This window comes from Canis lupus, chromosome 18 (genome assembly GCF_011100685.1).
Source record: "Canis lupus familiaris isolate Mischka breed German Shepherd chromosome 18, alternate assembly UU_Cfam_GSD_1.0, whole genome shotgun sequence".
Classification (NCBI taxonomy): Eukaryota; Metazoa; Chordata; class Mammalia; order Carnivora; family Canidae; genus Canis; species Canis lupus.
This window is the reverse complement of record NC_049239.1, coordinates 8,469,088-8,541,176: the sequence shown is the minus strand read 5'-3', so window position 1 is coordinate 8,541,176 and position 72,089 is coordinate 8,469,088. Positions and strand designations below refer to the sequence as shown.

Here is a 72,089-nt window from a genome sequence, read left to right as displayed (position 1 = left end):
CTTCTCTGTTTTGGTTTTGAGTTTCAAGGATTTCTCTACATACATAAAGCAGTGTTTATTCTGTATGAAGGATGTATTTGTTATAGTCAGGATCTCGATCTTCCCTTAGAATGTCGAATTTTCTTTTCTCGCCACCCATGCTCAGAAAGATTTCTACCTTAACACAAGGCTGAACAAAGGGATCTATAGGAGCAACTTCACGTTACTATGACCAAATAGCCAAAGCTAAGCATATGCTGTGGATATCTTTTCTTCATGAATATTCTTCTGCTAAGTTGTCTCTATGTCCCATGTCATCTCTCATATCTGCTTGTTCAACTATATCTGTTTCTCACTCTGCCTCTTCAATTCATTTTAAGGATTGCTACTTGACCATTCGTTTATGAAGCCTCACTTGATATTTTACAGATTCTTCTCAGTAAGTGAAACATTAGAAGAGAGAGAATTGTCCTTACTTATAAAAAGGGCAATAATAACACGTGCTTGATCCTCAAAACATGTGAGGCTTTGGTCAAGTAGGCCTCATGTTTGGCTTTGATTCTTAGCCAATGAAAACTGATCTATTTCTAATTATCCTCTCCTGATCATGCCAATAATTATCTTATCTTGAAGTGACAAAATTTCTGAAACATATTGTCACTCTACATTCTTTTCTCAGGGGTCTGCAGTAGCCTTCTCACCCCAAGGAATTTTAGAACAAAATATGTGTTTATTCTCCAAGACCAGACCATCAATAATATTCTATTTGCAAATCCTACTGGAATTAGGAAAAGGGTAAATTGCCAAAGTATTACTTTATCATCAGAAAAAAAGTTTTATTACTTGGCTAATTATTGTCAGCATGCTTTAAAATCATCCACCTTGCTATTTGGTTGCGTTTGGTGTGATGCTTTATTTTAAGAAGGCTCCACTAAGAATAAGGTAGTAACTCTGTCCAGAACACCAAGACTTATAATTTTGTAAATTCCTGAAGCCACTGCTATATAAAAATAGATGCCTTTGTATTTACATTCATCTCCCGATGGCCTTTATGACATTAGAAATGCAGTTTCTTGGTTTCCATTATATAATGCAAACAGGAGTAAGATGATCTAGAACAGCTTTTAAACCAAATTGTCTGGATTTCCAAAAACACAGGAAGATTTGAAAATTATATAGGACCCTGCAAGACTGCCGAGCGTGACCTCTGCCTTCGCTTGCCTACATAGTCAGAGAGCATTATTAATGCACAAACCAGACATAGGACGGTCGTAGGCTGTAGGTTTCTCCAGTTTGATTCAGCTAGAGCAGTGGAGACAACACCAGGATAAAGGAAAGATAATTACTATTCAACTCGCATGTTTTGAAATAAACCCTCTATGTCAACATTATTCCCTCCTATGTAAAATAAAACAAACAAACAAACAAAAAGTCTTGAGAGTATGAAGTAGAATCTTCTGTTTTGGTTTTACTACAGAAAGAGCAGAGTTCCTGTAAGCTACATATGGTAAAAAAATAAATGTGATCTTTGGAGTAACAATCCAGAGTAATATCAAAGATTATAACTAGAAGTATTTTGTCACCTGATGCCAAATATATCTGTGTCCTCATGGATTACCTATTCATTCAGGAGACAAAGGTGCTATAGTGGGACTCCCGGGTGGCTCAGTGGTTGAGCGTCTGCTTTTGGATCAGGTTGTGATCCTGGGGTCCTGGGATCCGCAGGGAGCCTGCTTCTCTCTCTATCTATGCCTCTGCCTCTCTGTCTGTGTCTGTGAATAAATAAATAAAATCTTTTTTTAAAAAGAGGTGCTATAGCTAGCTGCCTCAAATAGGACCACCTCTCCTCAATGACACCAATTGTCTCCTGATCCTACAGTTTCTTTGATTCTCTCCTTTTTCATGACATTGTCAAATTTCCTTTTGTGCTATGATTTGGATTTACTTATTTTCGCCGTACTGATGTAGTGTACAGTGTGCACAAGCCATCCTGGAGCTGCAAGGAAAATAGACATCATTAAGACACCATGCTGGCCCTCGAGAAACTTAGGATCTAGGAGAGAAACTGTCATGAGAACACAAGTGAACTGTGGCATAAGCTGAAAAATACAAGATCATATGGTCCACAGAAAGAAGATGGCTCCTGTATTGGGGACAGCAAGGAAATCTTTAGGGAGAAAGTAAGGCTGGAAGTGGATCTAGAAAGGCAGATACTGTTTGTATAAGTGGACAATGTGAGGGAGAAATGGGAATTCCACATGCAGGAAATGTGCTGAGGCAAGGGTGTGGCTGCGTGGAGACCTGGGGCCTGAGTGAGGCATAGGTTGGGTGCTGTAGAGGAAACAGGCAGCAGACTCATGGCCTCTGAAAAGGTCGCCCTGGGATCATACATCATGGGGGCATTCTAGAACAGAGGAAGGCTGTGATGAGTAACAGTGTCAATCAAGGGAGATGGACTAAGGATGAACTAGAGCATCACAGAGATAGAAATGTGGGGAGAGAAGCTAGCAGAGAGGACTCATGAGCATAAAGGAAAGGGAGCCTAGTAATTTTGCATCTATGGTCCCAGAGCCAAGAAGAGGGACATTACTTTGGATGGGGTTCTGAGATTCTGAGGCCCTGTAGTTAAGTGGGTCTTGTTTCCATTAGTAAAAGGAGGGAAATCTAAGGCAGAGACATGTTTGGATGTAAGCAACGATGTGGATTGTTCTAGGCATTAATTTTGAAGTGCTAATGATATGCTCAAGCAGGGAACTTTCAAGAAGCAGCTGGAAACATGGGAAAGAAGAGCTGGACGGACGTCAGGATGGAGACATAAATTTGGGATAAGCATTTAATTATTGGGATAGATGTATTATGGCCGAAGCCAAGAAAACACGGGATGAGAAAGATGACCAACGAAAGAATCAGGGGGACACCTACATTAGTGATGAGTCAAAGAAAAGTTGCTGGCAAAGGAGGTCAAAGAGGAGAGCAGAAGAGACGGGAGGAGAAGCAGAGGCTGACACACCACAGAGACCAAGGGTCATAGGAGGAGCGATTAGTCCAGGGCTGAGCTCCTTCCTGCCTCCAAGGTGTGGAGACCCTGCAAGAGCCCTCTGCTGCTCTGACTCCAGTCTCGTCTTCAGCCCGCCCTGACTACCACCTCCTAATTAATTAATGAAAAACTCCTTTTTCGTCTTGTCAACCCACGGCTGAAAACTGCAGTAGCTCCCTCTTGCCTATGGAAACTCAAATGTTGAGCCTTGTTTTCAGGCTCAATTACTCAGGCTTCATTAATTAAAGCCATCATATCGGCCTGGCTTTCTCTTTTATTCCTCTCCAATACATTTTGTTAGAGCCAGGCCAGGGCTTACGCTGTCACCACACAAGACTACCAGGCCTACATTTCTTTTTTCCAATTTCCCTGCTTTCAATTCCCATTTCTCTCCTCCCAGTGAAGACAGTATGCCAACCTGGAAATTTAAATAAAGCCTCTCTGTTTTACTTTCTTCTGTTCTAGCTGGGACCTTGTTTTAGCCTTAGACTGGGAATATTTTGACTTATCTGTCTCCTGTGAAGATCTGGTCTAATGTGTTGGTAACCACCTAAGATAACAATCAGAGCTCCCATCGCTGCAAAACACCAACCCCACCATCAGCTGTGCCACTTTCTTCTAGATTCATTCCTTTAGGTCATGAAAGCCTTTCTGCTGTGCTGTCCAATATGGCAGTCACCACCCATCACAGAACATTTTTGCACAATGCTCTATGGGACAGTGCTGTTTGTCTGTGTTCCAAAGTTCCCCATAGAATGCAAAAACCCTTATAAGAAGTTATGCCTTATTAACTACCCCTTGAAGGGAATCAGTAAGAACCTATAAAGAAGAGACCAAAATAAGAGTAAAAAATGGAGAGTCAGAGAGTGGTAGGGGTAGCTGGAAAGAAGTGGCAGAGGATACTTGAAGGCGAAGCTCTATGATTTGCAATGGTACCTTCCACTGTCTTGGAGCCCTTTTGTGCAAAAGAAAGTAGCTATTTTACACACTTGAAGTGTTCATTGTTTTCTTTCATCTGCCACCACTACTGCCATCATTGCTCTTGGGGAGCAATGTATCTCCTGACTTTCTTAGGAAGAGTGACTTTCACATCTCACTTAGGATCTGTGTAAGCCCACAGGTCCATCCTTAGGGGAAATTCAAGAGGGGACATAAGGGAGAAATAGCTCCTGGACACTCTAGACAGCAAACTATGGCCAGCACGTGGTCCCCACACATGGCTCAGGTAGAGGGTGGTGAAGCCTCTGTGAGGGACATCTTTCAAAAGAATTAGGTCCCATTACAGGTTTCCTAATATCTGGAATTCAAAATGGTTAATCTCTTGTTAACACCAGAAATTAATCACCAGTAAGCTTTGACTTTGACTATCTTTTTTTTTTTAAAAGATTTTATTTATTTATTCATGAGAGACAAACAGAGAAGCAGAGATATAGAGGGAGAAGCAGGCTCCTCACAGGAAGCCTAATGTAGGACCTGGACCTAGGATCACGCTCTGAGCCAAAGGCACACTCAACCACTGAGCCACCCAAGGATCCCAACTTTGACTGTCCTTTCCAGGGTTCATGCATAGGTGTATGAGATAAGGAAAGGCTATGATGGAGATTTAAATACACACTCTCTGAATGGCTTTGTTCTCCCCTCTATCTCATTCCTTCTACAACATTCTTTATGGAAGTCATGGAGGGAAAAACCAACAATGAAAAGATTTTTGTCAGTATTTGGTCCCCTGCTTAGTCCCGATTCATAAGACAGGAGAGCAAATGACTCAGAATCATGCAAGTGAGCCCAGATCTCAGTTCAAAATGTGCAAAAAGATGTGAAATTCCTAAAAAGGAAAAAAGAGAGACAGTAGCTTCTGGATGGGCACCCAAGGCCTCATTGGTCTAGTTTAAGTGTCAACTCAAGCAACTTCCTAGACCAGTGGTTCTCAAAGTGGGGGCCCCAGACCACCAGCAACAGCAGCATCACTTGGACACTACAGAGAAGTACAAATTCTTAAACCTCATCCTGGGCCTCCTGAAGGAGTGACTCAAGGGTCAACCATCTAGATTGTAATCAGCCCTCCAATTCATTCTGACACACACTCAGTTTTGGGACCTCTAACTAAACAGGGAAATTAGGACTCCTGCCTTTTACTCTCTCCCTCTCCCTTTCACCCTTCATCCACCACCTCCCAAGTTCCTAGGGACTAGAGCATCCACAGCACAAATTGGAGTAGCTATGGCAAAATGGAAAGAGTTCTTAGATTTGTCAGGAAATCAAGAAATAATTCTAACCAAAAAAGGAGAAACCAATTGAAAAAGCATTCCTCCCCAGGAGTCAATGGGTTCCAGTTATGTTCCTGTTCACACTACAGGGCAGTGATGACGAGCATAGGCACTGGTGCAAGAAGCCCTGGACTCAAGCTCAGCTCTGTCACCTACTAGTTGTGTGACAACAAGCAAGACATTTAACTTTTCTCCATGCATTTCCTCATCCGTGACATAAGGAGAAAAATACACCATCTCATGGGGTCACCATAAGGATTAAACATCTAAAAAGATGCAAAGATTTTCAAACAGTGCCTGATGCAAAAGCACCTCCAGTTGTCAGGACTAAGATCTAAGACCACTGCCTTTTATGATCAAGCAACATCATTAACTCTACTTGACTTTGTCCACTCAATAAACCTTTACTTAGAAATGTAAGCTGGTGAAATAGCTGGGTTATAGTGGTGCAAAAAGCAAAAAAGAAAAAGAAAAGAAAAAAGAAAGCACCAGAGTATTATTGGATATGTGAGACCCTTCTTAGAAACGAAGGCCCTTCCCTCTGTCCTGTCTCTCCAGAGACAGGTTCACACCGTCCCCAGGAGGCACCAAAGGGGAAACAGAAATCTCAGGGGTGGAGAGATCCAAGTCTGCCCAGCCCTGCAAAGTCCACCGCTGAGCTGCCTGGTTTCTACTGGTGATCTAGCCCAGAAACCCAGAAGGGGCGGGCTGAGGGAAGAAACAGGGGGAGGCTGGGTTGGGGAAGACAACCCAGAGTGGCCTTGCTCCAAGCAGTCTTCAGAAGGGAGCCACTGCTCCTTTGTCTGGACAATGCAGGCTGCTGGGCTGTAATCTGAGTGGGCAGGGGCTGGGCCACACAATCAAAGGGCTCTGGCTCTGCAAGGCTGGTTCCCTTCAGCGTCAGTTTACGGTGCAGCTCCCTGGGGTCCCACCAGAGGAATCAGATGGAAGGGAAAGAGCAAATGGAGACAGATTTTTGGAGACTTTGATTTCTGATCAATGCTTCGGAAAGCTACCTGACTGTGACTATGAATAGGCTCCTGACAGCCTAAATTTTCTTAAAAATGCAACGTCTTAATCTCCATGGAGCTTTCTTCTTGAGCCTCTTCTTCATGCTTTGCATTGTCCCTTCCACCTTGGTATTCAAGCTTCCGGTCGCCATCCCATTTTAGACAAACTTACTGGCAACCATTCTTGGTTCCTTCTCTATAAAGATAGACGTTGGAGAAACATTTCATTTTGTTTTCTCTGGGCCCTCATACCTCACAGGATAGAGCCTCTTTCAACCCTTTTTTGAAAGACATCCTAATTACACGAGGGCAAATAGTTGAACTTGGAATAAAGAGTCTGTGAAAAGGCTACAGGCATTCATTCTGCCTTCACGGAAGTTGGGCAAACCGTGTGCGTACCCTCTGGCTGGCAAACACATCATTAATATTTCATTTGGGATTTTTCTCTATCAGGTTTTCTTTGTGCATACACCAAACTACACGTTTTAAGCTAAACCACTTCAATAAATAGAAAGGAAGTTAGCTCCCCATTTTCCAAACCCTTACTAAATATACATTTTTATAGCCTGTCTGATTTCATTCATTGTGTTACGGTTCTGGCAGAGATATTAGTGTCTGGAAAAATAAATTATTTAAAAAGCAGCCTGAGACTGAGTCAACACAGCATCAAAACCACCCATAAAATATGCCACTGTATTGCACAGTTTAAACCGTTTGCTCAGAATTTTATACATCCAACAACTTAATTTCCCCCTTACTTCTCTACATCGATGGGTGGTGATCGACTAAATGCGATGCCTCCATTCTGAAAATTAATGTCTTGAGACCTCTCATTCTAACTGAGGTCTCTAGGGCAGCACTGATATGGTGCAGCCATTCTCACAAACATGGAAACACCTCAGAAGTGTGTGGTCACCCCATCCATACTATGCCCATGCTGAAACTCTTCTCTTAACATTGTATTTTTTTATATTTAACTTATTTATTTGAGAGAGAGAGAGAGAGAGAGCACCAGCAGGGTAAGAGGCAGAGGGAGAAGCGGGCTCCCCACTGAGCAGGGAGCCCCATACAAGACAAGACCCCAGGACCCCAAGATCATGACTGAGCCAAAAGCAGACGCTTAACTGACTGAGCCACCCAAGCACCCCTCAATATTGACTTTTACATGCCTCTTCCCAAAGCCATTTACAAGGCACATGAGTTGTGCTGCCTGAATTTCTCCACATTGCACCAATTTCTGATCTTACCAAGTAGACCCCTATCTTCTCGCACTGGACTTGTCCTCCCCACAAGTAACTTTGAGCCTCTCTTCACCCTCCATTTCATCAACCACAAGCCAGCCTGCAATCCCATGAAATGAAATCTGACCACATCCTTCCCCTCCTCAGAGCTGTGCCTTAGCCCTCAAGACAAAGTCTGAGCTTCTACGCCTATGGAATGAGCTGCTTCTCCTGGGTGCCCTTTGCCTTTCCTGTCTCATCACCTACTGCTTCTTGACTCATGTTCTAAAAATCAACCCAACTTCCATCAACCCATAACCGGGCCCCACTCTCTCTCTTCTATTTCTGCATATTCTCCTTCCTACCTAGAAGAATCCTCTTTGCACCTGCCTTCCCCTTCAGTTTACTCTTTTTTTTTTGTCTTTTATTTTATTTTATTTAAATTCAACTAATTAATATATAATATAGTATTAGTTTCAGAGGTAGAGTTCAGTGACTCATCAGTTATATATAACACCCGGTGCTCATTACATCCAGTGCCCTCCTTGGGGGAGATAGAGTAACTGGGTGATGGGCATTAAGCAGCTGACCAACTTAATCATCTTTAGCCTAAACATTGTGACAGCAGGAGGACATCGTTGGATTCAAGCACAGGTGCCAGCCCCCAGCCATGGACAGCACTCTGACTCAGGCATCCTCCCACTGTTCACACTAGATTGTGTGTTTTCCAGCTTACCCATTGGTGTCTCCAGCTGGACTACGAACTCTATGTAAGTTAGGGTCACATTTCTCTCATACAATGTTGTCAACAACAGCTTGTATTCAGTAGAACAATTATTACCGCCCTCTTGCATTTCAAATGGCCCCCAGCTTGAATGATACATTTAAAAATGGTCGTATGCAGAGTCCAGGTGCATTCCTCAAACATTCAAACAAGTTTCCACCTTCTCACAAAGCAGTGATATGGAAATTGATTAAATATCATCTTTTGAATTAATTTATTTTCTAGGGGACCAGAGTAGCCTTTTGAGAGATGGTTTACACTTGGCTTTTGGTAGAATGTGCCATATCTCATCCTGATTATAAATGCATATTTCAAACTCTTCTTCAAATGCCTTGCATCTTTCTAAGAACTTAGAATAGAACAGAAAAGGAGGTATAAGGTCAGAAGATACGGACCAAATCCTCAGAACTGTCTTAACACGTCAATCCTCTCATACCTTTGATGAAGAGCCCAGGAGACATTTGGTTTTATGTTTTGTGTACGTGAGTTTTGTTGTTACTATCAATTTAGAGGATTTTCCCTTTGTTTTAGCTCCCTTGATGCCACCACCTTTGTCCTAGGAAACCCACCCCACCCCCATAGGCTGCAATTGAGGAAAAATCTTTTAAAACAATTATCAAGATTGGCTGCTTACTGTGATCAAATTCATTAGATAATAGTTAAACTCTACATTTCACTTGGTGCACAATGTTTTACTCTTTTTTTCTCTCTCTTTCTTTCTCCAGTATTCACATGGAAATAATGCCATAGTTGTCTAGGGGTAAATTTGAGGTGCTCTCTGAGGACCTGGCATATTTCGGTAAGCACAGGCAGAGATGGGAAAGGAGAGGACAGTAACTCCTTTAAAAAAAAAAAAACAAATTTTTTTTTTTTTTAAACCAATAGCACTATTAGTGATTACCCAAAAGAACCTTGGAAACACCGGAAAAAATGTAAAGAGAATTCTTTTAAAAAAATAAATGCACACATAATACTATACTCTGTGTACTCTAAAAGTAGAGTCATAGCCAGCAAACACCTTTGTATTTTAAATTTGACATTATAAAGAGTAATTTCCTATGGCGTTGAATATTATTTTAGAACAGTTTTTAGCAATAGAGGGTTTGCATCAGATTTCATTAGAGATTCATGCAAAAACCCCAACTCTGTATCTTACACCTGAATCAGAATCTCAGAAGCAGGGTGGGTGTGGGGCCAAAGAGGTGAATATTTTCAAAGACCGTCTTGGGTAATTTTGATGTACTGCCCATTTTCTCAGTTTAAGAACAGTTAGAAGCCATGACTAACACTGAGGTAGTATTCTATGGATTATTAGTATGGAGAATTTAACCAATCCCCTATTGCCGGACAATTGGGATTGTTGGATTTATTAAACCCCAGGATATAAGCATTTTTCAAGCTACAGATTTACTGTATTCCAAAGGGTTGTGATCTGTTAAATACTATATGGGAATGTCCACCTCATTAACTTCTTTACACTTAAAAAATATGAAAACCTTTGTCAATCCAATAGATGTATAGTAGCTTTTCTCTATATGTTTCAATTTATGTCACTTTGTTTTCATGGAGATTGTATGACTTCCATGTGTTTTTTAGGGCATAGATAGTGCATAGCCTCCTATTCTATTGAGTTTGTCCCTGTTCTTACTAATTTATAAGACCTCTTCATTTGTTGAAGATATTAGCAGCCTTTCTTCTCACATTTTTGTGACATGTATTGCTCTTCTTTTTACCTTTTAATTTTGGTTCCATGCAATTTGATATGACATGACTCTTACTATTTCTTCCTCTTCCAAGGGTCAGTTAAATACTCTTTTTTTTTTTTTTTTCTTGTTTCTCCTACAGATCAATTCTATAATCCATCTGGGATCTATTTTCATGTATCACTTGAAGACAACTTGCTTGTTTTTATCCAAAGGGTTTACCAACTTTTCCAAGAAGCACTTTAATAAATAATTCATTTTATCCCTCTAATTTAAAATACCACAATGACCGTAATAGGATGTTTAGCTGCAGAAGAGTCTTTTTTATCATTTTCTCCTTTGTTCTGTTGTAACTTCGTGCTACATATTAGTGCTAAAAAAAGTACGTCTTCCTTCATTAGTTGTTACTCAAAATTTTCTCAACTCTAATCGCTTTTTCAAGTTTCACATATATTTTGATTTCGAATTCAGTTGGAATTGCTTCCAGTTTCTAAGAAATTAAAAGAGAAATTACATTTTCCAATAACTGATATTCCTATGAAGGAAAATATTGTACATTTTCATTTAATCAAATCATGCTGTATGCCATTAAGTAGAGTTTTAAATTTTCTTCACATAGGTACTAAATAACTTTGTTAATTTTGTTGACATATGGTTTATATTTTATCTGATACCTTTGAGTTTATTTTATTCAATAAAATTTTGAACTGGAGAATAGAAAAACAATTTGGTTTTGTATGATTATTTTTAACTCACCACCTTTGTAAACCATCACTCTGTACTTTTCAGTTGACTTGCTTATGTTTTATAGGCTTCAAACTGTATCACCTATAAATAGCATCAATGTATTTTCTTCTTCTCAAACTTTATATTGCTTATAACTTGTTTTTGTTTGGTGGGTCTTTTTTGTTGTTATTGTTGTTTTGTTGTTTTGTTTTTTTTTTTTGTTTTTAAGAATTACTTGACCTTTTATAAAAATCATGAGTAATAATGGTAAGGGGAGGCATACTTTTCTGAACTTTAATGTCTTTGGTGTTTCACCATAAGCATGAGATTGGCCTGGAGTTTGTGGTCACTATAGTATTTTAAAAATCCAGTTAAGGAAATCTTCTTATCATACAAAGGAAATCATATATATGATCTTGGCACTGCACTGATTTATACCTCTATTTTGATCTGCTTTTAGACTTACAGAAAAGTTGAAAAACAGCATAAAGAATTTCCATATATCTGTCCCAGCCTCCTTCAAAGTTCACATATTATGTAACCATAGTACGTTAAGCAGAACCAGGAAACTAACATTGGCACACCACCATTAACTAGAGACCTATTCAAATTTCACCAGGTGTGTTGTGTTTTTGTTTTGTTTTGTTTTGTTTCTCACTGATGTCTTTGTTGTTGCAGTTCTCGATGCTATTCAGGATCTTACATCACATTAGTCTCAGGCAGTCTGTAAGAGTTTCTCAATCTGTCTTTCTTGACCGTGACATCACGGAACAGTATCGATCAGTCATTCTGCCAAATATTGCCCCTCTTGAGTGTGTCTAGTATCCTCACAAGACTGAGATTACGCGTGTTTGGTAAGAGTAACACAGCAGCAATAAAGTGACCTTCTCCATGTGTCATATCCCATCACACTGCAGAGTTCATGGGATTAAGGCGGTTTCTGTCAGATTTTCTCCACTGTAAACTAGCTTGCCCTCTAGCCAACAAATAACTCGGGGGAGCCATATGAAGCTGCACATTCTGTTTTCCTCAGACTTTCACCCATGAATTTTAGCACCCATTGGTGAATCTTGCCTGAGAATATTTTTATTACAAATGTATTTTGAGCTTTCCAAATGCTTTTTCAATATTGATCGGAGAAATCGTGTGCTTTGTCAAGTTTAAAATATGCAGCTATTGAAATTTGTATCAGAATTGCATTACATTTTTAAGAATCCATCCTATTAATCTGTGGTTTTGATTTGAGTGATAGATTTCTTCATTTTTACATATTTTGAATAAACTCTACTGGTTATTTTTTCTTTACTATACTGTTGAATCTAATATGCTAGCATTCAATTTAGCACTTTAACTGGAATTATTAGATTGATCTATGAAATTCTGGTCTTCCTTCCTTTCTTTCTTTCTTTCTTCTTTCTTTCTTTCTTTCTTTCTTTCTTTCTTTCTTTCTTTCTTTCTTTCTTTCTTCTCTTTCTTTCTTTCTTTCTTTCTTTCTTTCTTTCTTTCTTCTTTCTTTCTCTCTACTTTTTTCTTTCTTTCTTCTTTCTTTCTAATACTTTGCTGTCAGTGAGCCAAAACCTAGAAAACTAGGAAAGACTTTGATACTGCAGGGATGTGTAAGGATTTTCCAAGGGCTGCCTAGCTATGGATACTTTTCAATGAAATCAATTTCCACATTCTTAACTTCTTTATGATGTGTGTTTCCTAAAACTGCTGTACCTTGAATGGGACTGAGGTAAAGGCCAGACTTTAGCTTCACTCCTGCCCATCCTCCTTCTATAATGCCTTTCTCTCACTTTGCATAAGAAAGACAGAGCTCATGCACCTGGGTGGCTCAGTGGTTGAACATCTACCTTTGCTTAGGGGTGTGATCACAGGGGTCCTGAAATCAAGTCCCAAATCAGGCTCCAGCAGGGAGCCTGCTTCTCTCTCTGCCTGTGTCTCTGCCTCTCTCTGTGTCTCTCATGAATAAATAAATAAAATCTTAAAAAAAAAGAAAGAGAAGAAAAAAGAAAGAAAGAAGAAAAAGAAAGAAAGAAAGAAAGAAAGAAAGAAAGAAAGAAAGAAAGAAAGAAAGAAAGAAAGAAAGAAAGAAAGAAGAAAGAAAGATCTCTCACCAATCTGGAATTTTACTAGTTGCATTGCTTAAGGAATAGAATTCTCTAAAGAGAGTCAAATCTCCAATCGCCAAGAAGATTCAAAATTTTGCTGTAGGTGTTGAGAAGATTAATAATGCTGATGACTGAGTAACAAAGTCCTATGTGGCTTCCAAATATCTTTTTTCAACAAAATTGAAGGAGAACATAATGTAATTATTGATATTAGATCATTAAAAATATAACTTGGAAGGAATTCAAAGAATTAAGTGACATTTCCACAACCAAACTCTTTCCATTCCCAATTACTATTTATATGAATCAAATTTCTCAGAGATTACAACTATCATAAAAGAAAATCAGGAATAGAAATGAGAGCAAACCCTTGTCATATTCCAGTGATAAGTATTACTCATCCACAGATACATGAACTCCTAATGCCACCCATCTGCTTAAGAGAGGCAGTCCTCATAAGATTTTGGTTTTTTGTATTTCATAACTATCAAGATGTAAAATATTTATCTCTGTGATCATTTGTCTATAAGTATAGGATTTTTTTTATATTTAAAATAACAGTTTTAAAATATAAAATAATGGGCATTTTTGCAATGATAATATGCTAGGTGATGAATAAAGACTTTCAAACATTAAAAAGTAGTATATTATAATAAAATATGTGAGGGAAGTGAAACACAAATACACAATTAGAGAACAAAAGGAATGATGTGAAATTCAAAAGTTTTTAAAGATTTATTTTATTTTTATTTTAAAGAGAGAGCACTCTAGTGCAGGGGAAGGGGAAGGGGAGAGGGAGAGAAGTAGACTCCCCATTGAGCATGGAGCTGGATGTGGGTGTCCATCTCCAGACTCCAAGATCCTGACCAGAACCAAAACCAAGAGTTGGACATTCAAGTGACTGAGCCACTCAGGTGCCCCAATGTCACATATTAAAATGAGAGCTATTTTCCTTTATTTAAAGTGATTGCTAATGGTTATCAAATTGCTATGATATTTTATTGGATAATTTTATCGCTAATTTTGTTTTGAAATTACAATATTAACAATATTCCAGAAATTACACTCTTTAGTTGATTTCAAACTTGATGAAAATCATCTAATTTGAAATTAGGTTCAACTTTAAAACATATAAGGATATATAGCAATATATATATATACACATATATACATTTGTGTATGTACATATATGTATATATACACATATATATTCTTTTATAGGTATACAATCAAAATTTGATAACTATTGAAAACCACCTCTACTGTAAAGATTCAAATTTATTCAAATGTTCACTAAAACTGCCGATCAAGGAGGTTGTTTGCGAAGATTATTTATTTGAATGAAGTAATCTATCTATTCAGAGAAAATGATTTATCTCCAGCCCACACAACAGCCTAATTCTAATTTGTGTGCACTTTTGCAGAGGCTGCCTGTGTTTAAGCCATAGTTCCAAGAGTGTAAGCTAAATTAATGCATGTTATTACAAGGTCTATCAACTCAGATTTCTATAAAAAGCAATATATGTTTACAGGCACCTAGGTGGTTCGGTTGGTTAGGCATATGACTCTTGGTTTCAGCTCAGGTCATGATGCCAGAGTTGTGAGATCCAGCCCCACATTAGGCTCCGTGCTCAATGCAGAATCTGCTTGTCCCTCTCCCTCTGCACCCCACCCCCAGAATAGATAAATAAAGTCTTTTAAAAAACAAAAAGCAATATATATTTCTGAGTTACAAGACATTGTGTAACCTCTGCTAATCAACAGGAGCTTGAGATGGCTAGTTAGCATTTATTAGGTGGTGTTTATGACTTAAAATACTGATTTATTATGAATTATAAACCACTAATAAGAAATCTTGGATCTATTCATACCTCAATAGAGAGGAAGGAATTGGCATCTATAAAAATATTTTTGCAAAAAGCAAAATAATAATATTAAAAACACACAGGAGACTTCTGGCTTGGGGTCCAGCATGGAAGGAGCTTGGAAGCCATCATTCTATCCTCAGAACAAGACAAAAACTGAACAAAGTGAAAATTAGCAGGTCTACTTAGATCCAACAAAAGATTTAGGTCACAGGACAAACTGCTGCCTGACATTTGGATGGCATACAGGTGAATACAGAAGAGGCCCAGGAGCCACTGTGCACATCCTAAGAGTAGGGAACCATAAATGGACACATTGCTAGGGGCTTGACGTGGACAAGCCTGAGAGTTAAAATCTTCAGAAAGGCAGCTAGTCTTAAGTGAATCCCCACACCCTCGTGATTTTTACTCTATCATGAGCTCTATACCAACAGCGAAACTCAGAGAAAAATCCCCTCTATGACCTAACTATTTTACTAGACCCTCATCCGCTGAGGTTTGACCAGGGACCAATGGACCTCGTGGAAGGGAAATACCCACCCCTGTCCCCTTCTAGAGCCTATCTAACCTAAGGGAGACCAAAAACTGAGAAGGTCATAGTCCAGAGGCTCAGGTTCAATTAAATTCTGGACTATAGAATCCTCCCCCTTTCCACACACCTCACCAACACATCAATAGGGCTCCTGTAAAATAACAAGGGATTACAAGTGAAAGAACAGTACTTCCCAGACCTTACCTAAGAAGTCTCTATGGAAACTCAGAAACAATAGGGGAGAGAAAACAGTAGACAACAATGGAGATTCTTGTCTCTGGCATCTGTCTACAGCAAATAACAAACACGGCCTAACTTACATCGAAGCAAACAACAAAACCTCACACTAAAGGCCTATTTACCTCAGTTCCTGTTACCCAGCACGTCCTGTCCAGCTTTCAACAAAAGGAATCACAAGGCCTGCTAAAACATACCAAATACAATTTGAAGAGACAGAACAAGTGTCACAACCAGACTCAGATACGGCAGAAGGTCTGGAAATGTCAGGCGGGGAATTTAAAACAGCTATGACTAATATGCTAAGGACTTCCACGGAAAAGGGGAACAATATGCAAAAATACATGGGCAGAGAGATTTAAACTCTAAGAATGAGTGATAAGTAAATGCTAGAAATCATAAACACTGTAATAGAAATGAAGAATGCCTCTGATGGGCGCATTGTAGACTGGATACGGCCACGGGAAGAATCAGTGAGATTAAGGAGAGGTCCATAGAAAGTTCCAAATATGAAATACGAACAGGAACAAAATGATAAAAGATAAAAGAGACTGTCTGAGGACTGTGGGATCATTATGAAAGCATAATAATCACATACCAAGAATGCCAACAGGAGAAGAAAGGTCAGAGAACTCAAGCAAGATAAACGCCAAAAAAGTCTACACCTACATATATCACATTCAAACTGCCAATAATAACAATAACAAGAAAATCTTAAGACAAGCCTGAGGAAAAAACAATACCCTACCTATAGAGGAGCAAAGGTTCATTGGACTTTTCTTCAGATACCACGCAAGCGAAGAGAGAGTGGAGTGAAATATTTAAAGTGTCCAAAGGAGGGGAAAAAAGCCACCAACCTGGAATTCTGTATCAGGTTAAATTATGCTTCAGAAGTGAAGGAGAGAAGCCCAGACAAACTGTGGACTCTCATGTGTTAGGACCGTGGGTCTCTGCTAAGGACGAGGAGTAGGCAGGCAGGGGAGGCAGCAAAGGGGACCTGAGACTGCTCCAGCATTTCTGTAAATCTGCGGTGGAAGATAAGAATAACAAGCCTGTCCCTTAGGGCCGCAGCCAGGGCCTGGCCTGGAAGCTGAGGTCCCTGAGCAGGTGACCGGACCCCTTCCCCCATGGTGAACAAAAGCCCATCTCCTTGGACACGTTCCATGGCAATTCCTCAGGAGGCGAAGCCCTAAGAAATCACCCCTGAGCCCCACCACACTGCTCTCCAGGGCAGGACACAACCCTGGAGGCCCAGAAGCTTTACCCCACATGTCAGCAACTTTAACTAATTTTTTCTCAACCAGGGGTGAAGCACTTTTCTTATTAATTGTTCCAGATCTTGGAAGATCCTTTTGACATTACCTTTATATAATTCAAGATGGTTACTTATCTTGCTTTTGCTCAAAGATTTTCTGTCAGAGCCTACACTGAGGAGAAGCCAGAACTTTCTTTGGGTTTGGAAAGGGTGTGGGAGTTTTAAGTTTCCTTTGTAATGAAGAATCTAACTCTATTTCCCCCCTCCCCCAGCTTTATCAAAGTATGCTTGGTATACCAACCTGCATATAACTAATGAATACAATTAGATGAGTTTGTATATATGTACACACTTATGGCACCATCACCACAATCCAGGTAATAAAACATATTTATCACCTTCAAAAAAAGGAAAATATAAATAAAGACTTTTACAGACAAACAAAAGTGAAGAGAATTTGTTTTCAGTAGACCTGCCCTGCAAGAAGGGTTAAAAGTTCTTCGGAGAGAAGAAAAATAATATAGATCAAACTTAGACCTACAGAAAAGAAGAGCATTTTACAAGGAATAAATGAATACAAGATAAAATCCTTAATTTTCTTTTACTTTTTATGATTTATTGATTTATTTATTTGAGAGAGAGAGAGAGAGAGAGAGACAGCACATACAGAGGCAAAGGGGGAAACAAACTCCTTGCTGAGCAGAGAGCCAAACACGGAGCTTGATTCCAGAACCCCAAGATCATGACCAGAGCCAAAGACAGGATTGACTGAGCCACCAAGACACCCCAAATCTTTAATTTTCTTATTCTTAATTGATCTAACAGGTAACAGTTTGTTTCTAATAATAATAATAATAATAATAATAATAATAATAGCAACAAAGTATTCAGTGATTATAGCTTAGAAATAAGTAAAATAAGTGACAGCAATATTAGAAGGTGAGGATGGGAGGAATTTGAAACGCTCTATGAGAAGGTACTTGTAGTACATGTGAAGCCATTATTTGGAAGTGATCTTGGAATAGTTGTAAGTGTATATTGTAAATTCTAGGGTGATCACTAAAACAAAGTTAAAAAAATATGAATGCCATGCAAAAAAAGAGAAGAGGGGTGCCTGGGTGGTGTAATCCACTGGGCATCTGACTCTTGATTTCAGCTCTGGTCAAGATCTCGTGGTTGTGAGATTGAGCCCCACGTTGGGCTCTACGCTCAGTGCAGAATCTGCTTGAGATTCTCTCCCCCTCTCACTCTGCTCCTCCAGCTCATGCTCTCTCTCTTTCTCTCTCTCTCTCAAATAAATAAATAAACATTTTTTTTTTAAAGAGAGAAGAGAAAACGAGTCGTAAAATATTCAAAAGCAAAGAAGGTAAAATGAATGGAAGACAAAAAAGAAAAAGAACAAAGAAAAAAGCAACAAACAAAAAACAGTAACAAATATGGTAGATATGAACCCAAATATATCAATAATAACTTTAAACACCAATGGTCTAAATAGATCAATTAAAAGACAATGAGTGTCAGAGAGGACCAAAAACCAAAATGCAATTATATGTTGTCTATATGAAACCCACCTTAAATATAAGGACACATATAGATTAAAAGAAGGGTATAAACAAAGATATATCATGCCAGCACTAATCAAAAGAAAGGTGGAGTAGACTTTTTTTTCTGAGACAGAGAGAGCCCTTGCACATGGGTGAGCATGCCTGTGCCCCTTTGATGGGGTGGGACAGAGGAAGAGGGAGAGAGAGAGAGAGAATCTTTTTTTTTTTATTGCAGTTCAATTTGCCAACATATAGCATAACACCCAGTGCTCATCCCACCAAGTGCCCCCCTAAATGCCCATCACCCAGTCATCCCAACCCCCCACCCACCTCCTTTTCCACTACCCCTTGTTCGTTTCCCAGAGTTAGGTGTCAGAAAGAAAGAATCTTAAGCAGGCTCCCTGCCTGACTTGGGGCTCGATCTCATGACCCTGAGATCATGATCTGAGCCAAAATCAAGAGTTGGAACCTTAACCTACTGAGCCACCCAGGTACCCCTGGAGTAGACATTTTTATTTCAGACAAAGCATACTTCAGAACAAGGGAAATTATCTGGGATAAGGGAGTATTATATAATGACAAAGGAATCAGTTCCCCAAGAAGACACAATAATTCTTCACATGTATGGCCCTAAGAACTGAGCACCAACAGATATAAGACCAAAAGCTCTTTGCAAAGGAGAAACAGATGAATGCAAAATTATAGTTGGAATCTTCGACACCCCTCTATCTGAAGAGGACAGGTCCAGCAGGCAGGGAATCAGTAAGCATATGGTTGAATTCAACAACACCCTCAGTCAACTAGATGTAACTGAGGTCTATAGACAACTTCGCCTAACAACAGCAGACTACACATGCTTCCCAAGCTTGCATGTGACGTTCACCCAGATAGACCACATGCTGCACCATAAAACACATCTCAACAAATTTAACAAAATAATCATCATCCTATCTATGCCCTAAAACCATAACAGAATTGAACTAAAAATCCATCACATAATAGCTAGAAAATTCCAAAATATTTGGGGATCAAATGATCACAATTTATTGTTGCCTTTCCACAGTAGGTCATTTCTCTAATCAAACCCAGCCTTTTTGTGCCCTTCAAAATTTTATGTTTGTCTTATCCATCAATATTTGTGATTCAGTGGTTAGAATGTTCTAGAATATTATATATAACTCCATGGTATACATTAGGAAAGTATCTGATAGGGGAGTGACTAAAATCAGGAAGGGTGAGGGGCAGATCAATTAAGTGAGATCTAGTCAGAGAGTACAGTTTTCTGCCTTAGGGCTGGTCAACACATTAACTAGAAGGCTTTTTTTTTTTAAATAAACTTTTACCAATTCCATGTCAAAAATAAGAGCTTTTAGCTTTCAGGGATATTTTTATTTACTGAGGGTTTGGGTTTGATGAGAAAACAGTATTTGCTCTTCAGCTTACTTCAGCTAGCTTCTGAGAAGCCAGTGTTTCTGCCAACTGGAGGAAATTAAAGCTCCCGGTAAATCATCCAGTGCTTTCTGGGCTTCCTCCTCAGTGTGTACATGGTTTCCCTCTGAAAGATGCACAAGAAGGTCTAGATGATCCTCAGAGTTGGGAAACTAGTCCTCAAGACACAAGCTCCACTTACCTTTGGACTATTTAGAATGGATGGCCATGACTTTTGGTTTTGGGGAACATGTCTTGCAAAGTCATTTGTAAATACTTGGGGCTTGGCGAGGTCAAATACCAAACTAATTTTCCTTTGATTTTTGATACATGAGAATTTCAGTAGATGTAAAATAATTATAACCTATGTGCTTTTGATGAATATAAAAATAATTCATTCAAGTGCTGTGTGCAAGACAGACTTTAGGTCCAAGAAGCTATTTGGCCTTTTTGGTCTCTTATTAAACTTTTCAAATTCTCTCTCTCTCTCTCTCTCTTTTTTTTTTTTTTTTTTTTTTTTAATTTTGGTTGTTAGACCAAAAAGTTGGCCACGGCTAAAAGGCTCAATGTAACTAACTCAAGCTTGAAGTGTTGGAATTGTGTTTAAAACCCAGACACTTAGAAACATTTTCTCTCTTGTCTGAGGGGTAGAGCCTACCCTGCTTTGTGTTACGATGTCGGATCCTGGTCAGAGCGGTGGCCAGGGAGTCTGACCAGTTCCTCCCTGGGGTTTGGAGGCCGGGCTCAGGTTCTCTACCGAATTTCATTCATGGGGGCCTTCTGGGCAAAGAGCTAAGCTGAAGAACATCATCCAGAGGCCGAGGTTTGGGACAATTGTTTTTCTCCCTAAAAATTGGTGATAGCAAGTCTTTCTTTTGCATCCTAAACTTCAGTTGACTTTTAATAAAAATGCTTAACTGTTTGCAGCAGAGAAGTGACTTGACAGAGTCTCAGTCAACATTCATCCAGGGGCCATGTTTAGGGTCTTTGACCATTAGGCTCCCTCATGGTTATGCACTTGCCACGCCTCCGCCCCATCTGTGGTCTGTCACAACTGTTTCCGCACCTATGTCTCCGTGCATGTAGTCATTTCCTCCCTTGAACAGCCTTTGTACCTGTTCCTTCCCAGCATGCTCACTGCATTCCTCGCTGTAATACCTGTCTTCTCTTGTTGTCGTTGTTTCTGTGCCTCTCTCTCCTCTGAAGCGTCAGGTCCTTGAGGCAGGCAGTTACTTTTGCTCTCTTATGTCCTCAAGACTCTTTCAACGTGTTTGGCATAAGTACCAAACAGCCATCTTTTCTATATGGTAACGAGTGAAAAATGACATGAAGATTTACGCCTGACACAGTTCAGTTGTTTTCTTCACGAAAGATCTCAGGTTTGACCACCAAAATCTCCCAATATACTTCTCCTCAAACCATACCAAGGAACAAGGCACTTATCCTCTGCAGGGTATTTGAGCACCTCCTTGGTGCCCAGCCTCCTGCCAGGTGCCAGTGGGGCCATGCGATAGAAGGCAGGTGTGGCCTGGGTCAAAGACCATGCAATCCTGGCTGTGTCTTCCTGGGAAACTCCATGGTGTCTAGAATTCCTAAGATAAAAACATCTCTTGTTACTTTCTCTCGTTCTATGACAGGCAATTATAAGTTTTATTGTTATTCCTGACATAACATAACTCTCTCGATTTCCCTGGCAACCACCTAGCATTGATATTTTAATGGCAAGAATGAGTATTCACCCTCTGAGGAAAAGTGGAAGAGTTTTTAGCTGGCCATCAGCTAGGGAATCTCTGCCAGTGGCTTTTTACTTGGCTGGCTCCACATCGCCTCTTCCTTCCCTGAAACCACGGATCATCCTCTTGCAGTGCTGCTCTGAGCCATTTGGAGAAGGAAAGAAGAAAGAGTCTGTGAAAGCAAATATAACTCCTCAAATGATGCCTAATCCCATTTCAATCAGCTAGTGAGGCTGGTGGGTCACAAAACAGTGGTGCAGAGGGAGCCAAGTAGGAGGCGTCTGGCTCTTGGACATTGCAACAGGTTATGGATGGACCATTTCCTCTTGTCTGGGAATTTGAACTAAAGCCTCAAGCTTAGGCTAATGGCTTTTTAAGTACCTCTGCATTCCAAGGGGAGGCACTAGATTAGCTACCCCCACAGGACCTGCTAAACAGCATCTAAACCATCCTAAATCACCCCATCGTCTATAAAAGAGAACGGTGGGGTTTCTGTAGAGAGGAGGAGAAGCCATTTCTTTGAAAAGAATCCAGAAGGATGCAGAGCATTGTGACATTTGCTTCTCCACCTGCGTCCCCCATGCTTTCAACTGAGCAGCCTTTGGGTGCCTGGATGCTTGCTGCACACTGACGTAGGCAGGTCTCCTCCCAGGTTAGTATGAGAGGTCAGAGAGAGGGGTTTGTGCCCCTCAGGGTTGGGGGTACATGGGTAGATAGAGACTGGATGGGCCCTAGCTTTCCAGAAGCTGAGTCAGAGGTGGGCTATACCACTTACAGGAGCAGAGGATAGTAGAGTCTGGTGTGGTGAGGATATGTGAGACTTCCTCTGGACAGAGAGCAAAGGCTCAAATATGCTCAAGAGGATTTCTGTGCAGCAAAGAGAACAAAATAGGGACATCCTGTAGGGGACATGACATCAGAAGCCACCAGCCACTGAGTATGTGTGGGGTAGGGGAAGGGGCAGCTCAGAGGAACCTATAAAAGATGGTGCTACCAACACCATGGCACGCAAAGGCCAAGAGCAGAATACAGATGGCCCCGGTTAAGAATAAAGTCCCTTGTCCCCTTCACTCTAACCACCCGCCTTTCTCTCCCTTTGTCTACCTCACCAGAGACAGAGGGTAGTGATGGAAGTTAGAAAAGAGAAGGGAAAGATTGTCTCCCCTCCCTGGTGCAAGTGAAGAGCATCTCAAATCAAGCCTAAACTATGGAGAGGGATGAAATTTTAAATTGAATGAAGGATTAATTTATAAAAATTTAGTTTGTCCCGGATTTCTTAGAACTCAAAAGAAACTGGAGAGTGTCAGTATCTTCCTTTGGTGCTACCGAATCATCTGGAAGGGACATTGACAAGACAGGTTTGAAGGTAGTGATGGGAAAGCCATTTCCAGATTTTATATTGGAATTGTTCAGCCTTCTTGATAAGCCAGTGATAGCCACGTCAATGACTCAAGCCTGGACCTTGAGCTTGATTATGGGTCATCCTCAGGCAGAGGAGGATTTGGGGGAGCCTGTACAGTGTCCAGCTTACTGGACTAATGTGTGACACAGTAGACACCGTGGGTGATCTGCCCATATTCCCTTGTCATCTCTACCCAATCAAGACTACTCAAATCCATGTCCAAAAGGTGTTTCTTTTTCTACAGAAAATCAATTCCATTGATATCAGTAGAAGTTCCACATTAAGCAAAACTAGCATAGAAGATCCATGGTCAAAAATGTAGGGAGATCTCTGGACTATATGGGTGATGGGGATCAAGGAAGGCATTTGTGATGAGCACTGGGTGTTATATGTAAGTGATGAGTCACTAAATTCAATACCTGAAACCAATTTTACCATTAATGCTAGTTAACTAGAATTTAAATAAAAACCTGAAATTAAAAAAAAAAAACACCCTCGTGTTTTATTCGAGTCAGGTTTCTTACGACTTTTCCATAGTTTACTTAGTATTGTGAATCTATAAAGGAAGAATAAGTATTCAGAGTTTCCCAAACTTATTTGGCCCAAAAACCCTTTTTCCCAGAGAGAACCCAACGTGACCAGAATACCATATTGCATACTTTGGGAAATTCTGCATTAGGGAATTTGAGTAGGGAAGAAAGATTCTTGTCCAAAAAGCTGTTGGGTTCTCCCTCCCTCCTTTCTGGGGCCTGCCTTTATGCAACTAACATTATTTTTACCTAGCAGTATTTATAGTCATTTTAAAGAGGATTGAGCCAGAAGACTCTAAGCAAAGTCCCCCAAGTCACATAGCTGGTTAGTTGCAGAATGAGGAGTAGAACCCCAGCTGTGGATTCCTCCCCCCCCATATCTGGCCACCTGGTTAATAATGCTTAACAGTTTTCCACATATAGTCCACACCCTCGATTCTGCAAGTGAGTGGAACAGAAGTAAAGATGCATAGCTGGATGAGAGTTTGTAGGTGTGATACGAGGCCCCAAATTAAATTCCAATATTATGTGCTGCCTTAATATCTAGTGAGCCCAGGAGGGCTCATCTAGCCCAAGTGTAAATTCTCTCCCTGCTTCTGCTCTTGCAGATAAGGTCCTCTAGCCAAACCATGTTCCTTATCAGGGGGACCAGGCCTGGTTCCTACTTTCCCCTAAGGAGTGGGTTTCGGTTCTCTGCCAATCTGCAGAATTATTCAAGCAGGCCAGTCACATCCTCTCCTGGGAACAAGGGGGCACCTCACCCTCCCAATGCCACAAAAGCTTGCCTCCCACAGCCCCTGGTTGTTCACTCTATCCCTGATACAATCCCCAGGTAGCCCCGTGAGGCGTAGGATGTACTGCTCCCCTGGGCTGTGGAGGTATGTGACTAATGAACTGCAGTCCAGCTCATCTGCCCAGTGTCAGATGGCATGTGTTTGGCCATCCCTGCAGCTACAGGGGGAGAATCACTCCCTCACCAATGGGGTAAACAGGAGGTAATTAAAACAGCGGGCTACACAATGTGCAGCCAATGTTTGAAACTGTGAATAAGAAGTTACCCTGCTATAGGTAGAATTTTAAAAAGAAAATGTGTTTTGAGAATGTAAGATAAATCCGTACCTGGTCGCCTTCCTAGACTGGCTTTAGTACTAACTAGAAATTACTGGACAGCTGTCTCCCAGCCAGCTGAAGTTAATGGCTAATGTGATTTAAAATCCATATTTTGGAGTCAGGCTGAATGGTACTGAAATCTCAGCTCTGTCACTTAGTAGGTGTGCGGACGCTGACGAGTTAGAGGCTCAGTCTCACTTTTGCTTGCTGCACAGTGAGAAAATAGTAATAGCCGCATCGCAGAGCCATTAGGAAGTAAGAAGAAAAGCTCACTAACTGCCAGCTCACTGTTGTTTGTACTTCTAAATGACAAAAAAAAAAGGGGGGGGAGGAACATCTGGGTGGCTCAGTGGTTGAGCGTCTGCCTTTGGCTCAGGTCGTGATCCCCGGGTCCTGGGATCGAGTCCTGAATCTGGCTCCCTGTAGGGAGTCTGCTTCTCCCTCTGCCTATGTCTCTGTATCTCTCATGAATAAATGAATAAAATCTTTAAAAAAATGAAATAGATAAAAAAGTGTCTTATAGAAAAGTAAATATCTTTGGAAGAAGTCAACATGAAATCATTTCTTTAAACCAACATGTGAATGGATTCGCTGAAGCATGCCCTTCCACTTGGAACACCTGATAAACATGAATTGTTTTGGACAGAGGAAGGGAAGGATGGAGAAGCAGGAACATTGTGTCTATACATGGAAACACAGTCCTCCTGGAGATGCAAATAGATGTAGATATGGACATCCAGGTATCAATTCTGAGAGGAGCAGGTTGTTCCAAGTAGGATCTTGATAAACTCTTATTTTTGGAACTATTGGAGGGTAATGATTTTACTGGACTCTTCAAGGCAAAGTCACCAGAAGAGTGTTATTTCATTGTGTAAAAGCAAAGGTGTAAACTGTTCTCAGGTATATAGCAAAGTGCCTTCAGAAACCATGTTAATAAAGAACGGCGGTGGGAATGGGGTGCCTGGGGGGTTCAGTCTGTTGAATGCCGACTCTTGATTTTGGCTCAGGTCATGATCTCAGGGTCATGAGGTTAAGCCCCTGCTGGGCTCTAAGCTTAGTCAGGAGTCTGCTTGAGATTCCCTCTCTCCCTTTCCCTCTCCCCCTCACCCCTGTTCCCCCCCCTCTCTCAAATAAATAAATCTTTTTTTAAAAAATGGAGTGGGAAGAAGACAAACTGGAGACATGTAGCTCAGGCTACCTCCCAGGAAGTTTCTAGAACCAGGGTATAGGCTCCAGAAACAGAAAGTTGTGAAAGTAAAAAGGAGCAAGCATGACAGGAGCAGCTATATTCATGGTGGATACCTTAGAGTGGAAGCCCCTCAGATGCAGGTGGCAGGTCAGGAGTTGAGGTGAAGACTTCAAAAACAGTGAGACATTAATTGTAAGGCTGAGAAAGGATAAAAGAGTAAAAAGACGCCAAAGTTGGGGAGAAAGTTTTCCTTTTTACCAAGAATCACCATTTGATGATGGTGAACAGAATCTCTTTTTTTAAAGCAAGACAACAATATTGCCACTTCTGAGAGAGAGAGCGGAGAAGAAAAATTGGAATGGCATGAGGGAGTCCTATTAATGAAAACTGCTATAATGATAGCAGTGATATAATGAAAAGAAGTCATGAATTTTTTTCCAGTGCCTAAACATCCTTTCTATCTGACAGAGCTGAGACTTATTCATTTCCAAGTTCTCTTCTCTAGTATACAGGACATGCTGCCCCCCACTAAATGGCTAATACTATCAGATAAACACAACTGAAGATAAGTAGATCATGAGAAATTTCTGTCTCTAATACAAAGAGCCATATGGAAATGACACTCAAATCTCAAAGAGTCACCTGTGGGAAGACCAAACTTTCAACTATGGATCTGCTGGGTTCTGATGTTAACAGCCTTCTTGACAAAGCCAAGGCAATTTCATCATGAACCATTCACTAGCTGTGTTTCCTCCAGCATATTCAGAATAAGACAGTGGGCTCTAGCATGTTTTTAGATCACTGGTATACTGATTATAATAAATGTTAAAGGATTTTGCAATTCCTTCTGTTTCATAATTATATCAGCTTTTAGGTATTCATTTGTGTGTTTTTTTAAATTATGACACCCATAAAAAGAAATTATTTCTCTTAGCAAGTGGAAATAAGTGTAAAGAAGTGAAAAAATAGTTTTGTAATGTTTTTCTAAAAATTTTTGCCATTCCTTTTACAGAGATTAATTCATACCAGCTTTTATCTTATTATTAAGTACATATCTTGTACAATACCACAGAGTCCAAACACATTACAAATCGTAAGAATTTTAGGATCCCAAAAGACTTCAAAATCTGGTACTTTAAATACAACTTGATCATTGAATTATACTGCTTTTTGAAAATTATATGCTGTGAATTTAAAATCATGACATGAGGTTTTCAACTCCAGGCCTGGGTAATGATGTATTTTGTTAATAATTCACAAAATGGTGACTTGGAGTCTTGGAGAAATTTATTTATCTTTCAGAACACAAAACAAAACCTGGACAGTAACTTGGCTATGACTGTTCCTAATCTGAATTTTTTTTATATTTATATTACATTATCTCCTCTCTCACCTCCTTTATCATGTCAAGGACTCAGAGGGCCCAAGGTCACCTATTTGATCATTTCTTCACTCAACAGACATCTATCAAACATATCAATCAAGCACTGGGTTAGATGTTACTATTACTCCTCTCACCCCGAAGAATAAGTATGCTCATGGGCCTGAGGGGGTCACCATTTAGTTAGGAAAGATGATTCAGTGTGCTGAGCTCACCATTAGGAGCTCAGGAGAAGGTGTGGTTAACTGTGTAGAAGACCTTGTGAAGACAACATGGAGGGGACAGTATTTAAATTGATGGAGGAGAAATTAATCAGCCAGAAAACAAAGGGAAAAGCATTCCAAGCAGAGAAATTGGCATGTGATGACTGGAATTTTGAAGAGCCCAACATTTCAGAGTTGATAGAGCACAGGGTGCTTGTTGGGGAGAAGAAGGTGGTAGGTGGTCCTGGAAAAGAAGGTGGTGGATAGATGTAAATAATTCACAACTGATTTCCACCTAAGGATTTTAAGCAAGGAAGTGACAAGATTAGATTTGTCTTTTGGAAAGATAATATTTGAAGGAGGTTGAAGCACAAACTAATATAGTAGCAAGTAGAAACAGGAAGGGAAAGAGGCCACTGCAATATTGCAGGCAAAAGAAAGTATTGCTGAACAAAGACACTGGCAGGAGATGGAGAAGAGGGAATATATTTGATGATTTCTGGAAGGTGGACTTAGAGGTCTTAATGAACTATTGGTTGTGAGGTCTGATGGAGGAATTACAATTTTGGCAGCTGTGAATACGAATGTCCTTAACTACATAAATACCACAAGAGCAGAGTAGGAGAGAGCCAAAAGGGCAAAGTGAGGAGAGATTTATTGGATTTGTTGGGATTCAGGTGATACACTGAGTTTCAGATGATAAACACTTGTGTCCAGTAGGTATTTACAATGAAGAAGAGAATCCAGGAACAGGAGGAATGATGGATGCAGAATCAGTGGCTGATGGTGTATACAGACCAGTCGAAGCTGACATAGTAAATGAGGTCACCCGTAAAGAATAGATGATGCTTGAAGAAGAGCCAAGGATGGAACTCTAGTGGATTCCAAAATTTAGACCATCTTGTTTACAATCATGAATTAGACTTGTATGGTTATTTTTAACAAATAAATTTCAGTGGTCTAAACCATTGTTTAGGCACCATGATTTAGGGAATCACCAATATGACACTATTATTAATAAAATTGTTATCACTGATACTAGAGAAATATGATCTTAATAGGTTCATTAAAGATAGCTGATTATCTTCTTTTTGTAACAACTGTGTTCTTAGCATCTATCAAATTTCCAGATCATTTGTTAATGGACATAAGTATACAGATATACAGACACAGGTATTATGGAGTTAACTCAGATATAGGTGTACAAGTAGATACATGTAGATACCGACTTAAATAAATTGCTAAATATCTCACACATCTGTATCCCCAGGGGTTGTCTCTTCTCAGGCCTTCATGTCCACCTCTCAACCTTCGTGTTTTCAATCCACAGAGAATTGTTTTGGCCCCATCAGGTAACTTCCAGTTCATATTGGTCTCAATATTTCCGGCTTTGCTTATGTAGTGAGAGTAACTCATGCTATTGACAGGATCTGTCAATTGCAAATGTGTGTAGGCAACTGCAGCAATGTCATTCCGACATTGGGTGCTGAGATTGACCAGCAGAAGAATTCTTCAATGTATCTGGAATGGAACACGGAGGGCCAGAGTTAACCCGGGTCTCCACCATCAGTTGCCCTGCAATTCCCATTAACTGTGCCATTTTGGATGATTTTATTGCTATGACCCTGAGCCGAAAAGGGAACAGATTTTATTTGAGTCCTCTTCTCTCTTCTCCCCACGGTGTAGTACGAGTTCATGTGCTCACATCCCCATGCACACGGCCTAGGCAGATGTATATATGAGCCGTCACATAAAATCCCTGCACATTTACACAGTGTATTTGGATAACATACACACATAATAAAGCTTTCCATAGATACTTTTTCATTCTGTGTTCTCACTTCTAAGTGAGATGAAAATCAATGTGAGAGATCACTAGAATGTTTCACCCAGATGACATTATTGTCATATGTACCATACCATAATTCATACATTAATATGTAAAAATGACATTTTTTTAATAAAATGTGTCACTTTAATTTAGAGTCGAAGGAGAAGACATAGGAAAATATTTTCCAATTCATTAGGCCACAGGCCCAAAGAAATAAATCCTTCTGATGAATCCTGTCATCACATTGTAATTCCAACACTTCAATATTCTGAAATTAACCAGACCCATGCCACCCTCTACTTCACTGTTTCAACCTAAAATGCTTCCAGAAAGTTCCTCAAGCGCTAGCTGTGAAATTACATTGTGCACTAATGGGAGTCGCTAGGCAGGGGGTAAAAGAGGGTGTTTCGCAGTGTGTAACTGATTTTAGATAAGCGGTGAGCTCATGCATCAGGAAGATGACTTGTTTCCTTTTCACATTTTACATAGCGAAGCAGCCAAGGTAATTTTACAAGCCAGGATCCCGGTGTAGCTGTTGCAGTCGTGGTCGTGCACAAGCAAGAGCCCGCTGCTGCTCCGGCCCCCAAGTGTTCTCTCGTGGCATTTATTTATTGTCTTTGGAGGGGTTCTCCTTCGTGGTGCCATCTGGCAGAGGTTTTTAAGGAAGCTGTTGATCCAGTCTCCATCGCAAGAAGAAGAAGAAGAAGAAGAAGAAGAAGAAGAAGAAGAAGAAGAAGAAGAAGAAGAAGAAGAAGAAGAAAAACGAATTGGTCAGTAGGCTGTTCCATTTTGATTCCTCAGCACTTTAAATTACACCCATTTCTGGCCAACAAATTGCCCTCAGAGATGCTGAGGATTTTCCTTATAGGCATTGATCTTTCAGAACCTGTCTGCTAACTATCTTCCAAAGACAGAGTCAGTGCCTTAAAACCAAAGGGGCCTCCCTGTCCTGCCATGTGTCAGAGTACATTCACTTGACTGTGAACATGTTCTTCCAAACATCATAGGAATATGGGATCTGGTGAAAGACTTAATTCATTTGTAAAGCTCTGGTTTCTAGAGCAAATCAGTCAGCACATACACACTTATATTTCCTAAGCATTCCCCTCGCATATTCATCCTGAGTGGGGCCAGGCCAGCAGTCTTCACCAAGCATCTACTGTTGCTAATGACTGGGGCACACCTGTGAACAAAGCAAACACACTTGTCCTCAGATTCTATGATGAAAGTAATCAGAGAAACCCTGTGTTAAAAGCACCCAGAAATGTTTCTTCCCCATGAAGACTTATCAGATCTGTTAATATGCTAATGAGTACTATGCATCTAAGAGGGGAAGAAAAATCTGTAGCTTTTCCCACGTTAATCCAGGTCCCCCCTTTTTTAATGGGGACCACACATTGGATCTAGTTTTTTGGAACATATTGCTCCTCATTGATCATGGATTTCACCCTTGTAGATTGCTTGGTCTTTACCACATTCACTTATTGATCATTCTACATATATGTCCATCAACCAGGAGGTTAGGAGTCTATCATTATTCAGGTGACCTCATTTGCAATGGTTACCACCTGAATTTTAAAGAGTGTTGTTAACCAAATTTATCAAGTACATTTGAATAATTCAATACTTCAATAGAAAAATAGAGAGTAAGATGATATTTAAGGCCATCTTCATAGATGTGTTCGGCACTATGCCGAGTACTTATTGTGAGTGGCCCAAGTCAAATCTTAAAAAACTCATATGAGGCAGCAACTATTATCTTTATTTTTTAGATAAGAGTGTACAACACAGAGAAGTCGCCTACCCAAGGCCACACAGCCGTTGAAAAGTGCACCTGAAATTTGCCCACAGCTAAACTGCCTCCAGGCCTGGGCTTCAGCTCACCTGCTATGGAAAAGTCACCTTTCAGACCATTGTATGTGCTGTTTACTAGGTATCATTGTAGATTTCTAACCACCCGTTCAAGTCAATTAAATTGTTCCCATTTGCTCAATAAACAGTTGTCTTTTAGGAAGGGCCTTTGTTACTTTTGTTTTTCTAGTATTGACTATGGAAAGTGAAATTCTTGTGATTTTTCTGACCACTGACTTACAAGCTTTTGTGTTTACTGAACATGTCTTTTCACATTTTGTTAATAGAACTTGTCTTTCACAAAGTCCATGTCCTAGACTTTCTTTATTTCTGTATTTTATCCAATAGAATAGGAAGCAAGGCATGGAAGATGGTGGTAGCTCTGGCAGAGAAAGGAGAGAGAGCAGAGCTGGTGGGTAAAAGTGTGTTCCTGTCTAAAAAAGAAGGAAAAAGGGAATGAGCAGGTGCATGAATGCCTGGGACAAAGTTGGAGAAGGAAGACCCATGGAGGGCAAGAAAGGTAAAAAAAAAAATCTTGAAGTGTCCCCATATTTACAGATAAAAAATGCACTGACCATGAGAAAAAAATAATCACTGTGGTGATTTCATGCTTAACATATGAAATTTGGCTGAAAGAATGGATGTGTGCATTTATAAAATTATCAGGAATTTCCCATAGATTAATCAATATATAGGGGCAATTAAAAAATCACAGGCAATAGTAACTACCGGAAAGTATTAAATCAAGTGATAAGTTTCAATAAGTTTTTAATATGATTTTCAATCAGCTTTCTTCAAATGGAAAATAATGTTGAAATATCCTATGTCTCAGAATATCAACACTTACTCTCTGCCTCTTCCCTCCTGAATTGAACAGCTACTACTCACTTTTGCCTCGAGAGATGTTTATCGAAGCCTCACTCTGTGCCAGGCAACCTGCTAAGTGCTGTGACACTTAGGAGAACAGCATAGGAGATATGCAGGGTACCGGGTAGGAAATAGTAGGAGCTATTTCACTACGCAGCACGGAGAAAAATAATCACAGGGTATGAATGTTTGTTTAATGTGGATGAAAACAGGAGGCGGGCGTGGAAGGTTTTTGACCAGAGTGCAAGTTTATAAACCCGGCGTCGAATGAATGTTGATGGAGGCAATGAGTGCCAGACAGACTGGAACTGAGTGAGCTTCCTCTGCAAGGCTTCCGGAATCACCTGTTAACTAAGACAATGAGGGTCATCAGGGCTAAGATGATGAAAGAGAGAATAGAAAAAAAGGGACAGATTCAGGATTTGTTCTGTTTTTGAAAACCCAATCACCAAATAAACCAAGAACAAAAATAGGACTTGGAGAACAAAGTCTTGAGTGGAAGAGGAGAGAATTTGTCCAAGAGCTGTCTGAGCACCAGGCCTGAGAGAACAGGACCTGGTGGCTCTAGCAACCAAGACCCTTGGGAGAGTCACTTTCAAGACTGGACCCTGTGCTCTGTTTTAATCATGTTAGTTTGAGAAAAGAATGACATGGAGAGCAAACAAGCATATCGGCAAGAGCAGACATCCGGGCATCCCCAGATGGGGAGACAAGGATGAAAAATCTTCAACCTTATACCCGCAGACAGACACGGGGTTGGGCTGCGAGAGAAGTGAAGTGGAACTGAAGGGTTTTTCACCTTAATCTGAAAACTGTCCTTATATCCAAACTCCCACACTTTGTCTTTTCCCTTTGCTTTTTGGCTGATATGAACACGCACTTCTCTGTTTATTTGGATTTCAGATTTTGCTCCCCAATCTCCTCTCCACCTCCTCACTTTTCCTTCAGCTGCCATCTGAGCTGACCTTGGCCAGTGACCGGGTGCTCATTGCTTTTTGCTCTGGCACCTTCTACAACGCCAGGGAATTTTAGGCCATAGACACGGTGCTCCCAAAATCCCTGTGGTTAAGTTGGGGTCATACAACTAGTTCTGGCAGGTGGGCAATGAGAAGCAAGAAGTGTCTAGGGTACCTGGTGACTCAATAATAGGTGTCTGCCTTAAGCTCAGGTCACGATCCAGGGGTTCTGAAATCAATGCCCACATCGGGCTCCCCAATTGGGGAGCCTCTCCTCCCACTCATGTTAGCTTGCTCTCTCTCAAATAAATAAATAAAATCTTAAAGAGGAGGAGGAGGAAGAAGAAGAAGAAGAAGAAGAAGAAGAAGAAGAAGAAGAAGAAGAAGAAGAAGAAGAAGAAGAAGAAGAAGAAGAAGAAAGTGTCCCTTTCAGCCCAAGGCAGTGTGTCTACCCCAGACTTCTGTGTCCCTCTTGTGACAACCTCAGGGGCCGGGGGCTCCAGAGAGCATCTCCATCTGATGGAGGCAAACCCACATGGCCCACACTGCACTTTGTGGAAGCAAGGAATCAACCGTGGGTGGGCTGAGCTGCTGAAAATGAGGAATTGATCTGTTGTGGCCACTAGTATTTTTTATGGCCAAGTCACATACCAGCCGTCACATATCAGCCGAGATGCACAGCCTGTTTCCGAGAGGGAAGGGAAAGGAGGGCTTGAGAGTAGAGCAAAGTTTCCATGGTTGGGGGGCGGGGAGGAGGTGGGGACACTTGTACTGTCTACATTTAAATTTGCCCCCTCAAAATTCTATCTTGTTTGTCCTCCAATCCTCAAGCCTTGAAGATGTGAGCTACTTTATTAATAAGATGTTTTCTCGAGGAATGTTCTATTTGGAGCCCCACGTGGGGCAATTTCCATAGGAAGTATAGACCCTCCCACCCTGGTTTACGCAGTTATCCCTCACTGCATGGTAAGAAACCACCACTATTTATTATTATGTATTCTGCTGTATTCCAATACTGTGCAAAGAACACGTGACAACCCTGAAGAAATTTGGTTCATGAACATCATTTTGTGAATCTCACACTAACGCTAAGATATGTGTACCCCACTCCCATTAAACCATAACTGTGTTTTTCCATTCCAGTGTGGATGCTGCTCAGATAAAACTCAATACTTGATTAGATGGTGGACTTCTTTTGTTTTAGACGCTACTTTCATTTTTTTGTGGTAGGAGGGTGGGTGACTGATGGTGACTTTTCTGTGTGTATGTGTGTTCTCCATAGAAACAGTTCTTTTTTAAGGGGAGTAACTATTGAGGATAGAGGAATCACTTAGAGGCTTGACGCCAGAAATGTCTGCTTAGAGTTAATCATATTTTCCTTCCCAACCCCCATAAATAGCTGAGGTTGCATAAGTGATGTGCAGTGTGATTAGGGTTTACAGAGCCCAAGGCATAAGATATTTACAAAGTTTTGGCATGAAGCTCGGTCTATGCTAACACTCTATACTTTTTCCCACACGGATCTGGGGAAAAGGGCATCTGGTTCCTCGTCTTATTTATGGTTGGGCTCTTCACTGGTCTGTGGGATTCCTACTCTGTTTCGAGCCAAAGTCCAAAGATGGGACACACAAAAAGCTCCCTTCCTTCCACATGTACAATCAATCCTAACACCATGTCTTATACAATCACACCTTTAGAGTGGTTGAGTTGGTTTTTCACTTCTCAGGATAATCCAATAAAGTCATCGTTGTGGTTTAGACGGTTGAAGAACATCCTTTGAGAAGACAACTGAAAACAAGAGTCACTCAAAAGACAGTTGGCTTAGCCTCCAAAGGTAAACATGGAAGAAGCTCATGATTTGGGCTGCTGCTGCGTTTAGCAAACTACGGTGGTTGGAGGGGGAAAGGCAAACTGCTGGAGACATGATGGCCTTCCAGCAGTCAGCGAGTGCTCCAAAACACACATTTTGTTTTAAAGCGAAGTATTCCGTTGTCAAAAATGTCAAGAATTATCAAAGTGGGCAAGGTTCAAATCTAACACAGTGGCAACGGAGTTTTTATTTAGGGAAAACATGAGTAAGAGCTTCTTGAAAAACTTGACGTGGGAAGTAAAAAAGATTTTTTTACTTCTGTTTTCCAACAGTAAAATAATTGATCTCAAACACACATACTACTTGCCCTCCAGAGGTTTGCTTTTCTGTAGAGCAGCAATCTGGCCCATTTTGCTTCACCATCTTTTCAGCTGTCTGACATAGCTCTCCAAAGCCATATGTCTACTAATGGGCCCCCCTTAGCTCCTGAGCTAATGTTCATGGGGACTAAAGGGATTTGGCTCGGGATGAAATCCGCACAGATAATGGTGGGTCGGTTGGGGGAGGGATGGAAAGAGAAAAACTAATGTTGTGGAGACTCACTGTGTGCCAAGCAAAACACTAAATGCTATATAAATCTTAGCTCCTTACTCCTCAAAAGAAAAGTCCCTTAAGAAGCGATTATCATGGTTGTTCCCCTTTTACTGATGACAATCTAAGACTTCTGGGTGTTAATTAACTTTGCCTTTAAGTAGAGGTGATAGGATAGGAACCAGACCCATCAGGCTCCAGGCTTTTTCTCTTCCTGCGGCCTTGCTTCCCTGGGCACACATGTCTAACTGCAGCTTCTGCACACTTGCACGCCAGTTCCCCACACCTTCCTGCCCTCCAGCATACACATACACACACAGAGGGAGAATTTCTGAAAGATTCAGAGACAGAATCCAGGCAAAGGAAAATCTCTGGTGTTTGACTATCTTCTATAGAACTGTGCATTTCCATGATTTTTTATTCATTTGAGATGTGGCTTAACTCCAGTATCCTCCAAGCCTCAGATCCTGCCAGAAACCTAAGCAGAAACTGGGGCTCTGCTCCCCAACTATGGCTCCTGCCACCTCTCCTTTACCTGAAATCATCCTTCTAGCTCAGTCACTGGCAAGGACTTGCCAACAGCATCTGCTACCCTCACCTGCCTTTGAAACTGTGTCCTCATTTGAAATTTCCTCCTTCCCTATCTTCCCATGTCCTATCTATCAAACTGGGATCCCAGATATTAATAATGATCAGAATCTTTCATGAGATTAAAGTTGAGCCCCGAACGATCACAAAGTTGAGCCCACCAGAAACCAGGTTTGTGGCTGGGAAAATTCCCCTCAAGTCCACCCATGGCCCGAGCAGAAGGTCCCCACGTATACCTGGCTTCCTTCCACCTTCTGATTTTTCTCAGCATGTCCCATCATTTAGCTCATCACCATGTCTTATCAAGCCAAGCACACCAACAAGCACTACCCAGTAGCAAACATGGAAGTGTTCATGTGTTTTCAGTGACAAAAAAATGTATTTTCTCTGGAAAAATCTAACATTTCCTCCATTTAGACCTTTGGAAAACACATGGAAACCAAATGACTTTCATTTACTTAACCATCATGCAGTGCCTTATAGACTGTTTCCAAAGATGGCCGCCAACAATTCCTCCCTTGCCTCTCCTCCCAGTAGGAGGGGAATCTATTTCCCCTCCCTTTGAATTTGGACTGCCCTTTTGATGCACTTAGCCCAATAGACACTGTGCCAGTTTGGGCCTAGTCTTTAAGAGGATTAGTGGATTCCTCTTTGTGATCTTAGAGCTCTAAGCCACCCTGTAAGAGGGGAGACTACCTTCATGGAGAGAGAGGGAGAGCCAGCCAGGCTCCAGCTTTTCAGTCACCCCAGACGAGGTGCCAGACACATGACCAATGCCATCTTAGACCTTCTGACTTCAGCCGAGCACCTAACTGAATTCGATGTGACCCCAAGCTGACACCACATGGAGAAGAAGGATTCAGTTGGAGCCCTACCCACCCTGCTAATAATGCTTACTAGTAAATCATATCAGTTGTTTTCAGCTGCTAACCATTGGGGTTGTTTGTACACCCATATGTGTAACTGAGACAAGTACAGACCATACACCTTGCATCCTTCTAGCACTCAATATATATTTATTTCAATCAATACTGGCAAAGATGTTGACTCCCATTGCTGATTATAAGGGTTCAAGAATAAACACTGCTGGGGAAGATATCTCAAATTGTCTAATTAACCATCCCCACCCCCGTCCTTGGAGCAGTTTCAGGGTAGCAGCTGAGATAGATTACAAAGGGTCAGGGCCAGCCATGTGCTTCTTTTTTGGAAGTGCCTGCTGGGGATGGGGAGAGGTAACTTCTAATCCAGCTCCTGACAGAGTATTCTGGAGTGGGTTCAAGGGAAAAGCTGCCTCTGTGCTTTTTTAATTTTTTTCTAATGACCTAATACTACGTTGTGTCTGAAGTGACATCATGCACAAGCCAGGTACTTCCCATGACCCGTTGTTTGCCTTCAAATATTTATAAAAACTCCACAATAGCCTGGCAGGACTTGGGCTTGGCAGTGACTCTAGCTGGTGGTTGATATTCCTGATTCTAAGCCCCATGGTTGAGGCTATAGATTTCAATGAGAAGGACAAATAATCTTCCTGGGAGATTATCAAAGAAGGAAACCTTCAAATGACACAACCACATTTATTTTAGAAAGAACAACCACGAGTCGTGTGTTAGAGTGAGTGTCTTTTTGTTCATGGAAGGTCTTTGTTAAAGGGTATATTTACTCTACCCTCTTTTGAAGTAGCAAAAGCCCTTCTATGGGTGCATCAGGGAGGCCTTTGGATAGCTCTTTCACACTCCCAGGAAGCATTGAGATAAATTGCTAAGTCATTCTTTGGTATATGATGGCTTGATGGCCTAGAGATCATTTGAGTCCCTACAGGTAGACAGCTGTTAACGATCCCTGAGCTCCTCTGGCTCCTGGAAATAAATGGAAGATGAAGCTGTTTGCAGCTGCAGTTGACAGAGCTGCCATCTGCTTAGCTCCCTGGAAGCTCTGAGCCAAGGACTTTGTGTCTAAGTGCTTCACAGCAGAGCGGGCAGTCTTCTGTAGGGAGCTGGCTTGAAGGTCACCTCTTCCCCTCTCCAGAAGGCATTTCCAGAAAAAAGCACACAGCAGCCCTGACCCTTTGTCATCTATCTCAGCCACTGTTCTGAAACTGCTCCAAGAACAGAGGGGAATTAGAGAATTCAAGATAGCTTCTCTTTGGCACTGTGGCAGTGGTGACCACTCACCCCTACAGGAAGCCCTCCCTCCCTCAACGTGTACCCATTGTGTGTCTTTCCCTTTGGGCAACCGCCTCTCTCAGTAACACTTCCTTCTCTAATTCTCAAACATAGTAGCACCACAGGATAGTCTTAAACTCTGCTTTTTTTCCCCTGAATCTTCATTGTTTGGGGGTATATCTTTTACCCAGTATACTCTATCTATAGCCCAAGCCAACATACCTGTACTTGAACACCACATCACCAACTTCCAACTGGATATCTCCTGGAAGACCTCCTGCCTTTCCCAAATCAGTATTTCTAAAGCCAAATCACTTGTCTTTCTACCCAAAAGGTAGCTGACTCTGGATTTCCCTACCTGCTGTATTTTCTGCTCCATTATCCATATATCTCAGAAAGAAAAAGATAGAATGTCACATACACTTCTATCTCTAGGCCTTTTCCTACTCTGGACCTCCCCTTTCTTTTACTTCTTTTCTGTCTTTGTTTTCCCTTTATTTTGTCAAATTCTAGCCCAGTGTTCTTTCTCTGGGAAGGCTTCTCCCATCTGCCCCAATCTTTAGCTCAGAGACAGGTAGTAATTCATTGCTGAAATCATTCTTTGGCACCTACCCTCTACCAGGCACTTGCTTCAATGTGGTCATTCTTCATGTGTGTAATCTACTTCTGGGACTAGAAGAAAGCTTCCTAGATATCAGGAACTACTCTAAAGTTATGTGTGGCTTCATTGTTCATTGATAATGATGCTTATGATGACAGTTTCTAATGTTTTTCTCATACAAAGATCATAGCTCTAAATATAAATTTTTTTAATAATGTCTGAACAGAAAGGTTTGAAGAAAGAGAATGGTAACTCATTTCCTCACAACCATACACTCCTCTTTATTCTTAATATCTAATTTTATATTCTAATAAATTGATTCATATCAGTGAAAATGCACATGGTAATATCAACAAGCTAGTTTAGGGCTGTGGAAAACGTGCCTACAGAATACTGCAATGTGGTCCAGCTCTATGTTGAAGTCCCTGCTCCCCTGGCACTGCCTCCACACTCTCCTGATTATCTCTCCGTTCCTCCCCCTTCATATCCTTAATTGTCCTTGTCTTGCATCTTACCCCTAGACCTTTCACTTGGCCCTCCTCTTTTCTCTCTCCACTTGCCCAAAGAGGGCAGTTCACAAGCCTGTCGCCAGTATGTGGAGGGCAGCTCTCAAGCCTATCTCCAAAATGTGTTTTGACATTTCCTAAGGCCCAGACACACACTACTGCCAGCTAGAAACTTCTTCTTGGATGTTCTTCAGATAATTCGAATACATTTTCCACTTTCTCCCCTTCCTCTGCCTCTGTCTTTGTTAATGACATGACCAGCCTCTTTAGCAAAAGCTCCGGTCATCATTCTCTTTTCCCTATGTCTCACCCCCAACACTAGTCTTGGTGTCCTGTAGGTTTTATCTCTTAAATATTTTTTCTCCTTCCAATTGCTGTTGTGTCTTCCTTCCAGTGCTTTGTATTCATCAGGATAATTAACACTAGTGTCAAACATGGAAATCTGAGGTGGCTTAAAATCACAAAGGCTTATTGTTATAGACTCCTACAGACCTGATACAGGTTGCATGATCTCCAGAGCGGATCTCATCCATGTGGTGGTTCAAGATCCATTCTTCTTCCAGCTTGTGACTCTGCTGTCTTAACCCATGCCTCTGTGATCTCTGATGGAAAAGAAGAGAAAGGGGGATATATTGGCTGTTTATTGCCTTAAGCAGGAAGTGACACAAATTAGAAGTGGAAGTAGAAGTGCCAGACCATTGGCCAGACCTAGTCACATAATCTAACCAAACTGTGAGAAAAGCAGGAAAATATAGAGACACATGGAATATATGGTGAGTGCCAAGTATCTACCACATTCTTCCTCTCTACTCTATCTATATACTTTTACTAGAGAGGTGTATATATATATAAAATTTGGTACAATGCATAATTTGTCATGTCACTTCCATCCAAAATCTATCAATAGCTCCCCAATATTCATGGAATAAAATTTATAGGCCTACAATATCTGGCTTCAATCTACTTTTTTAGCTGTACCTTCACATCTACAAACCCTTAGCTAGAACCACAGCAGACAAAATATTCCCTGAACATTCTGTTCATCTCTCACTTTCATGTCTTAGTGCATATGGTACCTTCTTTCTGAAATATATGGAAAATGTAATTTAAATGTGTTTTGACTTTGCTGTGAATTGTTATGTTAATGCAAACCTTGGATGTGGATCTATACAGAAAAAATACATACATGTGTGTAAACAAACCCAATTCTTATAGTTTCCCTTATCTTAGGAAAACAGACCTAGAGTTTAGTTTACTTCTTTACTCCTTAAATTAAGAATGTAACCACACTTGGCTACAATTCCTACTCTATGTATACTCAAATCCCTCAAAAAGCCAGTGGTGAATGATGCTGTTTCTTTGAAGACAGGTTCCAGATCCCTAATGAGACTATTAGAGGAAAATTTGGAGACACTTAACAGCTGATGAATTTCATATAAGAATTGGAGTATTTCCCTTCTGATCCAATCCATGACCACACCAGTCAGCTTTCTCTGCCAGGAATTACCCCTGGGACCAGGTTTATATCTGGATATAGAGGAAGATGAGATCTCTGCTGCTGACAGCCTAAGCCGCTAGGAGCTATGATTATTCAAACACAGAATAAGGAAAGTTCCCTTGGGAAGCCAGGCTGCTTTAGCAATAGGCCAAGGAATTAGTGAGAAGGCAGTGTAGCCTAGTGGAAGCAACCAGGGGTCTGAAGGCAGACACATGCAAGGTCCTATCTGCTAAGGAGTCCTGTGACCTCTGGAGTTTACTTAACCCTGCTAAATGGAAGATTTCTCATCTACCACTTTTTCAGGAATGGGATGGTGATTACATAAAGCAAAGAATGTGTGGCAGATTAATTTTTGAGACTTTTATTTGTATTTTCCCTCTGCATCTCCACCCAAACACATACACACACACACAATCCAATCTTTGGGTTTCCTAAGTCAAGGACTATTCATTGTGTAGAGAAGAACTCTGTCTCAGTAGAAATACTACCAATCTTCATTGCTGAAGTTCACAGAGGAGATATCCCTATAGGAGACTAGAGGGGTAGGGAAGGCAGAGAGCATTGGAGGCTGGCAGATGAAAGAGAAATCATGGACTTCTGTGTGACAGTGCCCCAGACAGGCATTAAGACTTCAGAGGGTGCCCAAAGAAAGGCTGTTCAAACATAGAAGGGCTCTCAGCCTACCTAAACTTTCCTGGGCCCCAGGCATATTGCCAAAGCCCAGCATGGAAGGAACTAGAGGTCTTAGGAGCAACCAGTGTAGCTGAAGCCTAAGGACAGGAGGCATCTTTTACTATACAGGATAACCATAGTAATGGCTGAGAATAAATTCCCTTACCAAGTAGGTAGGCTGGGAACCTAATTTAAAATGGTTTGAAGAAAACTCTGAAATAACTGAAATAAATCTTACCAGGAAGCCTTCAGTAGATGTTCACACGACTCCTCCCCTCCGTTGTCTCTCTCCTGCTGCTCTGAACATGACGGCAGGTATGCAGGTGGATCTATCCACATCACCACATCAGCCCAGACCTATTCTCCTGGAATGAATGTTCTTATTACAGACGAGATCCTTCTACCAATATCTCAGTGAAAGCTTGTTGTGCAAAATTCTCCAAGACAACACACAACTCAAACACCTCATAAAGATAAAAGAATAAAAATGCACAGTCATTCCCAGGTTCAGTACTTCCAAGAACTTGAACAGCTGCACGATCGTGTTACTGTAACCCTCAGCCTAGCCACCTATGAGGTGTTAGACAAAGTTTGCTCTTTCACGAGTTCAAAATTTCATTTGGCTCATCTCACAGCACCCATACCAACTTAAATATCTACCAATCCTTTCTTCCCCAAAGAAAGTCATCCTCTATTTGCTTCACTGATCACATAGTTTAATTATCAAATAAATCCCCAAACACCAAGAATGATCCCTGGCATAAAGGAGACAACAGCAAAACTCACAATATATGAGACTGTTTATTGGTGTTATTGATGAAATGAAGACTCAAGAAAATATATTTACATTAAAGTCTGGGAAACCTTGTCTAACCTTCTCAGAACTGCACCCCTCCCCACTCCCCACTGCCAGAATCCTTTTCCCTTGAGTCTTTTAGGTCTTGTCACATATTGCTAACTTGTTTCTTGTCTGTCTCCACTGGAGAACCTCAAACTCCTGGTTAACTATAAGAACTCCAGAGTTAGTATAGTGTCTCACTCCAAGTAGGCGCATAGAAAGTTCTGCATAAAATATTTTAGTCTGTTGACAAATTCTTGAGATATAAATAGCAATAATGTTTCCAAAAAATTTTAGGAAAAAAAACCCTATTGTTGACATTATGATTATTATTTTACATTTTTTCTCCAATGGACAGTATTTGTCCTTGATAAAGGCATCTTCATGAAAGTCCTGCTCTAGAGATTCACTGTTTGAAGGGGCAACTAGACCATGGTCTGAATCAGCCAGGAAACATATACTTGACAAACAGGAAAAGAATCAGACCTAATTTCCCCTTAGAAAGGAAAATGGTACAAATCAACTGATCCTTGGTTATTAAGTAGACAGGATGAGGTAAAAAAGTTAAGTGTTGAAAGTTGAATTGCAGCTACTTGGCCCACAGCTAACACCTCTCCACCCCCTACCCAAGCCCAGCTGTGTTACTACATATTTCCCAATAAGAGACATTTAGGCAACAGGTCTTGTGTGGGCATCAACGAGGGTTCCTTAGTAGCAGTGAATGTGAAACGTTTGGCTGTCTCTTCTGAACAGGCATTATGGAATATAAGCTGGGAGCCAGCAGCCTTTCCACTCCCAAAGCAAAGAGAAGAAACACTGTCAGAACAGAGAATTTGCTGGAGGAATCCAAGACAAGGTTGGCCCATGTCCTCCCAAAAGGTATATAGCACAGAGGATGGGTTCATTTCCAGGATGAGTCTTTTTAACCCAAAACAGCTGTTGATAGAAGAAATACTATCTATCCAGCTTTAATTTATAAGAAGGTGGTCAAGGTTGGAAAGAATTTTGTTAGAAACCCAGGATGGGTAGAAGCAAATTATTACCTACAACATTATCTGGACAGAGGTAATTTTCAGAAACTCAAAAGCTAAATTTGGGCAGGGAGAGAAGGAACCCTTTTCCCCTAAGAAGACTAATGGAAAACTGTGAAAAAAAATTGTGAATTTAAAGGAAGTATTAAATCAGAAGAGACTCAGTAGTGGACATTCCTCTAACCACTAAATGGTGCAGCAAAACAAAGGCATAAGGTGAACGGTTCCTCTCACATATATCAAATCTTTGCTGTCCACACCACTATCAGCCTGCCATGAAGGCCAAAAGCATTTGTTGAATTCGTGGTTCAAGGTTAAGATACTACTTCTGAATCTACAGTGTTTATTAACTAGGTTCAGCAACAATTAGAGGAAAATGTGGTTTAAGCAAGTTAGAATTTTGTATGTTTTGGTCACATCAAAAGAGACACCCAAAGCAGCAGTTCAGGGCTGGCATGGTGATTCTGTCCCACAAAAAGTCCTTAGGGACTCAGGATCCTTCCAGCACACCTTTCTGCCATTTTAAGTATGCAGTTCCCATCCTCATCATCTGAAGTGACAGTAGAGCCTCACTCCTAGTGGCACAGAAAAATAAACAATTGTCCTAGTCCCACTCTAGGCTGGGATCCCGTGTGTGCTCTTTCAGGCCCAACTGCAGGCCTCAAAGGGGAAAGCTGCCCTCCTCATGCCCGACTCCCTGCACAGTCAGCACATTAGATTTTTCTAGAGTGAGTTGTGAGCAAGGACTCAGCCTCCCTGCCTCTACCTGCCTCCCTGGACCAGGTGGGCTATGCTCAAATGTATATGGGCTTCCTAGCCCCGGGCACTTCCATGGAGAGGCCTCCTTTTCCAGACCTCAGTTGAGGTCCTTCCCGTGTATCTCTACAAGACCGCATTCTCAGCCTGCTGCCTTGACTACAGTGCTTTTCCCCCACAAGGACTCAGTACCTGCCAGTCCTAGTCATTCCCCTTATCTTTCCTTGTGGGCCTCTGGATCCATAAAAAGGCAGGAGGCTTTGTTTGGGGCTCCAGGACGGTGTGACAATGGTCTTGTCTATACTGCAGGCTATCTGGCCCTCCCTGCTGTGGTCTGTAGAGAAATCGAAGCAGTGGGGAACTGGTAACTGGTGTCTTTTCTTTTTCCCTCTTGCCTGCATGGTTTCAGTAAGTGGATTGATTGTGATTTTTGATATGGCTTATCATCCCAATTGAACACTTTGACACCTGGCAGCATCAGTTATATGCCTGGTGTCTCTCAAGGAAAGGTCCCAAGCCTGCCATCCAACTATTTTTCTTAATCCCAATGGTCCATAGCAACCCACCAGGGAGGCTGTAAAACATAGGCTCTTTCTATTACTACGATAGAATATATAGAGAAGAAAGCTAGCATCTTTGTCACATCCTTGTATGTTGTTGACTTATGGGAGCAGATGCAGAGAAAAGCCACATGATCTCACTTCTGTGTGGGCTCTAAAAAGAAAAGGCAAAGCCATAGATACAGGGGAATGTATTGGTAGTGGCCAGATGTGAGTGCGTGGGGGTGGGCAAAATGGGTGAAGGTGCTCAAAAGATACAAACCTGCAGTAATAACATAAACAAGTCCTGGGGACATAATGGATAGCCTGGTGGTCATATTTAACAGTATACCCCAGTCTATATTTGCAAATTGCTAAGAGAGTAGATCTTAAAGGTTCTCATAAGAAAAAAAAATGTTGTCACTGTGTGGTGATGGGTGTTAATTAAACTTATTGCACTAATCATTTCTCAATATATAAATATATTGAATCATTATGCTGTACATTCAAAACTAATACAATGTTACATGTAAATTATAAAAGAAAAAAGGGAGGAAAAAAAGAAGGGTAGGTGTAGCTGTGGATGCATCATCTAAGGCGACCAGGATTTGAGGCTGTGCTACTGACTGACTGAATCACCTTGACAGGGTTCACCTTTGGCTGCATCAGTCTACTACAACCAAATGGCGTACGTCACCTGTACGCTGTCTCTGAGGTAGTCAGGGGTCCAACCTTTTTGTTTAGTAGCTTTACTCATCCTATTTTAAAGACCCGATTGCATATCTAAAGGTCTGCCACTCAAGTCTCATTTATGTGGATGAGGGCTAGGAATAGGATTCCCCATGGGGAAGACCCCCATTAGAGTTTTGTTTTGTTTTTCCATCTTTGAGTTTCTGTCAAGGTTATTAAGCTTTTTTGCCCGATGTCTCACTTTAGAGGAGTGGCATTCACCTTCAAATTGTAACTGAATGCCTTTCAGTTAAAGAGGGAGTGGAACAGATTGCCAGTGCTAAGTTATCTGAGACAGTGCAGCACTGAACCCTAAAATGACTATATGAGATATGGAATTTGGACTTCAAAGGACACAGATGGCAAACCAAATACAGAAAATGTAACCCTTAAAGAGAATAATTCATTAAGTAAGCAAAGACGGGAAGATGATGTGAAAACCTTCTTATCCACAGAATACTCTGAAATCATTTCCGGAAGGAGTTCTCAAATTTAAAATTGATTTGTGAACTTTAGCTAGACAAGATGTTAATTCAAGTGACATGAAAGGCCATTCCACCATGCAGACATGTGCCTTGAATTATCCTCTGCTCCTCTGCCATCTTTCAATTGAAAAGTTTTGGTAGGGCTCACTGCAGATGTTGGTCTATAATTTTCTATTCTTCTGTAAATGAGAAGGAAGACTGTGATTCTTAAAGTCACATTTCATAAGGGAAATGTCAGGGAATACATTTGCAAACAAACTTCAAATACATCCTACTGATCTTTGATGATTTAAAATTTATGTCTGCTAAAAATCCAGTTTAAAATTTATAATTCATTAATTTTCATTCTGCTAGTTTCATAGTAAATTTTGTTTTCATTATTTTCCAATTACTACATAATATTCTAAATTCATTAGGCACCCATAATCTTGTGATAGAGGGTAAGTCCTAGAACTATACCTCAGTTTCCTTATTTGTAACACAAAGAGGATTTTACCAGATTAGCGAGTCTCAGTAAGGGAGTGAATTGGCACACCTAAGGGCAATGGGTACACTTATGACTCTTCTTTCCCAAGATTTGGGTATGCATCCTTCACCCGAGGCACATCTCAAATTAAGAATCATAATGTGGGATGAAGGAAGCCTGGGTGGCACAGTTGGTTAAGCATCCAACCTCTGGTTTGGGGTCAAGTTATGATCTTGTGGTCATGAAATTGAGCCCCGTCTGGGCCTCCATTCTCAGCATGGAATTTACTTCGGATTCTCTCTCTCTCTCTCTTTCTTTCCCTTTCCTTTTGCCCCTCCCCTTGCTAATGCTCTCTCTCTCTCTCATATAATAAAATAAACAAAATATTTTTTTTTAAATCTAAAAAAAAAGAAGAATCATAATGGGGCATGAATAAAGCCTCTTGTGGTCTTACATACCATGTGAACAACTCTGTCATATGAAGACACTTTATTACAATTCTATTACACCATTTGTCCTTATTGTATTTAACTTTTATTTATTGAGTGATTATTATTAGTTCTCTGCTAAACAATGGGAATACAGCTGTGAATCATAGGCATATACTCCTTGCTCATTTCAGAGACTATTTTTGCCTAGTCAGAGTCCATTATACCTTCTTCCTTACCAACGGAACTCTATTCTGTTAGGAACTAGGGGAAAAGCTTGCAATTTTTTCAGCCTCCTTGTAGCTGCAAGAGTTGGTTTACAACTTATTGAGAACAAGACACGAGCAGAAGTCTGCTGTCTTTGAATGTTGTTTTAAGAAATTATTACTTTGCCTTCTTCCTTCTGTTCTATTCCTTATGTGTGGATTGCAAACATGATACCTAGAGGTAGAGTATCCATCATGTACCCAGAAGGAAAAGACCAAGAAGACTATAGGATCTTCAGATTGGGTATTCTTGAGCTACTGAACAATGCCCTTGGACTTTTCATTACTCGGTAAAAAGGAACTTCTCTTCTGTTTCAGTCACTGTTGTTTCAGTTTTCTGTTACATGAAGCCAAACTCAATCCATAATTGATAAGACTCTTTTAAGAGCCCTTATTTTCTATTGGATGATACTTATACATTGATAGTTAATTAACACATGATGAATGGGATAAGCTGAAAGATCAAGATGGTGTGAAAATACACATGGAGAGTTGGGAATTTGGCACAATTTTCCCATGTAGTAGTAGAAGATAGCCTTGTGAAGAAAGGAAAGTCATGCCACAGGCTGCAGGAATGTCATGAGCAAAGCATGGGGGTGAAAGGGAATATGGCTTCTTCAAGAAATGAAAGGCAGTTTCTTATGGCCATGTCATAGAGTTTGAGATGGATGAGATTGGCGATAGAATAGGGGTCTGAGCATAGAGGTTTTTAAAATACATTAAGACATAAGGGAGAAGTTTGACTTCCAGCAACAGAGTGTGAAGAGTTCTGTTGGTCCTCTCCCCAGTGAAACTCATGAAAATTATATTAAGGACAACTCTTTACAGCCTCTGGAAATGATTGTAAGGGCAAACAGTGAATGAAGAAACATCTATTCAAGAAAATCCATGGGAATTTGATAAAGGGAAGAGTCTATTGTATTTGAACCGAGACTGGTCCCTTCCTCTACCCTTTGCCCCCAACTCAGGGAGGGGAATATCTACCACAAACTGCTGCAGGGAAGAACACAGGGCTCCCTGGATGTCCAGCTCCATCAGAGGGCTTTCCTTTAACAAGAAGCAGGACGTCAGCTGTTGTCTCCTGAGCCTAGCTGCCAGAGCACTGAGGCCCAGTCATCTTTGCTCAACTTGTGGGATGATGGCTTCAGGCTAAGAGATGCAAGCTGAGAGAACCTTAGGCTGCGGCCAGCTCCCGCTGAGCATTTAGTCCCTAGAGTGGGGATGTGGCTCAGAAAGAGGCTTGTCATTGCCCCCACCCCCTAGCTCTAGATCCCAGGCTCAGAGATTTGCCTAGCCGCAAGAGCAGGCAACAAGACAGATAGCTCTTAATCTTTTCCAAAAGAAGGGAAAAAAGTGAAATTTGCAAAAGAGCACAGAGAAGTTCAAACCTAAGGGTACTCTCAAGAACAATGGACATTATGGTGAAAAGCAATCAGGAGATTTGTGGGTTTAAAGAGATATAGGCCAGCTGGTAGACCAGTTTGCGGGAGAAAACTGGGGAGTAAGACAGCTGGGAGGATGCCTGGAGTCAGAACAAATATCTAACAGAGACCACAGAAACTAGTCCTTCAAAGGAGCTAGGATTTGATTGAATTAGTTCACAGAGCAATTTATGCTCCACCCTGGGTATTGTTGAAAACAATAGAGCAATCACAGGGCAACCAGTGAAGTTTAACAGCTGGCTGTGGTCAGAGAAAGAGAGAGAGCTCTACCAAAACTGTGAATGTATCCAAAGCTGAGCCTATCTGAGGAAGAACCTCAAAGGCTGAACACTGGATGTGAAAGAAATAAACTTCACTAAAGCAGTCTAGCCATTTCCTAAAAATAAACAAGCAAATAACAATAACAGGATTTGGAGAGGGGGACTTATGCCAAGAGTTGCTACAATATACCATTTAAAATATCCAGTTTCCAACAGAAAATTGCAAAGCATTGGAAGAAACAGGAGAGTAGGACCCATACACCAGAATAAAGAGGAGGCATCGAAACTGCCTGCAAGAGCAAGATTCAGGATTCAGAGAAAAATACCTTAAGACAGGCATTATAAGAATGTTCATAGAATGGAAGGAAAGCACAAGGAAAGAAGTAGAGGAAGATACGAGGCCAATGTCACTTCGAATGGAGAATATCAATAAAGATACAGAAATTATTAAAAAGAGCTGAGTGGAAATTCTGTAGTTAAAAAGTACTGAAATAAAAACAAAATCTCTGGAGAAATTCGACAGTAGATTTGAACTGGCAGAAGAAAGAATTATAGAACTGGGAGAGAGATCAATAGAGAGCGTGCAAGCCAAAGAACAAAGAGAAAAAGGAAGAAAAAATAGAAGTGGAAGGAACACTTCCCAACTTATTTTATGAGGATGGTATTATCCTGATACCAAAACCAGATGAAGACATCACAAGGAAACTACAGACCAGTATTTTTTTATGATTACAGTTGCATAAATCCTCAAAAAATTCTACCAAACTAAATCTAACAAAAATAAATACCATGATCAAGTGAGACTTATCCAAAGAATGGAAGATTTGTTCAACATCCAAACATCAATTAGATAATACAGTGTATCTATAACATAAAAAAAAATCACATGATCATTTCAATAGACAAAGAAAAAGCATTTGACAAAACCCAACATATATCTTGATGAAAAGTCCAAGAAACTTAGAAGGATGCTTCCTCAACTTGATAAAGGTTGTCTACAAAAGACTCACAGCTAACATTATACTCAATGGTGAAGGATTGGATGGTTCTTCTAAGATGAAAAACAGAACAAAATGTTTGCTCTTGATGATGCTACTCAACAAGGTACTCGCAGTCCTTGCCATGACAATTAGGTAAGAAAAAGAAACAAATATACCCAGGATGGAAAGAAGAAATAAGATTATCTCTATTCACAAATGACATATTCTTATATAAGAATCCAAAAGAATCCATCAAAATACTACTAGAACTAAACAACAAGTTTAACAAGAGTGTAGGGTTCAAAATCAATATGCAAAAATTAGCTGTAGTTCTATATACTTGCAACAGACAATTTGAAGGTGAAATTAAGAAAACAAATCTGCAGCGAGCCCCATTGGCTCAGCCAATAGAGCATGTGACTCTTCATCTTGGGGTCATGAGTTCAAGCCCATGGCGGGAATAGAGTTTACTTAAAAACAAACAAAAAACACCAAATCCATTCACAATAACATCAGGAATCACTAAAGAAGTGGGAAAAAAAAAGTTACTCTTCAAAAGAATTAAAGATCTAAGTAAAAGGAAAAGATCTCATGTTCAGAGATTGGAAGATGTTATATTGTTGTCAGTAGTCCCTAAAAAGATCTATAGGGTTAATACAATCTCTATCAGAATCCCAGCTGACTCCTTCATAGAAATTGAGAAGTTGATTCTAAAATTCATGTGGAATTGCAAGGAATCCTGAATAGCCAAAATAATCCTGAAAAAGAAGATAAAAATAGGAGTATTCACACTTCCTGATTTCAAAACTTACTATAAAGCAATAGTAATCAAGACAGGATAGTACCAGCACAAAAAGAGATATATAGATCTGTGGAATAGCACTGAGTTTCCAGAAATAAATTCATACATCTACACTCAACTAATTTTTGACAAGGTTACAAGATCATTCAATGGAGAAAGAATAGTCTTTTCAACAAAAGGTGCTAGGACAACTGGATAGTTATTTATAAAAGAATGAAGTTAAGGGGTGTCTGACTGGCTCAGTTGATAGAATATATGACTCTATCTCAGAATCATGAGTTCAAGCCCCACACTGGGGGTAGAAATTATTTAAAAATATAAGAAAAATAATAAAAGAATTTTTCCTCACATCATATAAAAAATTAACATCAAATGGATCAAAGACCTAAATGTAAGAGCCACAACTATCAAACACTTAGAAAGAAACACAGTGTCAAAACCTTATGACCTTGGATTTGGCAAAGAATTCTTATCTATAACACAAAAGGCATGAGCAATAAGAGAAAAAAAATGAATAAATTGGACTTCATCACATTAAAAACTTTTGCTTATCAAAACACTACCAAGAAAGTGAAAAGACAATCCACAGAATAAGAAAATATATTTGTAAATAATATATTGGATATGGGTTTTGTATCTTGAATATGTAACGAACCCTTACAACTCAATAACAAATGGATAATTCAGTTAAAGATGAGCAAAAGTGGGTGCCTGGGTGGCCAGTTTGTTAAGCATCTGCCTTCAACTCAGGTCTTGGTCCCAGGATCCTGGGATCAAACCCCATATTGGGCTCCCTGCTCAGCAGGATGTCTGCTTCTCCATTTCATGCTTCCCCCTGCTTGCTCTCTCTCTTTTTGACAAATAAATAAATAAAACCTTTTTAAAAAATGAGCAAAAAAACCTGAGCAAAAGATCCGCATAGACGTTTCTCCAAGGAATATACACAAATGACCAATAAACACACGAAAAATGCTCAACACATAAGTTGTCAGGGAAATAGAAATCAAAATCACAGTGAGATCCTACCTCACACCCTCTAGGACCACTAGAATAAAAAAATCATAATAACTAGTGTTGACCAGGTTATAGAGAAACTGGAGCCTTTATACATTGTTAGTGGGCATATAAATTGGTGCGATCACTTTGGAAAACAGTCTGGCAGTTCTTTAATTGAACTAGCATTACCATATGACCTAACAATTCAACCCCTAGTACGTAACCAAGAAAGTAAAAACGTATGTTCACATCAAATCCTATAAGTTTATAACAGCATTTTTTATAATAGACAAAAGGGAAAAACAACACAATGTCTGTCGATAGAAGATAGTAAAAAAAAAAAAGTGCAAAATCCATACAATGGAATATTATCTGTCCATAAAAAGGAATGCTGTATCTTGAATGAACTTTGAAATCCTTATATCAAGTAGAAGAAGTCAGTCACAGAAGTCATTATATGATTCCATACATATGAAATGTCCAAAATAAAGAAGTATATATGACAGAAAGTCAATTAGTGGTTTCTTAGAGCTCAAGGTGGATGTGGAGAGATGGAGAGGTAAGGCTAAAAGATACTAAAAGATTTCCCTTTGAAGTGATGAAACCAGGCCAAAACTGATTGTAGTTATGGTTGCACATATTTGAAAACATATAAAAACATGAAATTGTACCATTTAAGTAGATTTATTTTATGGTATGTATATTATATGTCAACTAAGCCATTTTTTTTCTAAAAGAAGAAGAAATCTAAACTTACCCCTCAGTCCAATTGGGTATGGTGGTGTTTAATGCAATAATGTTATCAGCAGGTTGTATTTCTACAAGTTTATCCTAATTTGTATACTTCGTTAGTTGTCCTTTGTAAAACAGTGATCTGTACACTTATTTTTTTTATTGTCAACTCATGAGTAAAATATTTTTGAGCATACTTCCCTATAACAAATTATTTTTTTAAGATTTTATTTATTTATTCATGAGAGAAAGAGAGAGACAGACAGACAGACAGAGGGAGAAGCAGGCTCCTCACAGAGAGCCCGATGCGGTACTCAATCCCCGGACCCTGGGATCACACCCTGAGCCAAAGGCAGACACTCAACCGCTGAGCCACCCAGGCATTCCTATAACAAAATATTTATTTACGAAGTATGTATTTACAGATATACTAATATGTTGTGTAAAATAAAAAAAACACCATTCTAAATGTTTAAAGCATGAGATGAACATAAATTACAGTTCTAATAATTTTGCCCACAGCTAATGGATCATGTGGCCTCTCTCTGGGGAGGAAGTCGCTCACCTTGGCAACCACTTGAAGAGAAGACTGGAAGGAGGAAAAGCTGGCAAGCTGCTGCAGCAATTCTAGTGGGCATGGGTATACCTGAGATACGGTTATGGCAATGAGGATGGAGAGAAGTGGGAGGATGCAGAAGACACTCAGGTGAAATAAATCAATGAGACATGATGAATGGTGGTGTTTGAGAGAGAGCTAGGAGTCAAAGATACTGCTCAAGTTTTTGCTATGAGCAAATTTATTAAAACAGGATTCATGGTGTGTGTGTGTGCACATGTGTGCACACGTGCTAGGGCAAAGGTGAGTGGTGAAGACAAATACCTTCCCACTCTTCACTTCATTGGCTAAAACATGATAGAAGAAATGTAAGTAGAAGATCAAGGCCTAAAACCAAATCATTCTATTACTGAAGTGCAGCTAAAGCTGAGTGACAGACTAAGGTGCCATTAAGGGAATAGTCAGTCCATGAGCCCCAGATCCAGCAGTAGCCATAGGTGATGTAAGCAGGTTGATAAAAGGTTGACCTTCAGAGCCTCCAAATCAGAAACGAGCTTTCCTCCCCTTGAGGGACTTCCCCAGAGGAACAGAAATATTCAGTCAAGACAAAATAAAACAAAAACCACAATTCTCACCAATTAAGAACATGAGTAATCGACGTCCATTGACAGATGAATGGGTAAAGAAGACATGGTATATATGTACACAATGGAATATTACTCAGCCATCAGAAAGGATGAAATCTTGCCATTTGCAATGATGTGGATAGAACTAGAGGGTGTTAAGCTAAGTGAAATATGTCAGTTAGAGAAAGACAAATAGCGCACAATTTCACTCCTATGTGGAATTTAAGAAACAGAACAGATGAACATAGGAGAAGGGAAGGAAAAATAAAATAAGATGAAAATTGAGAGGGAGGCAAACCATGAGAGGCACTGACCTCTTAAGGAGCAAACTGAGGGTGACTGGGGGGGCGGTGACTGGGGGATGGGGTGACTGGGTGATGGACATTAAGGAGGACATGTGATGTGATGAGCAGTGGGTGTTATATGCAACTGAAGAATGGCTAAATTCTACCCCTGAAACAAAGAAAGAAGCAAAAGAAAGAAAGAAAGAAAGAAAGAAAAAACGAAAGAAAGAAGGAAAAAAGAAAGAACATGATTAATTGAATGTGAAGCACAGGGAGTGGGCTGGTGTTGGGAGTAAGCAGATACTGAGCTAGCACAAAGGTGCTATTCGGTAATTTGGAAGCCAAAATGTGGGATAAAATAATTTGCCATTAACGTCTTTATTATCCTATGAAATATGTTTAGGAAATTTTAATATTTGTTTGTTTGTTTGTTTATTTTAGAGAGACAGGGAGAGCACACACAGCAGGAGGGGCAGGGGCAGAGGGAGGAAGAGAATCTCAAGCAGACTCCCTGCTGGGCATGGAGTCTGGATCTCCGGACCTGGAGATCATGACCTGAACCAAAGCCAAGAGTTGGTGGCTTACCCAGCTGAGTCACCGAGGCACTCCTCGGAAATTGTAGAATGTCAGGGACTATCTGGGGAAATACAGAACTATTGATTTAAACGTTGCTAAAGTTCTCCAAGGTTTTGAGGCACCAGTTGTGAAATAGCACGTTTCTCTCCTTTAAAAAATAACTAGCGTTGACACTCCGAAACTGTCAGTATTACATCTGTAAAACGTGTGCCTTGTTACTGCCTGGCGAGGGGCTGGTGCTTCCTTCTGAATAATAACAAAACATAATGGAAATAAAGGAAAGCAATGATTATCCACTTATGATGGGTTGGTTCAAATGGTCTAGCACTGCAGAAGTACAAAGTAACTTCATACAGATTGGTTCTACTTCTAGATGTTTCCTGAGGACCTACTACATGTGGACACTGAGTAGGGTACAGAGCACTCAAGGTAGTGCTCCCCACTTTCTATGAAAATCCCATTCGGTGCAGAATTAAGGAGCCAGAAGACATGAAAAGATAAGGACCCTGTTGTTGGAAGTTCACTGCCTGCCCCAAAATGGAAGGGAGGACTTCCTGGGACCCTGAGCCTGAGATGGGGATGAAGTGGGCTGGGGTTCCTCTCCCCCCTGTGCCAAGCTCCACTACAGAAATCTACTCTGGAAGCTTCCAAAGTCACAGGAAGGAGTGCGCAGCTTCCAGAGTTACCCTCCCAGAAATCCCTGCCAAGTCCTCCAACCTACAGGGCATGGACTAATGGGGAAAATATTCTCTTTAGTTCTGAAAAACAAAGGGACAGTGGTTTATTCCACCTGTGGGAGAAGCAGCCTGGGTCTTTAGAAACAAAATATTGGTTTCTTTCCTCTGAGGGAGAACACTGGTTATTTATTTTCAGCACATGAATAAAAACAAATAAAGACATGTTGTGTATGAACAATACAATTAATAAAGTAGAACTAACATATTTATAACTAATTTTAGCTCATAAAACAGGGAGTATGCCTTATTCCCAAGTCAATGTCTTTATTTTATTTTATTTTTTTAAGTCAATGTCTTATTTACAAAAATCTATACCATATTAGGCCACAAGTCTGAGTAAGTTTTTAAAAGCATATATTTTGTCTAACAATGGATTATGTGACACACATAATACATACAAATACAAATGCATGATCATGAGAATTTTTTTTTAGTTCTAATAACTTTGAAACAAATGTGTCCTAAAGAGCAATAGGGTCAAGTGAGAGTATAAAGAATGCAGTAACTGAATCTTTGGGAGAAAATAATTCTAATTTAAAGCTTAGAGATAAATATTTATGAGGAATCATCACAGCATAACTCTCTGGGTATGTTTATTTTCAAGAAGAAGAAGAAGGAGAGGATGAAGGAGAATTAAAAGAACAAGGAGAAGAAGGAGGAGGAGGAAAAAAGGGGGAAGGGAGGAAGAGAAATTTTCTAAATTTTAAGAAATTAAATATCTACTTCAAACCCTGGGGGGGGGGGGGGGGGAGGAATCCCAAAGCTAACCGAAAGGAAAGATTCTGTGTAAAGGCTAAAGCAAATAACTAAAAATCCTAAAAGCATTAAATGTAAAAATATATCTAGGAATTTGTCCTTTCTAAACACTAATAAAACCACACACAACCTTCTGGCGAATAAATTGTCGGTAAATTCGAAAGCACATAGATTAACCATATCAAAGAGAAAAATACAACTCTAGGCACGATTGTCTGATGTATTCGAAAACTTCCAATGTCTTTTCTTTTTTCTGTTTTTTTTCCCCCAATGTCTTTTCTTTAAGAATTCCAAAGCAGGAATTTACACATAAGTAGTTCAAAACCGAGGAGACCTACTGCTGGAGTCGTTGAAGACAGATACTAAAGAATTCAAACGTGTTCTAGTCCAGTCACACCTGAAACAGAAACACTGGGAAAGAAAAGACCCAGTTGACAAATAAGTCTGGAAAATCTAAACTAAAAATCTCTGCACTGTAATGCAGATGTGCAATAGAGGCTTTTACCCCAGCAATGCCAGGGACCTGTGAAATTAGGACGCACCTACCAAGGGTCCGTTATAAAAGAAAGACATGCTTGATAATAAAAGTGTAACTTCTGAAACTTTCTGTGCTTAGTAACAGAGTCAAGGTGTATAAAGCAAAATCCCTGAGAGATCTAAGAACGGACACAAGCTTTTAGTGCTCCTCTCTCAGCTTTTGGCATTTCAGGCAATCAGCTTTTGGCAAAATAAAGGAAGATGTAAAGAATGGCAAATATATGTTTGACAAGATTTATTGGACAAAACAGAACTTTGTCTCATTTTGAAACATTTCTCATCTCTTCACTGGTAGTGTCTTCTCAGATGCTATTAGAATAAGCTGCTATATTTTGTTTTTAAATCCTGTTGTGATTTTTTTTTTATTTCTTTTTTTTTAAAATTTTTTATTTATTTATTTATGATAGCCACACAGAGAGAGAGAGAAGCAGAGACACAGGCAGAAGGAGAGGCAGAGACACAGGCAGAGGGAGAAGCAGGCTCCATGCACCGGGAGCCCGACGTGGGATTCGATCCCGGGTCTCCAGGATCGCGCCCTGGGCCAAAGGCAGGCGCTAAACCGCTGCGCCACCCAGGGATCCCTCCTGTTGTGATTTTTATCGCAACTGCAGTAAACTTACAGATTCTCTTTGGGAAGTTAAGTATCTTTATGCTCAGAAACATTCCCAACGATGAACTAAATTTCCGTTTACTTAAATTGTTCTTTATGAAATTAGGTTTTCGTAAGTCTTGAATAGTTTACATATACTCCTAATATTTTATGCTTTTTATTGTTTTTATAAGAGGGTTCTATTTATGATACTTTCCTCCTGGCTTTTGCTATTAATAAATTTCTTGTACACATGAATAAGTAAATAACTAAGCACATTTATTCTGAAAGAGGAAGTAGAATATTCACACATTTCTGTATATTTAAAGTTGTTCAGGAAAAGGGGGTAAAGATACTCTTCTTCAGGGAAAAGAAAAAAAAATCAAGAGTTTTCAATTTTTTTTTTTTTTTGCTTTAGTGATGCGTAGGACCTTATTATTCTAAATATTAACTTTATTTTTAAAAATTAACTACTAGATCAATTGTGTAAAGCCTGGGAATATAATTTCCAGGCATTTTGGTAAAGCTCTATACCATCAGGTTCAAACATAGGCACTCCAGGGAGTTATTTTCTCATTGTTTTATAGTATTTCTGCATATATTATAAATGTGCTTTGTCTGTATTTATATAAAAAGTATCAACTGAATGTGCTGCACAAACCTCCCTGTGTGTGGCATGTCCTTTCACTCTTAAGTCTTTAGATAAATATCAGTTATTTATTGTGGTAAAATTGATCAGTCTTTATCTTTATGGTTTAAAATGCAGTTTTTTTCTTTAAGAAATATTCCCCTATTTGATGAAGATCTTAAGGAAGTTCTCATATATGTTTTTTTTTTTTCTAAAACTTTTTCTAATTTTTAAAAATCAAGACTTTATTTACTTATCTTAGAGATAGAGAGCATGAATGGGGGGAGGAGCAGAGCAAAAGGGGCAGACTCTGCACTGAGCGCAGGCCCAACCCGGAGCTTGATCCCAGGATCCTGGGATCACGACCTGAGCTGAGATGGAGAGTGAGATGCTCCACTGACTGAACCACCCAGGCGCCCCTTTCTAAACATTTTTCAATGTTGTGATTTACACGCAAGTATCTAAAGAACCTGGAATTGTCTTGCATGTGTGGTGTCAGCCTCATGTCCAACTCTTCACCTACAAGGCCGTTTATTCCTTCACAGTGCAGCACAGGCATAGCTCGAGGAGGTTTGGGCTTAAATAGGTTCGAGTCTTCCCATGTCATGTGTGTGTGTGTGAGTCTGCTTTTCAGTCTCATTCTTTGTATTTGTCCATCTTTGTGCCAATTCTGCACTTTTATTTATTACACGTGCCAATGACTGCTACTTCACCAGGCAAGCTTCCATGGCCTCTCCGTCTCTGTAGCCCTGTCATGGCTCTTCTTGGCCTTCTGCTTTTCCGCATACGTTTTAGAACCAGGATGTTTTTAACTAGTTCAAATAAAGCAAAAAAATAAAATAAAAGCAACTACCCTGTAGGTATTATGAGTTGCTGTTGTATTGAATCTATGGAGCAATTTGCAAGAGAACCTACATCTTAATAATATTGAGTCTACCCATGTAGACATTATATGCCTGTCCATGTATTGTGTCCATCTCTCACTTATGCCTTAATTGTTTATGTTATACAAATGATTAGTTTATGCCAGAACTTTATTCCAAGACACCTGACATTATTATTGCTATTTTAAATGTTAGCTTGAAAAATTATGTTTTCTGGTCATTACTAAAATACAGACAAGTCACTTGTGTCCTATCTTTATGACTTTTGTTTTGTTTGTCTTTTTGACCTGGTAGGATTTCTGTTACAATGTTGAATACAACACGTGATACTGGACATTGGTGATTTAAAAATATTTTCTTTGAAAAAATTTAACTTTTAAAGTGCCTTTCATATTTCCCCCATTGAATATGGTGTTTATTATAGATATTTTTTGCATGCTTTTCATCTTAAGGATATTTATTTCTATTCCTTAGTTGGTCAATAGATTTTTCTCATGAATAGATGTCGAAATTACCAAAATTTTAAAATTGTCTAGTGGGATAATTATATAGTTTCGTATGTCAGTGGGATGAATTATGATTAATAATTATGAAATATTGGGCAGCCCGGGTGGCTCAGTGGTTTAGCGCCGCATTCAGTCCAGGGCATGATCCTGGAGACCCGGGATCGAGTCCCACATCAGGCTCCCTGCATGGAGCCTGCTTCTCCCTCTGCCTGTGTCTCTGCCTCTCTCTCTCTGTGTGTCTCTCATGAATAAATAAATAAAATCTTAAAAAATACTAATTTTGAAATATTGACCCAACCTTGCATTTCTATAATCAACTTAATGGGGACTCCTGGAAGGCTCAGAGGTTTAGTGCCTACCTTTGGCCCAGGGTGTGGTTCTGGAGTTCTAGGATCGAGTCCCCAGATCAGGCTCCCTGCATGGAACCTGCTTCTCTCTCTGCCTGTGTCTCTGCCTCTCTCTCTGTGTGTCTCTCATGAATAAATAAATAAATAAATAAATAAATAAATAAATAAATAAAATCTTTAAAAAAATCAACTTAATTATGAAAGTTGTGTACACTATGACATTGGCTATGTACAGTAGTGACATTGATCCTTAATATTCCTTCCTTATATGTTCTTCTCAAGTTTATTGTAAATGAACAGAATAACTTGGGAGGTATCTTCCCTTGTATTATTCCTGAAAGAATTTCAATAATATTGGAAATATTTGTTACCTGAATATTTGAGAAAATTCACCTGTAACTCTGGCCTGATGCTTTCTTTGTAGGATTATTTTTAACTACTGACTTGCTTATTTTAGATTTTTTTCTCAATAATTTTAGTCAGTTTTCGTTGTTTATATTTTTCTAAAACAGTGCCCATTTCGCTGACGTTTCCAATACATTGTTATGCAGATGTTCACAATATTCTCTTAAAAGTTTAAATCTCTGCAATCTCTGATTTTCCTCATTAATTTTGTTGATTTTTCATACTTGCTTTATCTCTCGATCCAAGAATAGGATTTCTAGATCATGTGGCATACACATGTTTGACTCTATAAGAGCCTGAAGATTTGTACCATGTTGCATTCCCATCAGCAATCAAAGATTCCAGCCACTCAATATACTCACTTGATATTGTCAGTAGTATTTACTGTGGCCCTTTAATTGGTGTATAGTGGTATCTCATAGTGATTTTAATTTGTATTTATTTCTCTAATGGCTGATGTGCTTATTACCATTTGTATATCCCCATTGGTGAAGTGTCTGTTCAAATACTTTGCTTTTTAATTGGCTGTTTTCTCACTCTTGAGCTTCGAGAGTTCTCTGTATATTCAGAACACAAGCTTTTGTTGGACATGTGATTTACAAACATTTCCTCCAAGCCTGTAGCCTGTCACAGTCTTTTAACAATGTCTTTCACAGAGCAAACTTTTTTTATGGTGATGAAATCTAATAACTTACCTTTTTTTTTTTTCTTTTATGGATCATACTTTTGGTGTCATATCTAAGAACTCTGTCTAACCCCAGACGATGAAAATTTTTTCATATATTTTTGTTCCAAAAGTTACATAGTTTTGCTTTATACTTACACCTATGATTCATTTTGAGTTAATTTTGTATAAGGTCTGAGGTATAGGTCAAAGTTCACATTATTGAGGAGGGATATCCAATTATCCCAATGCCAATTTTGAAAAGTCTAATTTTTTCTCCCTTGAATGAACTCTACACCTTCGTTTAAAATCAGTTGGCCATATTTGTGTGGGTATATTACTGGGATCTTTATTGTGTTTCACTGACCTATGTTTCTATCCCTTTACTAATGCCATATGGTCTTGATTACTGTAGCTTTACGACAAGTATTAAAATTGGGTGGTGTATTTCCTTCAAGTTAATTCTTCATTTTCAAAACTGGTTTTGGCTATTCAAGTTCCTTTGCCCACATATATTTTAGAATTAGCTGTACACATCCATAAAAACTTATGATGGTATATTGGTTAGAATTACATTAATCTGTAAGCCAATTTGGACGTAATTGACATCTTTATTATGTCAAAATTTCTAACCAATGAACAAAATAATGTCTTTCCATTTATTTGGGTCATCTTTGATTTCTTTTTTTTTTTTTTTGCCTTTCTTATGATCTATTCTGTAATAGCTTTGCTCTCTGTCTCAATTTCTACTTGTCTTTATTAATCCCTTTGTATTACTTTGTTATTTACCCTGTTGTGTTTTTCTAACTTCTTCAGTTGGACGTATAGTATGGCAGTCTTAAAACATGTCCACAAATTTCTTGATACTTTTTTCTTCAAAAAGGTGAAGTCCTCCCTTTGATTGTGGACTGGACTTATTGAATGGCTTCTAATAAATGGATTATGGCAGAGTAGTGATGTGTGCCTTCTGAGACAAAGTCACAAAACAAATTGTGGCCTTCTTCTTGCTATCTTTTGGATTACTCACTCTGTAGTAAGTCAAGCAGCCCTGTAGAAGGTTTGTAGGGTGACCAGGTGTTCTGGTTTGTTTGGGAGTTTCCCAGTTAGGGCATTGAAAGTCCTGTGTTCCTGACAATATTTCAGCCCTGAAAAAACTGGGATGATTGGTCACCATAGAATAGGATCTCCTGGAAAAATATTGGGGCTTCCAGCCAATGGCCACATGAGTGAACCATCTTACAAAGGAAATTCTTCAGGCCTAGTCAAGCCTTCAAATGGCTGGAGCCCTGGTCCATAGCTTAACTGATGCCTCATGACAGAGCCCGAGCAAGAACTACCAAGCCAGGCCACTCCATACTTCTGACCCACAGGAACTATAAAATCACAAATGTTTGTTATTTTTAAGCCATTTAGTTTTGGAGTAATTTGTTATTTATCAATAGTTACTTCTTTCTTTTTAATATAAGCATTATGACTATGTATTTCTCTCCAAATTTTATTTAAACTGAATCCCACAGTTTTGATATTATATTTTCATTACTGTCAGAATTTTATTACTCAGAATTAAGTACTTTCTTATTTCTTTTGTGATTCTTTCTTTGCTCCATAGATATTTGGGAAATAGTTTTACATTTCTAAATATGTGGGCTTTTCTGAGTTATCTTTGAGTCATTGATTTCTAAAATAATTTCATTATGACCATAATTTTAGAAATTATTCTATATGATACTGATTCTTTAATATTCATTGAACCTTACTTTATAGCCCAAGTGTATGGTCGATTTTGGTAAATATTATCATTCTTGCTTGAAAAGAATAAAAATTTGGAGAGTTACTATATTCTGTATATGCCAATTAGATCAAGCTTTTAATTGTGCTATTCCAGTCTTCTATATTCATGATGTATTTGTGCTTGATCTACTAGCTACTAAGAAAGCTGCACTAAATTTTCTTTTATAATGTTAGGTGTGTCAGGTTTTCTATTTCTGTTAATATTTTGATTTATGTCTAAGCTATGCTGTTATGTACATATAGTTTTGGAATTGTAAGTCTTAAGAATGTAATCTTTTATTAAGAGGTTATGATTCGTCTTATCCTTACTAATCTTATTTTGCCATAAGAACTACTTTTTCTGTATAATAAATCCATACTAATTCAATTATGATTAGTCCTTAACTGGCTTATAATTCTTGTATCTCTTTACTTTTAATCTTTTGGTGTCCGTATATTTCAGATATATATATTTTTAAGATTTTATTTATTCATGAGAGACACAGAGAGAGAGAGAGGCAGAGACACAGGCAGAAGGAGAAACAGGCTCCATGCAGAGAGCCGGATGTGGGACTCGATCCAGGGACTCTAGGATCATGCCCTGGGCCAAATGCAGGCACTAAACCACTGAGCCACCCAGGGATCCCCATATTTTTAAAAAATAAATACCTGGATTTTTTAAAAATCAAGGTTAAATTTTACTCTTGTCTAACAATCTTTGTTTTTTTAAAAAAAGATTTTATATATTTATTCATGAGAGACACAGAGAGAGAGAGAAAGGCAGAGACATAGGCAGAGGGAGAAGCCGGCTCCATGCAGGGAGCCCGATGTGGGACTCGATCCCGGGACTCCAGGACCATGCCCTTGGCTGAAGGCAGACGCTAAACCGCTGAGCCACCCAGGGATCCCCACAATCTTTGTTTGAACTGGAAAATTTAGTTCATTTACACTGATTCTGATAACCAATATATTTATATGCATGCCTTCCAACTTTTATTTATACTTGCTATCTTACCTCATTTTTATTGTGGCAAAAACCATACATAACATAAATTTACCATCTTTTAAGTACACATATCAATACTATTAAAATATTCATAATTGTTAAGAATCAGATCTCCAGAACTTTTTCATCTTGCAAACCAAAACTCTATATCCATTAGTCCACAACTCTTCATTTCCTCCTGCACCAGCCCCTGGTAACTGACATTCTACTTGTTTCTATGAATTTGACTATTTTAGATATTTCATATCAGTAGAATCATACAGTATTTATCTTTTTGTGACTCACTTATTTCACTTAGCATCATGTCCTAAAGGCTCATCTGTACTGTAGAATGTGATAGGATTTATCTCCATTTTAAGGCTGAATAATACTCCATCATATGTAAATACCATATTTTGTTTACCTGTTCATCCTTCCATGGACATTTGGGTAGCTTCTACCTTTTGACTATTGAGAAAAGTGCTGCTATAAATATGGGCGTGTAAATATCTCTCTGAGACTCTGTTTTCAATTCTTTTGGCTATATATCCAAAAGTGGGATTGCTAAATCATATGGTAGTTCTATTTTTAATTTGGGGGGTGGGGAACTGCCATACGGGTTTTCACAGAAGTTGCACCATTTTACAATTCCACCAACAGTGCAGTAAGAGTCCAATTTTTCCACATTCTTGCCAATACCTGTTATTTTCTGTTTTTTTTTTTTTTTTTTTTTTTTTTTTTGTAGTATCCATCATAATGGATGTGAGGATTTCCCTCCCCCCTTTACTATTATATTTTCCTTTTGTTTTTAACTTTCAAATTGATTCAAGTACCCTACTTTTTCTTTTGATTTTATTCCTCTCTTGGTTTGGAGTTCTACTCAATTTAATCTATTCTAGAAATTACTCCAGAAATTTTAACTTGTGTATTAATTTATAAAAGTATAAAATTTATTAATATATTTATTTTCCACTTTAGGCCATGCAAGAACTTCAGAACACTGTAACTCCATCATTAGACCTGTGTGTGTGTGTGTGTGTGAGAGAGAGAGAGAGAGAGAGAGAGGGAGAGAAAGTGTGTGTGTTCACATGAAAGGGGAGGGTGGGGGGTGTGTGGAGGTGGAGAAGGAGAGGAAGAGAGAGAATCCTAAGCAGGCTCTACTCCCACTGCAGCCTGACACCGGGCTTGATCTCACCATCCTGAGATCATGACCTGAGTCAAAATCAAGAGTCAGGTGCTTAACCAACTGAGCCATCCAGGTGCCCCTCCACTCATTTTAATTATACCTTGATTTTTTCTTTAACCTCACTAACTAGACATTACTGTCGCTGTTTTTATGAAGTTATGTTAGTTTTTATTTAGTTCTGGTCAATTTTTCTTAAATATATTGAAGCTATATTATTAGACCCATATATATTTAGAATCATTTTATCTTTCTCATAGATTGATCCTGACACATTTATAAAGATATATATTTCTAGTTATTCTTCTGCTATAAAGCCCTCCCTAGACAGTTTTTTCTTATTGTCTAATTTTGTATTAATCAAGTAATTGTTAAAATTAGCCTATTCCATATCCTGTTAGCTTATTAGTTGTACATTCTTTACTTTTCATTTGATGTTAACCTAAAAATTACAACATGCATCTTTGACTTATTAGAGTTTCATTTAAATAATTACTTTAACCACTCTCAGTACAATGCAAAGCCATTAAAATATATCTTTCCACTTTTTGCACTATTATTATCATATTTGTTCATTCTACATATACTTAAACTCCTTCATAATATTATTGATACTATTGTGTATAATATCTAGCTGGTGGAGTTAAAAAAATCAAGGTATAATTAAAATCCACCAAATGGAGTTAAAGTATTCTGAAGTCCTTGCATGGTCTAAAGGGGAAATTAAATATGCTGATAAATCAAAATTCATTTAGATTTGTACATATATTTCTTTCATTTTTTTCCACTTCATTTCTTCTTTATTTTCCTTGGTGGTATCAAATTCCATCCAAAGTATTTTGCTTGGTATAAAATTTTAAATTTGCAGTTATTTTTTGGTCAACATTTCAACTGTGTTTAGGCTTCCATAATTTCTATTAAGGAATCAATTCTATTTTTGTGGCCTTAAGCATAATGAAAGTATTTTATTATTGAATGTAATATGTTCTTAATATTATCCAACCATTAAAAAGAATGAAACCTTGCTATTTGCAATGATGTGGATGGAACTAGAGGGTATTATACTAAACAAAATAAGTCAGAGAAAGATAAATACCATGTGATTTCACTCATATGTGGGATTTAAGAGACAAAACAAACAAGCAAAGGGAAAATAGAGAGAGGCAAACCAAGAAACAGTCTCTTAGAGAACAAACTGATGGTCACCAGAAGGGAGAGGGGTGGGTGACAGGTGAAATACATGATGGGGATTAAGTAGGCCATTTGCTGTGATGAGCATCTGGTATTGTATGGATGTGTTGAATTACTATATTGTATACTTGCAACTAATATAACACCGTAGGTTAATTATACTGAAATTATAATTTTAAAAAATACATTTTTTTAAAAAGAAAGTAATATGTCTTTTTTCCTTGTCTGGCAGTTTTAAGATTTTCTTATGGGCTTTGATTTCCATGAGATTCACAATGATATGCCTTGGTTTGTTCACTTTGTTTCCTTTTCTGTGCTTTATTCTACTTGATTTTGCAATACTATTCAGACATACAATGTAATGTTATCAGTTTGGAACAATTCTTCGTATCAGTTCAAAAATGCAATATTCTCCTACTCTGCTTCTGAGATTTCAATGCACCTTCCAGACATTTCCACCATGGCTCACATGTCTTTTGTGATGGGTTTTGGATTTATTTTAGTTTGCTTTTTTTCTTTATCTTGCTTTTCATATAATCCATATTTTCCTTCTTCAATTTCTACTGTCTTATCTCCCCATTCATTAATCCTCAATTTAGTTGAGACTGCTTCGCTCTTAATTTGTCTGACTTCTTACTTCCATATTTATATTTTCTTATTGTTCTCTTCTAGAATTCTCTTCTTGAATTTCCATTTTACTCATTCTCTAGGGTTTAGTTACCTACTAAATTCTTCATCTGTGTCCTTGAACATATAGTAATAATTGTATTAAAGTCTCTATTCGTTCCAATATGTCAGTTGATTTTGGATTTGACTCTGTTGTCTATTTTTGCTTGTTTTTATTCAATCATCTGGTCCATGGAACACATGCTAATGTTTTAATGGAAAGTCAAACATTGTGATAAAAATTAAAAAGAGAAATTTAAGTTCTTGACCATGTAATTTCCATGTAAAAGAGGATGTGTTTTAGTTATTGCATGTGTCAGGATAAAAACAGATCACCTCATGTAGTCTGGTACTAATTTGGAAAGAGTTTTGTTAGTTGCGAAGGCTAGTCTATCTCCATCTAATCATTACTCCTAGAGGATAGCTCTTCAGGCTCCTTACTTCAATGTCTGGGATATTTGTTGGGGTTCTTCTTGGGGAGCTCCCTTGGACTGCTGAAAGTTCTGCTTAGCTTCTTGGCCTCTAGCAGCTGTTTTCTCTGCCACCTCTGAGGGCTTCCTAGTCCTCATACATGTTTAAATTCTAACTTCTTGCTTCTATTACACACATATACTCATATATATGAGTATATGCATGTGACTAGGAATTCTCAGGAAAGAATCTTGCTTTTTTTTTCTCTGTAAGTCTAAGAAAAGCACATATCCCTACTATTAACTTTTTCAACGAGTTTTGTTGCTATTGTTCAAACATTAGGAGCATTAGCTTTCAGGTCTGTCTTCTATCTTTCACCTTGCTTTAGCCTCAGGCTTTGTGTCTTGTCCCCAACTTGTACAGCCCGATAAAACACAAGTTCTAGGCTATCAGGCCTTGGTAGATAGCCCCAGGGTCAATACCAAGCAACTCTGGACTTCCCTTACCTTTCCAGATTAATGATTTTTTCTGAGGGAACCCTAATAATTTTTAATAATTTCAGTCACTATTTTGGACACATTTTAATGTTAATGCAGTATTTTAGGTATACTGTGCCAGGAGGTATATTTCTGAACATCTGGTTTGCCATACTGCCTTAAGTAGAAATCTAATCATGCTGTTTCTAAGTCACACTAATAACATGTTCCACATTTTCCCACTTCCAGGCCTCAATTCTACTAATTCTTTATTTAATAGGCCTTGCTGTGTGGCAGTTAAGAACTTGGTCTTCAGAGCTGCACATTTTGTGTCAAGTATTTGCTCCCCTGCTTTCCATATATGTGATCTGGGGCCATTTACTTATTTTTCAAGACATCTATTTCTGCATCTATAAAATGGGGTTCTTAATAGCTATTTACAACAACTCTTACAGAGATGAGAAAATGTATGTAAAGTATTGGCACAGCGTCTGACGTAGTGTTTAAGAACACTGAAGCCAAACACAATAGAAGGTAAATAAATGTTAGTTGCTATCGTAATTGCCTAGAATGTCCTTTCCTTGAATATGTACTTATTGAATTCTTATTCTCCCTAAGGACCAATATGTATTCTAGCTCCTTCAGAAATCCATTCAGATGTCCCTAGAAATCAGTATTTTATCTTATATTCCCTTAGCGCATATATTGCTTATAAATCTCGTTTCCCCAGATCCACCTGTCCTGGAGTTGTACAAGTATTTACATGATTGTCCCTCTATCAGATTGTGAGTTTCTCTAGTATGAAGACTCCCTTAGGGAATATATGTCAGATTTCACTGAATTGATTTGTACCCTGTACTCTAAACAGTTCAATGAGGTAGCATACATGTGATTTTGAGAATAAAGAAAGGCAGAAAAAAAAGAACACAAAATGTGGTAAGGTTTTGTCTGAAAGCTATTTCACATATATTATTCAAATAATCCTTACAACTAATCCTGGGTGAGGCTTTCATGGAGCCTCATAAGTCTAGTAGGTTTCCTGGGAACTTGTTATAGCTTTTATTTTCCTAATAAGAAGATATACATATGCACGAGTTAATGGTTTTTCAATATGATTGAGAATACAGATTTTCTGGTATCATTATACAAAGTATGATTATAAAGTGAGAAGAGGGGTAGAAATGGCTTGACACAGGAAGTTTGAGGGAAGATTGCTAGGTCTTACCCCAGAGTAGGGTGAACTTCAAGGACAGAAATAGGAAAAGTGAGTGAGTAGGACAAGAGATTGAAGAAATTCATGGCGGCATCAATCAAGGTTCCCAGGGAAATAGGGCATAGAGAATAAGTAGATGATAGCTAGCTAGTTGCTATTGATTAGGTAGTAGCTAGCTAGCTAGAGAAGTAGAGATAGAGATAGGGATTTATTTATATTTCTTTATCTTTATCTCTATATCTCATTGAGAAAAAGTTTTGAAAAATTTGCTCCTATGATTTGGAGGCTAAAATCTATGGAGCAAACCAGCAAACTAGAGACCCGGGGGAAACTCATGTTAGAGTCTCAAGCCTGAAGTCAATAGAAGCAGAATTCCTTCCTCCTGAGGAGCAGAGAGGACAACAGTTTAAGGCCTTGAATGATTAGATTAGGCTCGCTCACATTATGGAGGGAAGCCTACTTTATTCAAAGTCTACAAATTTAAATGTTAATCATATCCTTAAAAATACTTTTGCAATGTCTAGACTGCTGTTGACCAAAAATCAGATATCATTGCTAAATTGACACAAAATTGACCAATACAATGGCTAAGAGAAAACTTACCTACTTACAAATTCAATCTCTTAAATCATTTTTCTTCTTTCATTTAGCAATATTCCTTCTCAAATCCTGATTTTCTTAAATACCATTCTGTAAACTGACTCTCTGATATTCTCGCCAGCACTCTCAGAGATAGCTTAGTGTAGCCTTTTCCAGGAAGACCCTGAATCAAAATTCAAAGTATGCTTTCCCTTCCCCCTAACCTCTTTGTTTCTACTTTTTCTTTTGATTTTGGGGGGGGAAAAGGTTTTATATATTATCTTGAGTATAAGAGATTTTTTTACAATTGAAGTGAAGGGCAATAGAATGAAACAAGTAAAGTAGAAAGAGAGCAATGAAAGTGGTAACCCAGAGAAGAATTAACAGGGTATTTGAAAGGTAAAAGAGGATTTATAGATCCAAGAATGTCAACAAAGTCTTTGCTGGGCTGCACTAGTTTGGAAATACTTCGTGTGCACTGGCCACCAGGAAATTCACAGCTAGGAACTTGTATAGTTTGATAGAAGGGGCAGTCCTAGGGATTCTGAAATGAGAACTTGGCTCCTCTGAGAGAATTGTTTACTATTACAATACGAGTCGAGAATATTTGTCATGTAGTTCTATTCTTTTCCTCTGTAATTAAACAGTGAGACCATAGTCAGCTCTTCTGAGGACCTAGCTCCTCATTAATTTAACATCTTCATTTTTACAGCAAGTATCAATAGCAATAAGAGCTACAATGAGACTAAATAAATCTTTCCAAATTCCCTAAAACATAATGTTTTCAATCATTTTCAAGGAAAATTTATCATGTTGTATCAATTAGGAGCTTGATATAATACACTTTGTTATTACTAAGACGCAGACTTACTATCCAACAAATGAATCTTGCCTTTGTGAAGAATATATTAAGCCTGATGGAGTAATTGTTTCTCATGATAATCCTTAGACACAGTTTCAGAAACTGTAAGGTAATTTGACCTATATTTTCTTTCACTGTTTGAATGAATTTTACAACATTCTCTACCAAGTTGTGGTTTAATTTGTATTCAGATGTATCCATTGATGGGAAACACATTGTTCAAGCAGACCATCTGAATTTTAGACAACTTTGACTATAACTTCTCTATTTTAAGCTGAAATCCATCTTCCTGTGACTTCTACTCACTGATTCTTGGTGGAACTTTGAACCCCATTAGAATAAACCCAACACCTTTGACTCATAGATTCTTAAAGTATTTGATGAGAACTATTACTCTCTTCTCACCTTGAGTTTGGAGTTGTTTCTTTTTCAAAGTAAATATCCCCAATATCTTCAACTACGTTTTATTACGAAGTAAATATCAAGCATATTTGCTTTACTGATTCCTCTCCTATAACAGATCCAAAATTAGACAATTACCTAAAATGATCAGTAGGCAACTGGAAAAAACTTTTTAAAAATATTTAGCACCTTTATTATTTCATCATAATATCTCTTTAACTTTTTGGTTTATTAAAACTCGACAGTCATTTAATCACATGCTGCTAGGCTACATCACTTCCAACTGCATTTGGGCAGTTAGGTTTTTGGACCCAAGTGTAGGATCTTATGTTAATCCCTGTTAACTTCTATCTTTTTAGAGATTCATCCCATTGCTACAGACTGACAAGATTTTTTTTGTTGTTTCAATTCTGGTTCTGACATACAATGTGTTCGTTCTCTTGCCAGGCTTCATGTCATCTACATATTTGATAAGCATGCCTTCTGTGGCTTCATACAATTCAATCTATAGGATTATACAGTCATAATTACATCGTTTGAGAACTTTCCAACCTTCTAAAGTTATATTTCCTTTCAAAACTTTATGTTATGGAGTAATGCAAACTTTTCACTAAACTTTTAGAAGTTCTGCTTCCCAAACCTCATAGTATATTCTTCCCTTCTTTGGATACCACACATCCTAGGATGACAGGTTCTCAAAAATCATTCATTTCATTAATCCCTAATTGGGATAGTTAAATTTATGTGTGAAGTTGACTGGGCTAAGGGATGCCTAGATAGCTGGTAAAGATGGTTTCTGGGTTGTGAGTGTCTGTGAGGGTGTCTTCAGAAGAGATTAGCATTTGAATAGGTAGACCAGCAAAGATGACCACCCTACCCAGTGTGAGTGGTCATCATCCAATCTGTTCAGGACCTGAATAGAACAAAACTGCAGAGGAAGGGCTAATTTGCTCCCTCTGCTTGAGCTGAGATGTCCATCTTCTCTTGCCTGTGGGCCTAAGCACTCTTGGTTTTTAGGCTTTCATAATCAGACCAAGACTTACATCATCTGCTCCTCCAATTCACAGGTTGATTGTCAGGTCTTTGGACATGAATTATACTATACCACTGGCTTTCCTGGTTCTCCTGCTTGTGGAGAGCAAGTCATGTGACTCCTTAGCCTCCTTAACTCTATGAATCAATTCCTATAATAAATCTCCTCTTATCTAGTTCTAAACATATTTATATCTCCTATTGGTTCTGTTTCTCTGGAGAACCCTGACTAATACACTAGCTTTCCATTCATTATCATTGTTGGTGCAAAGCTTTATTTCCGTTGTAGGTAAGATTTTGCTTAAAATTGTATTTGCTTCCTATTGCTGCTATAACAGATTTAATTGCTTATGAAGGTATACATTTATTGTCTTATATCCTTAGGTCAAAGTCTGAAATGTGTCACCAGGCTAAAACAGGTGTTGGCAGTCTCCATTTCTTCTGAAGGCCCCGGGAGATAATATGTATCCATGCCGTTTCCAGCTTCTGAAGGCTGCCTACATTTCTTGGCTGCAACTTCTTCCTCTGTCTTTGATTCAGCAGAATAGCATCTTCAAATTTCTCTCTGATTCTGACCTCCTCTCCTCCCACCATTCTGAAGGACCCCTATGATTACATGGAGCCCATCTAGATAATCCAAAAAGGTTTCCCTACAGTAAGGTCAGCTGATTGTCAACCTTAATTCCACCTGCTACCTACTTTAATTCCCCTTGTCACATGACATGACATATTCAGTTACTGGGGATTAGTATGTGCTCATCTTTGAGGGTCATTAACGTTGCCTACCACAAAAATGCAAGTGAAGAACTTATTAGATGCTCTGTATTGCACTAAATAAATAATTAGGCATATATGCAAATAGTCAAAGTCACTAGTCATGACTTTATTTTGTTTCAGGATTAGACTTTCCTTATTTGGCTAAAGAATAGTACCATAAGCTTCTCTTCTTTTAGTCAAATAAACATAAGACTCAAACTGATGGTTTGTGAATGTTCCTGAAGACATACATTTTCTAAAATAGTGTATCATTTACCCTAGAGAAATACTCTTTACCATTTCCCAGCCTTTGCTAGTCCCATCACACTTTCACCAACTCATAACAGATTGTTACAGTTTACTATCTGAATGAAATTAACATGAAATTTAAAATAAAATTCAATAACCATAATGAAAGCTTCATTAGAACAAAATAGAAGACAGTGGTCCAAAAGTAAGCTCTGTGAAAAAAGATGGGTTAAATTCTTTAAAAACAGAACAGGAACTCTGATTCTTATTTGCCTCTGAGATGAAACTTT

General features: G+C 39.1%; 1 long non-coding RNA gene across 3 annotated transcripts; it reads right to left on the bottom strand.

Annotated features, from left to right (window-relative positions):
• Window positions 1-26,800: 26,800 nt before the first annotated feature.
• On the bottom strand, window positions 26,801-41,612 carry LOC111090867. 3 transcript variants are annotated; one of them, XR_005373073.1, is made up of 3 exons: window positions 41,418-41,612; window positions 39,502-39,611; window positions 26,801-29,757 (listed from the first exon to the last, which is right to left on the bottom strand). It is a non-coding gene; the product is annotated as an uncharacterized LOC111090867 (long non-coding RNA). The 3 variants fall into 3 exon arrangements; XR_005373074.1 differs by having other exon boundaries at window positions 26,801-29,744; XR_005373072.1 differs by having other exon boundaries at window positions 26,802-30,260.
• Between the last annotated feature and the right edge of the window lie 30,477 nt (window positions 41,613-72,089).